The 58,732-nt window shown below is 46.4% G+C and overlaps 4 protein-coding genes and 1 long non-coding RNA gene across 10 annotated transcripts; all 5 read right to left on the reverse strand.

Annotated features, from left to right (window-relative positions):
* Window positions 1-18,630: 18,630 nt before the first annotated feature.
* Window positions 18,631-32,850, reverse strand: ahcy (adenosylhomocysteinase). Its single transcript, XM_081606713.1, has 11 exons — window positions 32,694-32,850; window positions 30,974-31,164; window positions 29,981-30,056; window positions 29,754-29,906; window positions 24,080-24,192; window positions 23,799-24,006; window positions 23,644-23,731; window positions 23,028-23,145; window positions 20,554-20,676; window positions 20,414-20,485; window positions 18,631-19,288 (listed from the first exon to the last, which is right to left on the reverse strand). The coding sequence occupies exons 1-11, from the start codon at window positions 32,719-32,721 to the stop codon at window positions 19,157-19,159; spliced, it is 1,302 nt and encodes a 433-aa protein (XP_081462839.1). The 5' UTR covers window positions 32,722-32,850; the 3' UTR covers window positions 18,631-19,156.
* A 1,464-nt stretch (window positions 32,851-34,314) lies between these two features.
* Window positions 34,315-42,845, reverse strand: chmp4ba (charged multivesicular body protein 4Ba). Its single transcript, XM_008408192.3, has 5 exons — window positions 42,514-42,845; window positions 37,105-37,282; window positions 36,901-37,015; window positions 35,711-35,837; window positions 34,315-35,628 (listed from the first exon to the last, which is right to left on the reverse strand). The coding sequence occupies exons 1-5, from the start codon at window positions 42,698-42,700 to the stop codon at window positions 35,564-35,566; spliced, it is 672 nt and encodes a 223-aa protein (XP_008406414.1). The 5' UTR covers window positions 42,701-42,845; the 3' UTR covers window positions 34,315-35,563.
* A 306-nt stretch (window positions 42,846-43,151) lies between these two features.
* Window positions 43,152-46,073, reverse strand: LOC103464228 (ciliary microtubule inner protein 1). Of its 3 annotated transcripts, none has more exons than XM_008408195.3 (6): window positions 46,004-46,073; window positions 45,283-45,919; window positions 44,705-44,771; window positions 44,466-44,547; window positions 43,946-44,044; window positions 43,152-43,877 (listed from the first exon to the last, which is right to left on the reverse strand). In XM_008408195.3, exons 3-6 carry the CDS (start codon window positions 44,761-44,763, stop codon window positions 43,737-43,739), a joined length of 381 nt encoding a protein of 126 aa, XP_008406417.1. In that variant the 5' UTR covers window positions 44,764-44,771; window positions 45,283-45,919; window positions 46,004-46,073; the 3' UTR covers window positions 43,152-43,736. The 3 variants fall into 3 exon arrangements, with proteins under 3 accessions (XP_008406417.1, XP_081462840.1, XP_008406415.1); XM_081606714.1 differs by having other exon boundaries at window positions 43,155-43,877; window positions 44,705-44,832; XM_008408193.3 differs by having other exon boundaries at window positions 43,155-43,877; window positions 44,705-44,832; window positions 45,283-46,054.
* A 1,936-nt stretch (window positions 46,074-48,009) lies between these two features.
* On the reverse strand, window positions 48,010-55,964 carry LOC103464229 (DEP domain-containing protein 7-like). Of its 4 annotated transcripts, none has more exons than XM_008408196.3 (12): window positions 55,783-55,964; window positions 55,017-55,196; window positions 52,820-52,949; window positions 52,620-52,706; window positions 52,013-52,086; window positions 51,744-51,939; window positions 51,484-51,632; window positions 50,696-50,845; window positions 50,486-50,628; window positions 50,291-50,416; window positions 49,763-49,829; window positions 48,010-49,038 (listed from the first exon to the last, which is right to left on the reverse strand). In XM_008408196.3, the coding sequence occupies exons 1-12, from the start codon at window positions 55,838-55,840 to the stop codon at window positions 48,827-48,829; spliced, it is 1,572 nt and encodes a 523-aa protein (XP_008406418.3). In that variant the 5' UTR covers window positions 55,841-55,964; the 3' UTR covers window positions 48,010-48,826. The 4 variants fall into 4 exon arrangements, with proteins under 4 accessions (XP_008406418.3, XP_008406419.3, XP_008406420.3 ...); XM_008408197.3 differs by lacking the exon at window positions 48,010-49,038 and adding an exon at window positions 49,045-49,233; XM_008408198.3 differs by lacking the exon at window positions 48,010-49,038 and adding an exon at window positions 49,045-49,177 and having other exon boundaries at window positions 55,783-55,963.
* A 787-nt stretch (window positions 55,965-56,751) lies between these two features.
* Window positions 56,752-58,521, reverse strand: LOC145551557 (uncharacterized). Its single transcript, XR_014087426.1, has 3 exons — window positions 57,813-58,521; window positions 56,997-57,735; window positions 56,752-56,871 (listed from the first exon to the last, which is right to left on the reverse strand). It is a non-coding gene; the product is annotated as an uncharacterized LOC145551557 (long non-coding RNA).
* Between the last annotated feature and the right edge of the window lie 211 nt (window positions 58,522-58,732).

Raw genomic sequence — 58,732 nt, forward strand, 5'->3', positions numbered from 1 at the left:
GTTGAAACGGACTGGAGTCGGGTGAACGGCCGGAGTCGGTTGAAACGGACCGTGGGGACCGGAGGTCGTGGGTTGAAACGGACTCGGAGTCGGGTTGAAACGGACCGGAGTCGGGAGGGTTGCGGAGGTTGAAGGACGGAGTCGGGTTGAGGACCGGAGTCGGGTTGAGTTGGAAACGGACCGGAGCGGGGAGTCGGGTGGTTCGAGGGTTGAAACGGACTGGAGTCGGGTTGAAACGGACCGGAGTCGGGTTGAAACGGACCGGAGTCGGGTTGAAACGGACCGGAGTCGGGTTGAAACGGACCGGAGTCGGGTTGAAACGGACCGGAGTCGGGTTGAACGGACCGGAGTCGGTTGAAACGGACCGGAGTCGGGTTGAAACGGACCGGAGTCGGGTTGAGTTGGACCGGAGTCGTGTTGAAACGGACCGGAGTCGGGTTGAAACGGACCGGAGTCGGGTTGAAACGGACCGGAGTCGGGTTGAACGGACCGGAGTCGGGTTGAACGGACCGGAGTCGGGTTGAAACGGACCGGAGTCGGGTTGAAACGGACCGGAGTCGGGTTGAGTTGGACCGGAGTCGGGTTGAAACGGACTGGAGTCTGGTTGAAACGGACCGGAGTCAGGTTGAAGCGGACTGGAGTCGTGTTAAGGCGGACCGGAGTCGGGTTGAAGCGGACCGGAGTCGGGTTGAAGCGGACCGGAGTCGGGTTGAAGCTGACCGGAGTCGTGTTGAAACGGACTGGAGTCGGGTTGAAACGGACCGGAGTCGGGTTGAGTTGGACCGGAGTCGGGTTGAAACGGACTGGAGTCGGGTTGAAACGGACCGGAGTCGGGTTGAGTTGGACCGGAGTCGGGTTGAAACGGACTGGAGTCGGGTTGAGTTGGACCGGAGTCGTGTTGAAACGGACTGGAGTCGGGTTGAAACGGACCGGAGTCGGGTTGAAACGGACCGGAGTCGGGTTGAAACGGACCGGAGTCGGGTTGAAACGGACCGGAGTCGGGTTGAAACGGACCGGAGTCGGGTTGAAACGGACCGGAGTCGGGTTGAGTTGGACCGGAGTCGGGTTGAAACGGACTGGAGTCGGGTTGAAACGGACCGGAGTCGGGTTGAGTTGGACCGGAGTCGGGTTGAAACGGACTGGAGTCGGGTTGAAACGGACCGGAGTCGGGTTGAAACGGACCGGAGTCGGGTTGAGTTCGACCGGAGTCGGGTGGAAGCGGACCGGAGTCGGGTTGAGTTGGACCGGAGTCGGGTTGAAACGGACCGGAGTCGTGTTGAAACGGACTGGAGTCGGGTTGAAACGGACCGGAGTCGGGTTGAGTTGGACCGGAGTCGGGTTGAAACGGACTGGAGTCGGGTTGAAACGGACGGAGTCGGAGTCGGTTGAAACGGATCGGTTGAAACGGACTGGAGTCGGGTTGAAACGGACCGGAGTCGGGTTGAGTTGGACCGGAGTCGGGTTGAAACGGACTGGAGTCGGGTTGAAACGGACCGGAGTCGGGTTGAAACGGACCGGAGTCGGGTTGAAGCGGACCGGAGTCGGGTTGAAACGGACCGGAGTCGGGTTGAGTTGGACCGGAGTCGTGTTGAAACGGACTGGAGTCGGGTTGAAACGGACCGGAGTCGGGTTGAAACGGACCGGAGTCGGGTTGAGTTGGACCGGAGTCGTGTTGAAACGGACCGGAGTCGGGTTGAAACGGACCGGAGTCGGGTTGAAACGGACCGGAGTCGGGTTGAAACGGACCGGAGTCGGGTTGAGTTGGACCGGAGTCGGGTTGAAACGGACCGGAGTCGGGTTGAAACGGACCGGAGTCGGGTTGAAACGGACCGGAGTCGGGTTGAAACGGACCGGAGTCGGGTTGAAACGGACCGGAGTCGGGTTGAAACGGACCGGAGTCGGGTTGAAACGGACCGGAGTCGGGTTGAAACGGACCGGAGTCGGGTTGAAACGGACCGGAGTCGGGTTGAAACGGACCGGAGTCGGGTTGAAACGGACCGGAGTCGGGTTGAAACGGACCGGAGTCGGGTTGAAACGGACCGGAGTCGGGTTGAGTTGGACCGGAGTCGGGTTGAAACGGACTGGAGTCGGGTTGAAACGGACCGGAGTCGGGTTGAAACGGACCGGAGTCGGGTTGAGTTCGACCGGAGTCGGGTGGAAGCGGACCGGAGTCGGGTTGAGGTGTACCGGAGTCGGGTTGAGGTGGATCGGAGTCGGGTTGAAACGGACTGGAGTCGGGTTGAAACGGACCGGAGTCGGGTTGAGTTGGACCGGAGTCGGGTTGAAACGGACTGGAGTCGGGTTGAAACGGACCGGAGTCGTGTTGAAACGGACTGGAGTCGGGTTGAAACGGACCGGAGTCGGGTTGAGTTGGACCGGAGTCGGGTTGAAACGGACTGGAGTCGGGTTGAAACGGACCGGAGTCGTGTTGAAACGGACTGGAGTCGGGTTGAAACGGACCGGAGTCGGGTTGAGTTGGACCGGAGTCGGGTTGAAACGGACTGGAGTCGGGTTGAAACGGACCGGAGTCGGGTTGAAACGGACCGGAGTCGGCTTGAGGCGGACCGGACTGATTTTAATCCCTCTGCCGTATTCTGGTGTTTATTTTCATCTGGTTGCCATGGTAGCCGTCGCCTCCCCAGAAGTTGCCAGCCTTTAAGCTCAGCCAGGCTGATGTTAAATGCTAACACCTGAAGCCTTCTGTGGTTTTTACAGATGGGGCAACTGGACCCAACAAGCGATTTCCCAAGCAGGTCACACTGACCCATCTGGGCTTTTATGAGGGTTTTCTGTGTGTTTTCAGGAACTGGTGGTCTGATGGAACAGCGCCCCCCGCTGCTCTTGATCCAGCTAGCAGAGCTAAATGCCAGACAGTTGAGTGCATTTCATTTAGTCATTTGGAAGCAGGAAGGCATAATTAGGCTTTTCCCTGAGACTCCAGATGGCTCTCTGCTCATAAAATGTTCCTTAATAGCTCCCAGGGATTATATTAGAGAACAAATTAGACTTTTGTACCATAAAGTGCTGTAATAAATGCTGCACAGTTTTGTCAATCTCTTTTCTTCCTGGTTAAACAGAGGTTACAAAAATCATAAATAATTGTTATTGCAGTAAAATGCAGCCGTGTGAATCCGATCCTGGAAAACGTTCAGCGTTGCCTTTAACTCTCCACACCTTGTAGTCTGTGGGTTGAAGTGCATTTCTGTCCACACCAAGCAGCTTCAGCCGTCAGTCCTGCTGCTGCTGCAGGCCGAGCCGTCCGCCTGGGTGTTCTCCGCTCTCACGCTTCACGCTGAGCGCTAACTCGATGTGAATATTTCCCGCTGTGAGGAACATGTGTTAACAACAACGGCATAAAGCCTTCGGTCCAGCATCCCCCCGCCTCGCTGCTCTGCTGACATGCTTGCATCTTAAACTGATTGGAAACAATTTACTGCAGCTGCTGCGGTTCTAAGCTAAACATTTTATAGTTTTCCATTTTCTGCTGCTGACATTTTTAAAGATTCAAAGCTGTGGGCAAACGGTGCTGGGAGAAAACCTGGAGTAGTTCAGAGTGGTTTGATTTATTGAGTTCTCCATCCATCCACAGCTGCAGTCACTCATTCAGCCCTTCCTTCACTGACCAGTAGCTGCCACTGGGAGCTGTGTGGGTGATAACTGGTGAACCTTTGGGGAAACTGGACCTGATCCAGAGAGACGGCGTCCATCTAAAGCTGCAAAACGCCGAGCAGCAGGTTCTGACCGCTTAGCTGCAGTTAAAAACACATCAGCGATTAACAATGAAATAGAAATAACTGGGTTTAAAATCAATAAATGTAAAAGTTAAAATCTGGGAACGGTTCTGCAGTTTGGTATGACTGAGGAAAAAAATGGGAGGAAAAATCCTCCTTTTCACGTTTCCTGGCATCGTTTCCATCAATCGAGTCGACGCCATAAATACCCAGAAGGATGAGCTGAACCACAGCAGGGCCTTCGAAGAAACGGACGGCTTTTCCAGATTTACAGAACAACAAAAGGATGCACTTAAGAAACAACCACAACTAAAATAACCAAGAGCTGATTGGTTATTGAGCATTTCTCCTCAAGATGATGAAAAAACCCCTACAGCTCAAATATTAGGTGGGAGAAAGAAAGAACATGGAGAGGCGAAGCACCAGGACGCCGAGGGATGGTCCAGATTCACAGAAAGCTGAGGTTCAGATCAGCTGCTGGCCGTCATGAAGCAGGTGAGGAGGCGGCGCTTCAGGACGGCCAGCAGCAGAAAGGAACTGGTTCATGTCTTCAGTTCCTGGTTTTATTGGAAACTGAATCCGTTTCCGTCATGAAGCGGCTGAACAAAGTGCTGAGCCGGTTTGATGGATTTACTTTGAAGTTAAGTCTTCTGGAAACAACCAGCATGTTTGTGTCTGAGCTTTCGCAGCTTCCTGGAAACGTTTCTGCCCTGAAGCATTAAAGCTGCAGGTGTTGGATCCAAACTCCATGTTGTCCAAAAGATGTTTTTATTTTAGCAAATGGTGACGGATCAGCTGCAGCTCCGCTTCCACAAACATGTTACTACAAACTGTATTTCTTCAATTTCAGTCTTAAAAAAGCAGAATTTGTTCAGAACATCACGTTTTCTGACTTATGAGGTTTTTCTAAATATTAAATCTGATCAGCTGACAAACCGTTTTATGAATTTTTTTGACTATTCTTGTTTTTTGAGGACAGTTTTTATTTAAAAATGTAATTTTGACATGTCATAAGTCAGAAATCTTTAATTGTAACTACGGATCCTTCATCTGACAAATCCAGTGACGTCATTTTAGATCAACTGAAAGGTAATTTGGCTCTTCAGATTTTAATTAAAGACATTTTGATCAGTTCTTCCTACTAGTCAGAAAATAAAGGCAGATATTTTACATTCCCATTCAGGATAATCAAATATTCTGGTAGCTACTTTTAAAGCTGCTGTTTGATTTTCTCAGTTTATCTGCACTGAAGTTAAAACCTGCGTTTCAGGTAAAACCTCCTCTTGTTCTCACTGTCATCTCTGCCTCCAGTAAAAGCCAAACAGCTGTGAGGTCTGAGGAAACCTGGCTCCGCCGCCGCAGGCTGCCGCCAGACCAACATGTCAAAATCCTCTTTATGACGTGTGACGGAGATCCAGACTCATCAGGAACGACTTGGAGAAAACACTGCATGGATCCATCCTTCTGCGTTTTTCAAAGAATATAAAATGTTGAGGTTGAGCCGCTGGTTTAAAGACGTGAAAGAGCCACATTAGTTCTAGAGTCGACATAAAACTCAATGCAGAATCTTCAGAACCAGCTGCTGACCTCCGGGGGTTGGAGCTGAACGTCTCGTTGAGACGCAGGCAGTGAGACCGAATGTCCTCCTTAAGTCACAGCAGGGGGTAAAACCAGGCGGGACCATCAACGAGGCGAAAACCAGTAAAACAGGTGAAAAACCAGTAAAACAGGTGAAAAACCAGTTAAACAGGTGAAAACCAGTTAATGAGGCCGTTTTCATACTGGGAGTTTTTCCCTCCACTGCTTTTATTCGCAGCAGTCAGGAAGTGTGCAGATAGAGAAGCTGCAGTAAAGGTCAGAGGTCATGTCCAGCTGCGGTGAAGCTGTGGGCTGGGAATCGAGCCGCCGACCTCCAACCCAGGTGGCGGCGGTGAGGATTCCAACGGAACCGTCCAGATCCAGTTGTTTCTCAGCTGGACGTGGATCAGAAGAGCGAAGCTGACAGAATGATGGCGGTCAGGTTCTGTGGCGTCCAGAACGCGGCGACCCGAACGCGGCGTCCCGAACGCGGCAGCCCGAACGCGGCAGCGGCGTCCCGAACGCGGCAGCGGCGTCCAGAACGCGGCGTCCCGAACGCGGCAGCCCGAACGCGGCAGCCCGAACGCGGCAGCGGCGTCCAGAACGCGGCGTCCCGAACGCGGCGTCCAGAACGCGGCGTCCAGAACGCGGCAGCGGCGTCCAGAACGCGGCAGCGGCGTCCCGAACGCGGCAGCGGCGTCCAGAACGCGGCAGCGGCGTCCAGAACGCGGCAGCGGCGTCCAGAACGCGGCAGCGGCGTCCCGAACGCGGCGTCCCGAACGCGGCGTCCCGAACGCGGCGTCCCGAACGCGGCGGCGGCGTCCCGAACGCGGCGTCCCGAACGCGGCAGCGGCGTCCAGAACGCGGCAGCGGCGTCCAGAACGCGGCAGCGGCGTCCAGAACGCGGCGTCCAGAACGCGGCAGCGGCGTCCAGAACGCGGCGTCCCGAACGCGGCGTCCAGAACGCGGCGTCCAGAACGCGGCGTCCAGAACGCGGCGTCCCGAACGCGGCGGAGACCCGATTATTATTTAATGTCTTTTTTACATATTTTGCTTTGTAAATAATTTCCAACAAATCTTAATCAGTGGACGTTCATTTCTTTCTGAATAAAGTTTGTTTCTCAACCGTCAGTGAAAAACTTTGGGTTCATTTTTATAAACCCAACATTTTGACTGGTTTTGTTCTGGAAGGTTCTTAGTGGTCGAGTCGAGTCTCACTGCGTTAAAGTATGTTAACGGAACGATTGAAGCTCTCAGGGTCCGTGAAGTTGCGTCGTGTTCTCCGTGGTTTTGCTGTTCATGTTACAACATCCAGAGACTGAAACCGTTTTTCTCGTATTTCCGTCAAACGTTTTCCTGACATGAACTGGATCAGAGATTTCAGCGAAAGCTGCTGTTTACATTGATTAAAGGTTTTCAGAACCAGTTTCTGCTCCGGATCCGAGCTTATTGCAGGTATATAATGTGATTATATATCTCAAGAGAATCATTACAGTCAGAGCTGTAACGCTCCACTTGTGAAAGTAAATCACTCTGAGTTCATAACAAGTCTAACAGGAAACACGTAAAAATGTAATAAAAACTGAGCTATAAAATGTAAATATCAGGGAATATTTGTGCAGTTTCAGATCTTCTCTGCAGGCATTGAAAGGAAAACATGAATGTTTTCACATTTCATACGTTATAAAGTACATCAGAGTAATCAGATTACTTAACGATGAAGCGTTTCCAGGCCCTGACGGCTCCAGCAGAACCTCTGGGTCTCTGACGGCTCCAGCAGAACCTCTGGGTCTCTGACGGCTCCAGCAGAACCTCTGGGTCTCTGATGGCTTCAGCTAATGGCTGCAGAGCATCTGCCAGCTATTACTGATGAATGAGCTCAGGCTGAGTAATGCTGCTCATGGCCTCTTCACTGCATCGGCCAGGAACCCACCACTTTCCACGCAAACTACAGCCGCAGCTTATCAGGCTGCAAATAATAAAACAAGAATTACAGCTGGGAGTTTCAGGTTCACTAACTTTCTGCCATAACGGCTCCAGCAGCTCCAAACCAGAGATGTGAGCTCTGCTTACTGACGGCCTGCGCGGCGTCGCCATGCGGCCAGCTGGGGTGCAGCTGCACATCTGGAGGGCCGCCAGCCGCACAGGGGGAGTAATGAGCTGCCCAGGACGCTGTCCAGACGTCCAGCTCCCGGGACGCCGCGCAGCATCTGGCGCATTCCTCCCCAGAAGCCTGGCTTTATTACCTGCTACAGAAACGGAGAGTGACACAGGATGGCTTTAAATGCAGATACAGTTAAAAATAATGGCCTGAATGTTTAGAGGACGGCGGTAAAGTCCAGAATGTGAGGATTACACGCCGTCCGGCTGCATTTCTCTGGGATTTAGGGATCAATCACAGCTGAAGGAACCAAGGAGTTCAGGCTGACAGGATTTATTCAGTTTCCTTTGCTTCAGTTTCCATGAAGCACTAGAAGCGACAGCAGCAGGAACTGAGCTGATCTTTAAAACGTCCCGTCTTTCCAACATCTACTAGTTTTTATTGTTTTTATCAGCTTTCTGTTCAACTTCTCTAGTTTAAGACGAGACACAAAACACTGAACCTGGTCGAGTCAGGAAGCATCTGATGGTTCTGCTGAAGAGTTTATGTACGGAAATAGAAATAAGATTAGAGCTAAAAGGAGGAAACAACAAACCGGAGAGACTTAATGATCAGAGAAAATCTCCCACTGAGCAAAACCACAAACATTCCGGATATGACGATAAATCAGGCAAAATAAAACTCGTTTCTTCTGCAGCGGATCTGCTATTATTATCTGCTATTATTATCTGCTATTATTTCCACGGGATGAAATGTCTTCAGCTTGAAGACATTTTCATAAGTTTGAACTTACTGTGAGGCACAGAGGAGTCAGGAGTCACCTGGATAGGAGGCCGTTTTATAACCTTCCGCTTTACAAAGTAGTGCCGACCAAAAGTCAACAGTGGCATCGTACTCAGCGGAAACATTTTCTACTTCGTTTCATACATTATTATAACACAACCACGTCTATTTTCACATTTTGCTTGGACAGTTTTCAGGTGACCATGGAAACTGAATTTAAATCAATAATTTATGTTACAATGAGCAAAATAAGGAATGTACCAATACCAGAGTATTATTACAAATACTAATATTTACATACTTTTCTTCCTACTATGAAATAATTTATCTATATTTATTTATCTATTTTATAATTAAAAGTTTCCCAAATCACTCACTCAGCTTTAAATATTCTGTATTTAATGTAAAATGATGGTTTTAAAGAGTCTAAGCATTTTAGCTTTTAGACAGAAACATTAGCTAAACTTTAGCCGTTTGGATGTTTTATCTGGTTCCTCCTGCTGTTAGCTTCCACTGCTAGCTGCTGTTAGCATCCACTGCTAGCTGCGCTTCCGTTCACCATGAAAGTCAGAAAATATATCCTCCTAATGGAAACACACCAATTTGGAAAAAACCTCAGGTTTTTCTATAAAAGGTTTTCACTCTAGGATGAGATGTTTTTCTGTTGTATCGTCATTTTTCAAATAGAAACACTTTTTCCGCACCGGTCATGTGATCAACAACCGGAAGTTACTGCTGGTGGAAAAGGCGACAGGAAGTAGTAGGAGGATGAAAACGCAGCACATTTTTACCAAATTATTATGTGAACAAAGTTTGAATGACGTATCTTATTCAACTGAAACAGCAATTGCTGTTTTTTCAGCATTAGAGGAACATAAACACATTTCTAATGTTGCGCTGCTGCCCCCTACCGGCCATCACCTTCATCCTCCACACTGATGACGCCTCGTCAGCTACCGGCTGGCTGACGTCATGCTGGTGTCGGTCCAAAAGCATCGGAGCGGGTTCATCAGTACCAGCACAGGGAATCGGCATCGAGGCGTCCCTAAAAAATACTGATCTAAAAAAATGAGTGAAAAAGCCTGAAAACAAAATGCTGCCCAACAGAACTTCACATAATTCACTACCAAAGACTTCTGCAGAGAGATGGACATAAACGTCTTTTCATTTATGAAAATTAAAGGTTTTGCAGGTCAGAGGCCTTTGCTGACTCGACGGGTTTCTCACATTAGCAGTGATTTGTTCTGGCAGAGCCTCCACATCTGTAAAGCGGTTATTTATTCTCCAGAGCCTCAGAAAGCAGCTCAGGAGACGTAAACGCCGATATGCGGCCGCCTTAGCTTTTACTGTTCAGGGAGCTTTTAGCGTCAGATGCATTTTCACCTTGAACTCCACAAAACTAACAAAAGATAACTGAGCGACGCTGAGGCCTTTGCATCGCTGCACATCTGGATCTTTATTACCGAGGACCAGAACAGCAGCAGCAGCAGCAGCAGCAGGGAAACTGGAGGCTTGACCCGACTCGGCATGAAACCGGCAGCAAATGAGGATCCGACCCGGAAAATTTAAACGAAAAACAAAGTGACGCTTGAGTTTCTACTCTGGCCTGAAATGTATTTATCACCACTTTTCGTTCAGCAACAGACATTAAATGCATCTAACTGAGACTTTGTGTTGTACAGTTTAACCCTATGAAGGCTATTCATGACAATACTTTCCCAAAGCTTATATTTCTGCAGCTTTTCCTTTTTTTAAAGGTTTTTTTGGCTCTAGTTGCCTTTATTTGATAGGGAATTGACAGGAAAGTGGATAATGAGAGAAGGGAAGACATGCAGCAAAGGTCGTCAGGCCGGGAATCGAACCTGCGACGGCCATGTTGAGGACTGAGGCCTCCAGATGTGGGTTGTGCTGAACCACTGCACCACAGCACACCGTCTGCAGCTTATTTTTATGAAAAAAATAAATAAAACAATAAAAACAGTTCATCATAAGACGAAAGCAGATTATTTTCCTAGATGTCAAACCTTTGGGAGTTTGACATCTAGTGACATTTCTGCCCTTGTGCAGCGGTTAGTGCTGCAAACGAGGCTGATGCGCATCCAGCAGTACAAGCAGCTTTTCTTTCAAAGATCATGTAACAACACGCTAAGTTTAATTTAGCTGCACTGAGAGCAAAATGGCTCCTTTTGTATAAAAGTCATGAGTGGCTAGTGTTAGCATGCTAGTGGCTAGCCTTTCCAGTGCTAACACCAAACTCTCATTCACTCCCCTGTACTGATGCAGGATCACTCACCTCTAGTTTAGACAGAAGCTTTTATTTTGGTAGTCTACTTCCGGTTATTTGGTCGCTGGCAAGTGAATTAGCATATTAGCTAAATATTTGCTAGCTGGATATTTAACTTTAAGCTGTGACATTTATTTTTTATAGGTTTTGTTGGCTCTAGTTGCCTTTATTTGAAAGTAGTCTGACAGGAAAGAGGGAAGACATGCTGCTAATGTCACCAGGCTGGGAATCGAACCTGCGACCACGAGGACAGTGGCTCATGCTTTGCCCCAAGCTGTGACATTTAGAAATGAATAAATAATATGGTGAAAATCATCCTGATTTTCCTCTAATGACAGGCGAAATGATTTTTGCTGTACGGCGGCGCCCAAGTAGCTTCAGGAGACGAGTTTTATGGAAATAAAAGGTTCAAACCCGTCAAAGCGCCTGAAGCCGAAACGTGTTTTACTGTGTTGAACTGTTGGGCCTTTCAGAGACGATGAGGCTCGTCTGCAGACATCTGGCTTCCTGTCGCCGCGCCGTCCATTAAACTCTGTATGGGCTGAAAAGCTTCATTACTGACAGAAAGGAGCAAACGGCCCAGTTCTTCTGCCATATAGGAACCATGAATGCAAACATCTGCTTTTCATTTATTGTTGACCTGTTGCACTTTTTTGCTGCTTGTTTTGAATTCCATGTTTTTGTCTGAATGAACATATTTACTTCCAAATAGAAGTAGAAATGTCAGAGCAGAGGCCTGAAGGTGCGACAGCCTCCCCTCATTTCGGTCCTGTGATTATCCCGCGGCGCTCCTCAGCTGCCGCCTCCTGGGCCCGTCGGCTTCCTGGATTTTCTAAAGAAACTCCTGATTCTGGCGTAAACTCCCGGCCCGCCGCCTGCAGATGTCAGAGATATGATCTCTGCTCCAGACAAACAAACTCTACGCTTCCACTCATCTGATTAAAGGCGACACTTTAAAGAATCATTCGTTGTCTTTATAAGCATGTTGAAGAAACTGCTAATAAATCCATCTTTAAATCAAAATGAATCCTGGTTCTAACTCTTCTCTGAGGTCAAACCTCAGATTATTATCATGATGAAGTGGTAAAAATATGAACCAGCCTTAAAGTTACAAGGCCGTTGGCAGTGACGAGGCCTGTCTGTGGCAGTAAAAGCACTCCGTACTGACCGACCAGCTCAGGTGGTTAAAGCTTCATTAAACGAGGCGCAGATAAAAACCAGCTTTGTGTCAACATGAGCCATGTGCTCCTGAAATCTTCCAACAAACGTAGCTGACGAAGGGATGGAAGACTTTGACTTGACAGCAGCATCCGGTTGGTCAGAAAGATCCCGTCTCTTCTGAAGACTCTGTTCCTAAACTGGCCTCAACCTGCAGCTTTCTGCTGGGCTCCTGCTGTGCAGCGCAGACAGAGGACCGGAGTGGACTGGAGTAGACCGGAGTGGGCCTCCTGCGCTTCACCCAGCGGAACCACAGCCGTATTTCTGCTGACGTGAAACTAGTTTTTAACTGGCAGACTGACCAGGTGAAGCCTCACAGCTTCCAGCTCAAGCCGTTTGAATTTCATCTCCTTCCCAGCTTTTCAAACTGGAGCCGTAATCCGGCCCAACCTGGAGCTTCCACCGGATCCTTCTGGGATCAACAGAAGGATCCGGTAACGCCCCTTCACCTGTGGTTCTGCACCTTTGGGGGCGTTGCCATGGCAGCAGGTCCTTCCTAACGCAGCAGAAGGAACACAAACATCTGGATCACTTTCACTAGAGGCCCCCAGGGATTTCCAACTCAACCAGCTTCTGCAAAACTATTTTCTTAATTTCCCTTCAGAACACAGCATGTTTATATGTTTAGCAGCGTGTGTTGCTAAGCATTCAGCACTGGACCTGCTCATGACCAGCAGCCTGGGCGATCTCTGTTGTTGGAGCTCAGCTCTGAACTGTCACATGTTCTCAAATATCGGGACCGTCTGCAGCTTCGGGAATAAGGATCCCGGACGAGCCCCCACTTGTGTCAGAGCTGGCTCTTCAGTAAGCCAGAGCTAAAATCCCCTCTGCAGCTGCATTTGACTCATAGTAACAGAAACATCTTTTAATTGTCTTCCAGCCTCCAAACTTTCATTGCTGGATAACATTTTAGTTTCCTGTTTGCTTGGTGAAACCCAGCTGGTGACTTTATTTTCCTGCTTTTCGGTTTCATCGCCACCAGGAGTCACGAATTTCTAACAGTTCCTGTTTTGCAGATAAAGCTCTCAGTTTGGTTCAAACTTGTGATCAGCAGATTATCGATGATAAATCTAACCTTAGTTTCTGAAGGGAGACACGATGTTCTGAAGAATTACACCCAGCCGGGGAAACCAGTCCGTCCAAACTGGAAGCGTTTCAATGAGAACCTGAGCTGAGGAGGAGAAACACCCTGAGAACAGGAGGGATTCTGGCAGAATCTCCTGGGAAAGTCTGCAGATAATTCAGGATTTAGCATTTCTGATGGTCATTTCCCCTCAGAAACTAATCAAAAAGGAAAAAAAGTCGGAATAAATGAAAATGTGGACCTGCAGAAAGTCTGAGGCTTAAGTTCCTCAATGATTGAGTGGAAGGAAGAAAACTCCAGACCGAAAACTGCAACGTAAAATCATGAAGAACCAGCTAACGTTTTAAAATATGACAACAAATGAATGTTTCAGCAGTTTGAGATTCTCAGCTGCTCAACAGAATCTCTTTAAAATGCCTGTAATCATTTCAGATGCTTTTCTTGTCTTCAGGTTTCTGTTTTTTATCTTTTATTTTAAAACCTTTTCTTAAGTAACAACAAAGTTGTGTTTGTTGACGACTCTAAAGTTTAAATATCTGCACTGGAGCCTAAAATGGATGTTTGGGTTTAAAGCTGTCAGAAACCTGCAGATCCACCTGGTGTTTGCTAATTGCTGCTGGCTAGTCTGAAGGAGCTCAGTGGAGAGGCGGAGCTAGGCCCATCCAGTCGTTTGGCAGCTGGATGGTTGCCATGGAGATGAAAGGATTTCTCAGAGCAACACTCCAGGTTTGTTTCTGAGGAAAAAACATGATGACAAAAATAAGTCAATTCTACATAAAACTTCCCCTTTAAACTTTAATATTTTGAAGAATAAATCAGATTTCCTTTCGTTCAGGTTAATAATCCTCTTCTCCGGTTTTCCTTGTCTTATGTCGTAATCTGTGCCTTAAAATTACAATAAATTTCCCAAGTAGATCTTTGTCTAAAATGTTTTTTCTAAGTCAACCTTTTCATATCGCGGCTCCAAAATCTATAATAATTTCTAAAGGTCATGTGACATTTGCGGCTCTGAACGGTTGTTGTGGATTTCAGCATCAGGAAATGAGAATCACGTTTGATTTGTCAAACTATAGACATAATATAAGGATGTTATGGACCGCTCTCGCCTATTGTCGCTGACGAGATTTAGGGCGGCCATCTTGGAGCGAGATTTAGGGCGGCCATCTTGGAGCGAGATTTAGGGCGGCCATCTTGGAGCGGTCCACCACTCCACTCAGCGTTATGTGTTTAGCAGCACAATGACGTATCAGCGCATTTAATCGATCAAAACACGCTTTTTTGTTACTGGAAACCATATTCAATCATCTATCAAAGCTACATTTATAAACAATTGTATTATTTAAGTATGTTTTTAATACATAGTTCAGCATATTTAAATATTAGTGGCTATAACAATAGAATAGGATGGAATATTCTGATATTGATGAATGATGAGCAGATTACAAACACACAGCCGTTCATCATTTATTTAATAAATTATTTAGTAAGATCAATACATATTTATATAACTATACAAACGCAAATAATGATTAATACTGAATACTATTGGATATATATATATATATATATATATCGACAAGTTCTATCTTGATTCAGCAGCTGAGATTGAGTCTAAACTCCGATGTGATTCATCCTGCAGTGAATCCGTCTCTCTTCATAGATTCTCCCTCTTCTTCCTCACATCGTGTCTTTAGGAAACCTTCAAAACAAAAATGGAAGATTTAGGATGTATCTTACTAGTGAAAGAATTACATATAAATAATAGTCTTTACCACCTGTGTAAACTTTGCTGGTGAATGTTATAACACACGTTTTATAACATATGTCATATTGTTTCATTTCTAATATAGACTCTTGTGTCAGATAATCTAAGTCAATGTTAGAGAATAATTAATTATTTTAGATTTACAGAATCTCAGTTAGCCTTCATAGCGGCTGAACCCGTATTACACCAAACACTGTAGCTAATATTAGCTGGTATCTCGCCGGTGGACATAAATACAGTAAAGTAATATTATAATCACAATATATACACAATAATATGTCCATCTAACTTGTAAAATGTTGTCTGTGGAGCCTCACATCAATAGTCCATCGATCAGAACAACAATATCCCTCAGTGCTGAGGCATCTTCTGCTGTTTTGGTTGAGCAAAGTAGGAGGGACGACCCATCCAAGATGGCCGCCGTATTGCCTGCGCCGGAGCAGCCAATGCGGGGTCTACTCTATATTATGTCTATGGTTCAAACCATAGACATTAATGCGTAGACCGCTTACTGAGCGCTGAGTCGTACGTAACTCCGTCCGCCATCTTCTGTGTGGCAGCAGAGGATCGGAGCTCCTTCAGTCCTTTGCTTTGTGTTTCAACCGTTTTACGAAACAAACTGGATTCATTCTCATTACCTTCCCAGGTAAGGAGGAAATATCAGAATCACTTTGCAACCAGAAATTCGCTTCTAAACAACCGGAAAATATTTCCCATGTAGCTAAATTGGCCCGAAATAACCGCTGATTGTTAGCATAGCAGCTAATATAACCGATAATTGTTAGCATAGCAGCTAATATAACCGCTTACTGTTAGCATAGCAGCTAATATAACCGCTGATTGTTAGCGTAGCAGCTAATATAACCGCTGATTGTTAGCATAGCAGCTAATATAACTGCTATGCTGTTATAGCAGTTATAACAGCATAGCAGTTATAGCTGCTATGGTTGTTAGCATAGCAGCTAATATAACCGCTGACTGTTAGCATAGCAGCTAACGTTTTCATACTGTTTTCTAATGAGAGCTGATGAGAAACGGCTGTTAGAGGAGAAGTGAATTAAAAACCAGAGGATTTAGTGAGTAAAGGTCAGTCAGGATCAGAGCTGGAGCTGCTGGTCTTCAGTCTGTTTCCAGCTCAGCTTCTCCATGTCGGTGTTTAGCTATAAAGATGCTACGAGTCAGAGCCCAACATGCTGAAAATGGCTTTTTATGAATGTGAAGGAAACATTTATGTATTTTCTATTACACTTTTGGATCATTTCTCTGTTATTCTTGGCTTTAGCCTGTGAACCAGGACGTCTCAGAAGTCATTGAGTTCTCCCAGTGTGACCAGCAGACTGAAGCCAGTGACCAGTGTTCCCAGTATAATGAATAAATGTTTCATTCTTTCACTTTCTGTTGTAAATATCTCAGTCTGAAGTATTAGTGTATTAATGTAGCTTTTGTAATGAAATAAACATAATTTACTCTGTTAGAATTATTTTCACTCTTTGCTGTCAATAGTTGACAAACTGTAATAAATATTTAATCTCCGGAAAAAAGTAAGAAAAATATGTAGTTTAATGTTTGACAATGACTGATTTATAAATCAAGTCATTTCTCAATAACGTATAAAAAATACAGGAAAATTATTTGTTTCTTGTCTTGAAATGTTAAATGAACATTAAATTATGGACTCATGTAAATATATTCTTTAATAAAACACTGTAAAACTGTGTCTGTTCATCAATGTCATTATAATCACATCCAAAGTTAGAAACCGTCTTTAGTCATTTCTCTGATTGCCAAATATATTAATGTGTGAGAAAATGTGTCAATGGCAGAAATTAACTCAAAATACTTTGTAGAATGGCACTTTATAAAGTTCGGTCCTTTTACCTGTATTAGCTACTGGCAGAGATGCCACATTCAATATGGCCGACGCTGTTACGTATCGCAGCAACGGGCCGGCCCGCTCCATGACCTTTGACCCGCTCCATGAGGCGTCTACGTGTTCATGTCTGTTTCAAACCGTCAGACATGAATTTCCCCAGGACTTCCGGTGAAACTTTGACCCAAACGACTGAAGGTCGGAGCAGAAACTCCGCGGCTCAGTGGGCCTACACTGCCACCTGGTGGCGAAGTGGACCGATAGAAACTAGCGAAGCATCTGCAGCTTTTAAAGCTTCTCCTAGAGGAGGAACAAACTGCGGCCCGCGGGCCATTTGCGGCCCTTGGAGTGATGTTATGTGGCCTCCGGCTGCAGTTTAACCCTCCTGTTATGTTGCGGGTCAAACGGACCCATTTAAAAAAAAATTATTTTTAAAAAAATAGTTGGAAGTATTTTTTTTTGCACTAAACTTTTTCTATTTGTCGTAATAGGTGCACTCTACATATAAATAAAAAATGTATTAATTTTACACATCTGCAACCCCCCAGAGTCGACATATTACAAAGATACTGTTTGGGTCAGTTTGACCCGGCAGTCAAGTTGAAGGGTAGAAAGATAAAAAATGTCCAAATCCGTTTCCTTACAGCTATGAACCATATTTCACCTCACACACACACACACAGCCCACTCTCACTACCGTCTTTGCTTCACTAGGAATCTGCGAGAAATCAGGTGTTCATACAACCTTTGATGGAAACATTTTCTGTTCCTGAGGACAAGCTCCACCCACAGAGGACAAGCTCCACCCACAGAGGACAAGCTCCACCCACACAGTGGACAAGCTCCACCCACACAGTGGACAAGCTCCACCCACACAGTGGACAAGCTCCACCCACAGAGGACAAGCTCCACCCACACAGTGGACAAGCTCCACCCACATTGAGGACAAGCTCCACCCACATTGAGGACAAGCTCCACCCACACAGTGGACAAGCTCCACCCACATTGAGGACAAGCTCCACCCACACAGAGGACAAGCTCCACCCACACAGTGGACAAGCTCCACCCACATTGAGGACAAGCTCCACACACACAGTGGACAAGCTCCACCCACAGAGGACAGACTCCACCCACACAGTGGACAGGCTCCACCCACACAGAGGACAAGCTCCACCCACAGAGGACAGACTCCACCCACACAGTGGACAGGCTCCACCCACACAGTGGACAGGCTCCACCCACACAGAGGACAAGCTCCACCCACAGAGGACAGACTCCACCCACAGTGAGGACAGACTCCACCCACAGAGGACAGACTCCACCCACAGAGGACAGACTCCACCCAAAGTGGACAAGCTCCACCCACACCTGGAGGAAACATAATCTTCCTGACTCGTTAGTCTTGGTTTTAATCGGCGGCTCATTTCGGCCCAGAACAGTTTAGCGTCTCAGGTTGTTATAAAAATGAAGAAAAATTAACATTTTTACAAAAAATACATTTCAAATAAATAATTTTTTTTTTCAGTGCCGAATGAGTAAATTGTTGTCATTGATCGTTTATTTGAGAAATAAAACATGGTTGCACCAACATTGACTGAGTGATTAGTATTGGAGTCAATAATCAGATTCATTTTGTTGGTTTCTGACATTAAAGGCTCCAAACAAACGGAGTCGATTCAGATCAACTCCATCCGCCTTCAGGTTTCTGAAACGGAAAACATTCAACAGCATCTTTCTTTGGTTTTAATATTCCTCAAGTCGAGTGACAAACTACCAGAAACTTTTATTATTAAAAGGATTTCAGGAGAAAATCCTCATTTTTGCAGCAGTTTATAATAAACCTTTTTCTAAACGAACAAACTGAAGCAGCTGGAAACCTGAGAAGGAAAACGTCGTTTTCAGGACCAAGTTACTTCGGTTTGAGAAAATATTGTGTTTTAATCACTAAAGTGAAACATTTACAATAAGATCAAGTAACTTTAAGTCACTGAACTTAAAAAAACATTTTTCAGCTTTAGGAAACCTGCAGCAACAGCGTCGTCATGGAAACGCACATAAATTTATAGTTTTAGTCCAAACCGAGTTCTGCATCAAAGATCTGACATTTCTCTGAAAGAATGTTAAAACTACAACAACCTGAGGACATCAGACTCTGTTCTCATGTTTCGTCACGGCGTCGCTCTGCTGCAGCTTCAGGTAAATCAGAGAACAGTGCATAAAACCTTAAAGTTGATTTTATTCATCATTGTTTGAGCTTCAAGCTGGAACCGGCAGATCGGAGCATCCATTAAATTACATCACATTTCAGGCGCGAGCAGCTAAGTGCTAAAAGACGATACACTGAAAAACACAGAATGCTACCAATTCATGTCCATTTTCTAGTGCAAATATCTGAGAAGTCAAAATCAAAAGCTGTGCAGCAGCTTGTTTTAAGCCCATAATGACTGAATATTGAAGTTTTTCACCTAGGAAAACATTTTCCGTTAAAGTGAAACAATAACGAGCAGCTGAAACTTGATCACTATTCAATAATCATTTAAAACAAGTTGCCATCCTGCTGATTCATTATTCTGTTCCGTCAGGAGAACCCAGATGTTTGCTGTAGAAACTAAACTCAACCGTTTGGTAGATTTTGTGTTTTTGCAGTGCAGACTCTCCCAGACAGGAATGACGAGGAATTTTCTCCAGGCGGCCCGGAGGAAGAAGAGCGTTTACAGGAAGTCTGCCGCTCCTTCGGCGAGCTCAGTAGCGGTAGTGGTCCGGTTTGAACGGGCCGTCCGTGGGGAGGCCCAGGTACTGGGCCTGCTTGTCCGTCAGCTTGGTCAGCTTCACTCCCAGCTTGTCCAGGTGAGCCGCCGCCACCTGCTCATCCAGCTGCAGCACAGAACCACAAATGGTTACAGAACCGGGTTGGCAACATGTTCAGATTTTTGGTCAAACATCTGGACTGATAGAAAATCAGGAACAGATTAACGTAGAAAAAGCAAAGAGCTAGACTGGATAGATCTGCCCCTGAGGGAGACGTCACAGATATCAGATGTAGAACTACTGCGAATATCGGCACCGGTCCGATGACGACATCTAGATGAAAACATCTAGATGATCCAAGACGGAGGTCTCATTCTGGTGGCCCCACCGTGATGACAGTTTAATTAGTGCGGCCCACAGGCTGAGCGGAAGGAAGTCCCGCCCACCGTCATGGCTGACATTCGGTGCTAGGCTAAGCTACACCGACTTCATGCACACTATGCTTGTAACAATAGGGCAGCAGATGACGGACCAGTCCGGTACCAGGTGGATGACGGACCAGTCCGGTACCAGGCGGATGACGGACCAGTCCGGTACCAGGCGGATGACGGACCAGAACAATCTTTATCCCGGTGGTTTTAATGTGTTACTGACTGCAGTGAAGTTGGATATTAAAATATCCGCTGACCAAGCGGCGTTCAGCTGAAGGTTGATCAGATTTATGAAGGCTAATTTCAGCCAGCTGATGTCCAGCTGCCTCCTCGGCACTCGGAGGTTCACTTCACTGCAGTCAGTGACGCATCAAAACCACCTGGACCAAGTTGGTTTTGGTCCATATGCAGTTCAGATACTGGAGAAATAATTACATGTTGATGACGTGAGGATATGTGTAGAATGTTTTCTGTGGAATCCTTTATGCGGACCGGGCCTCGGACCTCGGACCGGGCCTCGGACCTCGGACCGGGCCTCCTGCCTCGGGCCGGGCCTCGGGCCTCGGGCCTCGGACCGGGCCTCCTGCCTCGGGCCTCGGACCGGGCCTCCTGCCTCGGGCCTCGGACCGGGCCTCCTGCCTCGGGCCTCGAGCCGGGCCTCCTGCCTCGGACCGGGCCTCGGCCTCCTGCCTCGGACCGGGCCTCGGCCTCCTGCCCCGGACTGGGCCTCCTGCCCCTGGTAAACTGAGTTGGAGACCCCTGATCCCTGATCTAGATGCAAACATCGGACCGGTTCCTCTGCTTCTGATTGGCCGCTCACCTTCTTGGGCAGGAAGTAGACTCCAACCGGATACTTGGCCGTGTTCGTCCACAACTCGATCTGGGCCAGAACCTGCAGAACGACAGCATTCAGAACCACCGACCCAACGCAGCCTTCGTCCTCCTCCTCCTCCTCCTCACCTGGTTGGTGAAGGAGTTGCTCATGACGAAAGACGGGTGTCCCATGGCGCAGCCCAGGTTCACCAGGCGGCCCTCCGCCAGCACGATGACGTGGCGGCCATTTTTCAACCGGTACCGGTCCACCTGAGGAGCAGAACCGCCTCAGATTATCAGGAGAATTCAGTCTGTGCCGCTGGGGTCGTCACGTTAACGTCGACAGCATCAGTAAATATGGAAACGCGCTGGAACGCGGTCAGCGTGTGAAGCTCAGTGAGGAACTGATCTGTGCGTCTGGTCAAAGAAAGCAGGTTAGTTTTTAAAATCTGTTTGTTTGTGGAGCTCAGATGGCGCCAAGCAGCTGCAGCACCAAGAGAAGCAAGAAGGATGAGATAAAAGTTCATATCGGCCAGCCCAACAGCAACCGCTAAACTACCGTTAAACTGCAGCTAAACTACAGAGTTCAACCGCTAAACTACCGTTAAACTGCAGCTAAACTACAGAGTTCAACCATTAAACTACCGTTAAACTGCAGCTAAACTACAGAGTTCAACCGCTAAACTACCGTTAAACTGCAGCTAAACTACAGAGTTCAACCGCTAAACTACCGTTAAACTGCAGCTAAACTACAGAGTTCAACCGCTAAACTACCGTTAAACTGCAGCTAAACTACAGAGTTCAACCGCTAAACTACCGTTAAAATGCAGCTAAACTACAGAGTTCAACCGCTAAACTACCGTTAAAATGCAGCTAAACTACAGAGTTCAACCATTAAACTACCGTTAAACTGCAGCTAAACTACAGAGTTCAACCGCTAAACTACCGTTAAACTGCAGCTAAACTACAGAGTTCAACCGCTAAACTACCGTTAAACTGCAGCTAAACTACAGAGTTCAACCGCTAAACTACCGTTAAACTGCAGCTAAACTACAGAGTTCAACCGCTAAACTACCGTTAAACTGCAGCTAAACTACAGAGTTCAACCGCTAAACTACCGTTAAACTGCAGCTAAACTACAGAGTTCAACCGCTAAACTACCGTTAAACTGCAGCTAAACTACAGAGTTCAACCGCTAAACTACCGTTAAACTGCAGCTAAACTACAGAGTTCAACCATTAAACTACCGTTAAACTGCAGCTAAACTACAGAGTTCAACCGCTAAACTACCGTTAAACTGCAGCTAAACTACAGAGTTCAACCGCTAAACTACCGTTAAACTGCAGCTAAACTACAGAGTTCAACCGCTAAACTACCGTTAAACTGCAGCTAAACTACAGAGTTCAACCATTAAACTACCGTTAAACTGCAGCTAAACTACAGAGTTCAACCGCTAAACTACCGTTAAACTGCAGCTAAACTACAGAGTTCAACCATTAAACTACCGTTAAACTGCAGCTAAACTACAGAGTTCAACCGCTAAACTACCGTTAAACTGCAGCTAAACTACAGAGTTCAACCGCTAAACTACCGTTAAACTGCAGCTAAACTACAGAGTTCAACCATTAAACTACCGTTAAACTGCAGCTAAACTACAGAGTTCAACCGCTAAACTACAGCTTTCTATTCTCATGACTTTTTGTTCTCTGGGAAATAATTTTTGATGATAAATACAGAAACAAGCATAAAAATCAAAACATCTACAATAGTGATAGTAAAATTAATGATGAAATAATAGTCAGTGCAAAGTAGCCTGCAGATTCTTTGGTGGGGGGGGGAGGAGGGGCTGGATAAAGGCTGGGGGGGCTGGATAAAGGCTGGGGGGCGCTGGGCTGAAACAGGTTGAGAAACTCTGATCTAACCGTTAAACTACCGTTTAACCACAGAGTTCGACCGTTTCAGCAAAGATCATTTTAGTGGAAACTAAATGAAGGCGTCAGATTTTAGTGGTCGCAGGATTTTTTGAGCCATTTCTGCTGCTAGCGCTATGCTAGCATGTTAGCTTTGGTTGTATTTACCCAGAATGCCCTGCGCTGTAGTCCACTTCCTGCTTTTGGTGTTCACATTCAAACTGAACCAGAGGTCAGAGGTCGATTAGGGTTCACTGAAGCAGACCGGAGTCGGGTTAAAGCGGACCGGACCGGACCGAACCGGTGTCTTAACTCGTCCAGTGTTTTCTGAAATAAAGCGACCGGCGGCGTGTTGATGGCGTTCGAGTCCGAGTCTCTCAGAGCTGGAGAGGTCGGCGCCTCAAACCGCCAGCGGTTGGTCTGAGCCCCTTCTGACGCAGCGGCAACACGGAGAGTTGGGCTGCAACGCCTCAAGGGGCGAAACGCAGAACAACAGATCAGCAGAGACCGAGAGAGGCAGCGAGCCTGGACAGGAAGGGGTTAAAGGCAGGAAGGGGTTAAAGGGGCGGTGGCGGACCGGTTAAAGGGGCGGTGGCGAACAGGTTAAAGGGGCGGTGGCGGACCGGTTAAAGGGGCGGCGGCGGACCGGTTAAAGAGGCGGTGGCGAACATATTAAGGTGAAGTGGTGGTGAAGTGGTGAACGCCGCCCACCTGTGGCTTCACGTTGATGCGCTCCGCGGCGTTCTTGTTCAGCCAGCTCATGTCGATCTCGCAGTCAAAGTGTCCGATGTTGCAGACGATGGCGTCGTCCTTCATGCTCTCAAAGTGACTGAAATTGAAACCGAAATCACTCGTTGCCACGGAAACCAGCAGGCTGATATCACTATATACATTTTTAAATATGTCAATAACATACAATTCTCCACATTTTTAGATTGTTTTTTTTATGTCACTAGAATAAAATATGCACCGTATTTTCCGGACTATAAGGACTAAAAGCCTCAGATTTTCTCAAAAATCAGCAGTGCGCCTTATAGTCCAGAAAATACGGTATTTATAGATGTATACAAACATCACAATATGCATAGTGCATCACAGAAAATATGAAATAAATGGATATCAATATATTTTTGGCCAACAAAAACCAGCCTGAATTCAGCTAAAGTGTAAATAATAACATTTAAATAGATAAATGGACCAGCTCAGCGTTTCCCTCGTGATTTTTTAAGAACTCAACTGTTATGTGCTAAACTGAGTGTCTTCATATATGAGAGCAAATATTCCTGATGTCACTTCCTGTTGCCCTGCAGCCCCAGTTTCAGCTCACCGCCCCAGGACGATGTCCTCGCAGCCGGTCGTGGTGACGAAGATGTTTCCCTCCTTGCAGGCTTCGTCCATCGTTGTCACCTCGTACCCTGAAACAGGAAGTCCGTGTGAGTCGACTTCCTGCGGCCCAAAGCTCGGCGCCTCGGTCTCGCTCACCCTCCATGGCGGCCTGCAGGGCGTTGATGGGGTCGATCTCCGTGACGATGACGCGGGCGCCGAAGGCCCGCAGCGCCTGGACGCAGCCTTTGCCGACGTCGCCGTAGCCCGCTACCACGGCGACCTTCCCGGCGATCATGACGTCGGTGGCTCGCTTGATGCCGTCGATCAGACTCTCCCTGCAGCCGTACAGGTTGTCGAACTTACTCTGCAGAGACGTGCCGACGATGAGGAGGAGGAGGAAGGCTGGCGATGGAGGCGGCGGTCAGACAGCCGGTTACCTTGGTGACGGAGTCGTTGACGTTGATGGCTGGCATCTTCAGGTCGCCTTTTTTCAACATCTTGTAGAGGTTATGAACTCCTGTGGTGGTTTCCTCCGACACGCCGCGGATACCTGAGGACGGGCCAGACATGAGACAAGAGAAGAAGAAAAACAACAGAAGAAGAAGAAGAAGAGCTTCCAGGGCTCGTTCAGTTTTCCACAGTAAAATTCAAACGTTTCCAGCAAGAACACTTTGGAGATAAAAACAAAAAGTTTCAATTCACGATTATACGATCTCATTTATTACCGTTATTATTAAGTCAACAGTTTTCTGGGACAAGATGAGCTAAAATAAAACTAAATGTTTTGAAATGTGTCACCATAAACCAGAGAACGATAATTTAACAAAATAATCCTCTAATTTCAGTAACTTTAACATAAGATGATCAAAAAGCCACCGAGCCGTAGGTCCGTCATGATAAGTTTAGCTGGGCGATTAATTGTCTCTAAAATTATTGCGATAAACGATAATATTGTTTGAAGACCATTGTAAACTGATGTAATGACATAATAATGCAAGAGATGTCCTGCCAAAATACATACTTTATTTTCAAAAGAAGACTAAACACTGCAACTGGTGAACTAAATAAACTACCAAAAATAAAACGGACTCTCAGCCTGTTGACAAAATGCACCTGGATAAAAACTAAACATGAAACCAGAGTGGAAATAAAACCAACATCCAACCAAAAGAGTCCAGATCATGAAGTCTGTCTGCAACAACCATTATATTGAGATGGAGAACATGGACATGGACCACCTGATCCAATAGCTCCCTCCCTCCGACCTGCAGCCCAGCTCACTGCTTTGCCCCGATTTTCCCCTCAGGACAATCCTGGAAGGTCCAACGATCATCCTGTGGTGTTCCGACCGATCGGGTCCAGAACCGCTCCGACCCAAATCAGCCATATTCAGCATGTTGGATCGTCTTGGCCAGTTTATCGCTGCAGCCTGTGGGTTTTCCCCGACTGGGAGCGAGAAGGCAGCCTGTTGAATGTGACAGGCAGCCAATCAGAGAGCGCGGATTCCCCTCCGCCTTTCTGAAGGGAAAACACGGAGGGGAATCCCAAACGGCTGACACGGAGCAGCGGACGTCGGAGATGATGAGTGGAAACAACATTAATGTTTATTCAACATCTCATGAGGAATCCACAGAAATGACCAGCAGAGGAGCTGGAGTGAACTTGCTACTGATGAACCCGGGAACTTTTCAGCCGTTCATCGAGACATAAACATGTTATAATGACGAGGCTGTGCATTCAGCCGCGTTCGTTTACTTCCAATTCACGTGTCAGAAACTGGGTTTTTACAGGACTTTCTGTCTGAAATCTGAATGTCGGTGAGAGAAATCGGTTCGTGGTGCGTAGCTGTTGCTGCGTGGATGGACAGACGGCACTGAACCCGACTGACCCGACCAAACCCGATCAACCCCCCGACTGACCCGATCAAACCCCCGACTGACCCGATCAAACCCCCGACTGACCCGATCAAACCCCCGACTGAACCGATCAAACCCCCGACTGACCCGATCAAACCCCCGACTGAACCGATCAAACCCGACTGACCCGATCAAACCCCCGACTGACCCGATCAAACCCCCGACTGACCCGATCAAACCCCCGACTGACCCGATCAACCCCCGACTGACCCGATCAAACCCCCGACTGACCCGATCAAACCCCCGACTGACCCGATCAAACCCCCGACTGACCCGATCAAACCCGACTGAACCGATCAAACCCCCGACTGAACCGATCAAACACCCGACTGACCCGACCAAACACCCGACTGACCCGACCAAACCCCCGACTGACCCGACCAAACCCCCGACTGACCCGATCAAACCCCCGACTGACCCGACCAAACCCCCGACTGACCCGACCAAACCCCCGACTGACCCGACCAAACCCCGACTGAACCGATCAAACCCCGACTGACCCGATCAAACCTGACCCGATCAAACCCGACTGACCCGATCAAACCCCCGACTGACCCGATCAAACCCCCGACTGACCCGACCAAACCCCCGACTGACCCGACCAAACCCCCGACTGACCCGACCAAACCCCCGACTGACCCGACCAAACCCCCGACTGACCCGATCAAACCCGACTGACCCGACCAAACCCCCGACTGACCCGATCAAACCCCCGACTGAACCGATCAAACCCGACTGACCCGATCAAACCCCCGACTGACCCGATCAAACCCCCGACTGACCCGATCAAACCCGACTGACCCGATCAAACCCGACTGACCCGATCAAACCCGACTGAACCGATCAAACCCGACTGAACCGATCAAACCCCCGACTGACCCGATCAAACCCCCGACTGACCCGATCAAACCCGACTGACCCGATCAAACCCGACTGACCCGATCAAACCCGACTGAACCGATCAAACCCGACTGAACCGATCAAACCCCCGACTGACCCGATCAAACCCGACTGACCCGATCAAACCCGACTGACCCGATCAAACCCCCGACTGACCCGATCAAACCCCCGACTGACCCGATCAAACCCCCGACTGACCCGATCAAACCCCCGACTGACCCGATCAAACCCCCGACTGACCCGATCAAACCCCCGACTGACCCGATCAAACCCCCGACCGACCCGATCAAACCCGACATGCTTACGGTTTGTTGTCTGCTAGCGTCTCAGGTTTTAAAACGGGCCGGCGATCGGCCGACAGTTCTAGGATGATGCAATGTGAGCCGAGCGTGAAGGAAACGAGGAGGGGAGCCGGTGGAGAGCACCGAGTTCAGCCTGTTGTCATTCAGCGTCAACAGGAAAAGGCAGGAAGAGCCGATCTATTAAAATGAGGTCGATAATTTTCATTTGTCGTGCGATTCATCGACTTTACCGCGACAGGCCTACCGAGCCGTTAAGAATTATAAAACATAATTACATTAAAAGAATCCAAACAAATCCTGCTGAGATAAATGACCTTCCTGATCAAATTAAATACTAAAACGTAAAATACTAAAATCTCTAAGAATGTTCCAATTCAGTTTTCTGGCTCTTGGCAAACAGAAATAATCGTTTTGATTCTGACTGACCTGAAACCACAACATTTATTCAGATTTAACTTCAGACAGCGAAGAAGAAAAAAGCGTTTCACCGTCAGCCGAATGTAAATATCTGGTTCAGTTAACGTTTTGTTTCAGTTTGATCCAGTAGTTCATATTATAGTGGAGGACATCTTAACAAACCCGATAACTTTATTAACAAACCCGATAACTTTATTAACAAACCCGATAACTTTATGCATCACTTCAATAGGCCACTAGTTAAACTGGAAAATATCTGGCAACCTGATTACACCAGATTTGGGCCAAAAATGGAATAAATAAGAGAATAAAGTCATAATATTATAACTTTATTCTGGTAATTTTATTTACTCTGTCAAAGGATAAAATGTTAGCACAATAGCATCTCCTCGGGCCTTTACTGCCGGCGGACGGTTGGGTCGTCATAGTCGAGCTGCTGACCACCTGAAATTCTCTCCTGACAAATTCCTCAATCCTAATGACAACTAGCAAGTTTGATCATCTATTTGGGCGCCGAGCTCCGTTTCTTCTCCATCTGAGAAGCTTCAACTCGCCTCTCGGTGCGGGACAGAGAAAGGCAGCGACATGTCGGTTCAGACAGGGAGCCGCTGCAGCGCAGCTTCCTGCTGCAGGCAGAGGAACAGCAGGAAGCTGCGCTGGCTTTAGCTGTAATCAGGGAACCTTTCAATAAGCTCCGTTTAAAATGTTCCGAAAGGATAACTGTGATCGGTGATCATTTGTGCACATGAGCTCAGACCCCATCATTACTCGTTGCCGTTGGGAGAAAGTCGGACTGAACTTATGGTTCCGCCTCTCTGCTACACGGCTGATGAATCTGGTTTTGTCCTCATCATTCTCCATGTGTGAATATATAAAGCCTGTTGCTGTCAAGTATTTCCGCTTACGCGTCTCTCACGTCACCATGACAACGTTATGTTGACTCATGTTGACCTCAACATTGAAGCCATATGAACTCGCATAACCCTGGTTACATGACGGTTAACCATTAACCAGGGTTACATGACGGTTAACCATTAACCAGGGTTACATGACGGTTAACCATTAACCCGGGTTACATGACGGTTAACCATTAACCAGGGTTACATGACGGTTAACCATTAACCAGGGTTACATGACGGTTAACCATTAACCCGGGTTACATGACGGTTAACCATTAACCAGGGTTACATGACGGTTAACCATTAACCCTGGTTACATGACGGTTAACCATTAACCAGGGTTACATGACGGTTAACCATTAACCAGGGTTACATGACGGTTAACCATTAACCAGGGTTACATGACGGTTAACCATTAACCCGGGTTACATGACGGTTAACCATTAACCCTGGTTACATGACTGTTAACCATTAACCCGGGTTACATGACGGTTAACCATTAACCAGGGTTACATGAGTAAAGTTATAATTATCAACCTCATCAGCCCGGTGTCGCATGGAAACCAGTTCAGTGTGAAAACCGTTTCCACCAGGCAGTTTACTGTGCGACACCGAGTACGCGGCGGTCAGAAACATCTACATGTCCGGCGGACTGAAGTCGGCCGAGTATGTTGGGGCCTTAAGACTCGAGCTCAATATGGAGAACGAGTTAAAACACGAAGCAGAGTTAAAGTAAGTAAACGTAAATATTTCTCCTTGAAGACGCTGAGAAAAATCATTTTTATTAACCTTCCCGTTCTGCGCTGCACTCCTGACCAGCAGGGGGCGGTAAAGCCAACCAGCCGTCTGCTCAACATCAAACTGGACTCTAAGAGACGCTGAGCTGAACCAGCGTTTTCTTGGTCCGACCTACAAAAACACTTTCCTTTGGGATAAATCAAACATTTTGTAGTGATTATTTTATGAAAAATAAATTAATTATGAAGCAAACTGTTTCAGTTTTAACCTCATTTCTCTGCATTTCACTCGGACGCAGCAGCCAGAGAACCTGGAGCTCCGACACGTTCCTCTGCTTTTCACACTTTGTGCAGAATAAAAGTTAAATGGTTGACTTCAGTCAACTATTGGGTTTTTTCAGTGTTGTAGAAATAAACATTAACTTGGCTGAACCTGAAGCTCAACTGCTGAGAAACGTGAACCTTTAGAGCAGGGAGTCCAAACTTCATCACACGTCCAAAAGAACCAAACAGCTGAACAATAAACCAAGAATACCTTAAACAATCTGACTGTTGGAGAATTATTCTAGATCCAAACTAAACGATCCGCCTTATTAAAACTAAAGGGAGACAAAACAACCGAACAAAATGTTTCAGATTCTGACCAACAAAAATCTGCATTTATGTCAGTTTCTTTGGAAATGCTCTAGAAAAGTTTCATAAATGGATTAAAAGCTGGTTAATGTGCAGCGAAGGAGTGAAAGTTACTGGAAAGACGGAGAGAATAAAACCTGATGATTAATGAAGATTTTCAAAAGGAACTGAAAATTTACAAACAGCTGAGCAGGAACTGCTGCCCGCTGCATCTGAAGGCAGGGGCCACACACGGCCCCCGCACCACACCTTGGAAACCTGCTTTACAGGAATGAACCTGCACAGCCTGAAGGGGCAGGAGGCCCACCTGGCAGCAGCTTGGGGTACTTCTGGTGCACCAGGTTGGTGAGGTCTCCGCCGTCGTCCAGGATCATGTTGAGCGGCGCCTCGTCTCTGAAGTACAGCGTCTGCTCGATGCACCACACGTACTCCTCGTCCGTCTCGCCCTTCCAGGCGTAAACTGCAAAAAGAAATCAGAGGTCACTTCCTGCCTGCGCGCTACGCCGAGCGGCCACAGGGGGCGCCGTCTGGTACCTGGAACGCCGGTTTTGGCGATGGCAGCGGCGGCGTGGTCCTGGGTGGAGAAGATGTTGCAGCTGGACCACTGAACCTGTGGAGGGGGTCAGAGGTCAGAGATGTTCACCTTTCACAGTTCAAACCACCTCTGATGAGATGGCGTCCACCTCCGTCAATAATCAATAGAAACAGATTTATTGGCGAATCGATCATGTTCGCTGCATGTTTATCTTTTACAGTGCATCACCTGATCCTACACTGCAAAAAACTAAATCCGACCAAACATCCGAGTTCAGTTCAGTCAGAAAAACATCCGGAGAAAAAATCCTTGATAATAAATGAGGACTGGGCCGCTGCTGAATTACTTCAGTTTCCCAGATTATCAGGGAAATAACATGAGCATTTCATCAATATTCATCATTAATGCAAACAAGCTCTTATACTTTGTTACTTCTGGTTATTTCTGTCCAGCTGAACTCAGATTTTTGCTCTAGAAACTAGACAAAAATACTCAGACTAGATTAGTAACTCCAGATGAACTTGAACCCAGAGCTTCCAGTGAGTGATTTCAGCGCCGGGTCGGTCCAACATGGCCAGCGGCTCTGACCCGTTACAATCATCCTGCGGTTCCGGTGGGTCCTTTTGGGTTCATTCTGCTTCAAAACAGACCCGGTTTAAATTTCCACTCACTGCTGCCACCTGGTGTCAGAACACAAAGGCTGCAGGTCTGAGGAAATGAATGTGGACGAGATTAGAACCCATTTCCTCTCCAGAAGTCCAGTTCTGCTCGGACACAGGCAGTTTTCTGGTCCCGTCCTGCTGGTTTGGGTAGGACGGGACCAGTCCGGATCGGTCAGACCCAGATGTGATAACCGCACAGCAGCCTTGAGGAGCAGAACCGAGTCAACATTAGATCGATATGCTGCAGAGCCTGAGAGCAAACAGCTGCACAACAAAGCTCCTTCAATAGTTCAACATTAACTCAGCCGGCACCACAGGGTCAAAGGTCACCTCAGCTCCGAGGGCCGTCAGGGTCTCGATGAGCACGGCGGTCTGCAGCGTCATGTGCAGGCAGCCGGCGATGCGTGCGCCCTTCAGCGGCTTGGACTGGCCGTACAGATCCCTCATCTTCATCAGGCCCGGCATCTCGTTCTCTGCGATGGCGATGGCCTTCCGGCCCCACTCCGCCAGGCTGATGTCAGCTGGACCCGACCGGCGCCGCCAGGGAGGACAACGGTTAGGAAACATCAACAACATCTGGCTCAGTATTCAGAGGCTTTTCACTCGGTAAAAGCTGTTATTTATTCTCAAACATCAAACTTTCAGCTCAGCTAGGAGGAATAAATCACACTGGAAAACTTCACCAGAAAAACCTCTTCAATTCAGTCACATTCACCCCAACTGATCAAGACGCCCAATTATTCTATAAAATGTTTCTACGCAAGCAAACTGAGGAACATTTGATCAAACTTGGTCAGATTTGGTTGGTCCTGACCGAAGTATCCCGTTCAGTCAAAACTCCCTTCATTCTCTGGTTGCAGCTTCTTGGCGTTAATTAAAATCCATTCTGCTCTGACCTGAAGCAGAATGGAAATCCTGATGGATGAATCATAATTTGCATTGACACACGGAGCATAAATCAGCCAAGAAAAGCATCCAGACTTTATTTAATTCACGTTCAGCGCTGAACGGAGACGCTTTCACCATTACATCCCAGAAGAGTTTGACCAAACCTGACCAATGGGCAGCAGAAAGGCAACATTTACAAACCTGGCGTCACAGGAACCAGTGAAATACTCCATTACGCAAAACGCATGAATTAAGAAGGTTAAGTTTGATTTCTGCAGGCCTTTGACAGCGTTTGTTTAGACTTTGACCCCACTGATCATATCAATCATATTTTATTTGCTTCCAGTCACATGACGACCCAACAGCGTCAATTTCAAATAAAAAATTGTCTCGTTTTGTTGTTGCTTAACTGGCGCCAACAGGTTTTAATTTGCTTTTTAATTACTTTTGATTTTTCACAAATCTGAAGCCATTAAGATTACATGTACAATAGAACCTGAAAAACACATTAAAACTATTGAAAATCATAAACTATACAAAGACGGCCACGAAGCGCGTCTGGAGACCACGTGTTGTTACGGCTATGTAGCGGCTCTCAGTCGGTGCAGCGACGCACAATCTCTGCCTGTTCTTGTCACTCACGGAGCAAACTGGCGGTGAAGCGCGAGGCATCACGGGAGATGGAGTTTACAAACACTGCGCGAGCAGTGGAGCGCCGAGCCACGGGCTGCGCTGATTAACTACATTACCCAGAAGCGTTTGGTGAGCCGTTTCAGGTACAAGAGAAGCCCATGCTGGGCGCGATTACATGTCGATTCATTCTCAAGACTGAACTACAAGCCTGTGAAATGTAAACATGAGACCCGGACCAACCATAAACTACAGAACTACCGAAGATTAAATTAGAACGTGAAACACCCGGAGATGCTTAAACTACAACTACACATTAATCTGTAAGACTTGCCAACAAGTGAACTCGGTCTGGAAAACATAAACCTTAAGGCTAAAACCGGATTCGTATGTAATATGCGAACATAAAGTAGAATATTGGGTTCTGTTAAAGTTTCTGAACCCGGTAAAGCAGTTAGAAACATTCAACCTTAACGACTCGCCAACAAAGCTGCTTCGGTAAATACCGACTAGACGGAGCGCAGCCACCTACCGACTTTGTAGGGCAGTTTCTCAGACATGGCTGTTCGGTGTAGTTCGGTTCCGAGGAGTCTGACTGAAGCTGCAGCCTTGCCGGCGGACTGAGGCGGAGAGGGAGGGACGGAAACATGACGGCTCGGTTTTTATCGGCCGGGCTTCGTTCAGACTGCTCTCCGCAGCTGGGTGGCTCCGACGCGGGGATGCTCTGGTTTCCGATTGGCTGGAGCAGCTCCCACCCCACAGCCGGACAGCCAATCAGTACGTGAATTTTGACGTGGGGCGTTCACTGACTGTGGAAAATGTAGTTAGAGCGAGTCTGGACCGGACTCTGTCGGTGTTTTTAGCTGTTATTCCGTAAGCCTCGACACAAAGGTTACAAAACAAAAAAAACAAAACAGTAGCGCATTCTTCAGTTCTTCTAGGAGCATATTTAACGTTTAAAACCGAGAACATGTCTATTTATAACCAGTGATTCAACGCTTTATGCAAATCTCCTCGGTTTTGTATAATAATTCAACAAGAAATCAACTCCTAGGAGTTAGGGTTTCTTTGGACATCAACAGTCCAAATTTCTTTGGACTGTTAATGCAGAAAAATTGTTACAGGTAGAAACATAGTCTTTGCATACGAGAGCTCCTAAATATAAGTGAGCGACATTTAGGAACTCATCCATAAAGATGTTGGAGTAGAGCCTCTGCTGCTCCCCAATGGCCTGCATATCTGAAGGGGTAGCTGAGAAAGTTTAAAAAACCTCCAATGAAGCAGTGAATATATTACCTGCAGTTAATATCTCACTGGTGTCTTCAGTTTTTATACATCCAGATTGGTCCGGGGAGCAGAAGCAAACTATTTTTACATTTTCTGTTCATGTTTTTGTGTTTTGCTGCTGCAGAAATGGAATTAATTTAAGACTGGTTCCCAACTTCATTTTTATGTTTGTAAAACATCCAATTGTTTCGTGTGTATGTGCGCCAAGCGTCCAAATGTCTGGCAATAACACAATCATCTGGATCAGCCAAATTTCTAATGTAACTTATACCTGGAAGGGGGTCAAAGCTGACCCACCATCTTTACTTCTCACACCATCATAAATTATGCAACCAGATGTTTAAATTATAACTTTGCATGCAAGTCACAACATTTTCTGTAGCTTTAGTTAGAAAAGATGAAAGAAATGCTGTTGGTAAGATGGACGGTCTGAGTGTGACCTTTGACATTGAGCTGTAACATTATGCTACAGCTAATTTAGGAGCAGATGAAGAACTGCCAGCTGAGGTTCCTCTGGGTCTGTGAGCGAGTTCAGAAAACAACCAAAACCTTAAACTATTTAAAGGAAACATGTTTTATAGCAGTAAATGATTCTTTCTGCAAATGTTTGAAAATCAAAGTGAATGACAGAAACTGTCCAAACGAGTTTGAGCTTGAAAACAAGGAAGCTGTTGGTGGAGGTGTTCCTCAGGGATCAGCTCTTGGACCAGTTCTGTTTATCTATGGATGAACTTTTTAAATATCTTTGACCCGGAACTGAATTTAGGAACCACTTCCTCCATCCACCAAGACTTACAAAGAGGCAAAACCATTTAATAAAAAAGGCACATTTAAAAAACTGGAAAAAAAGGTCCAGCAATGGCTGATTGATAAAAAGCATAAAAATCTAATTCTTTTATTTGGAGAATCAGCAATTCTTACAAGTCATTGAATCCAAACTTTATTCAGGTTACCTGTGCTGTAGCAACAGCTTGCGCCGCATAAAGTCCAGAACAGTGCAGTCAGGAAGAGCATGACGACATCTGAGGTAAAGTAATCCCAGCATATGTTGGAGCTTTTTACTGATAAATACAAAGAGCGGCTTGGAGGGCTGCAACGCTTTTATCAAAGTTTAGGTCTGACGAGCAGGACGAGAGGCCGCAGCCCGGCAGTGAGCAGGAGCTCGTTTCCGTGTTAATTTCAGCAGGAAGACCGAGTCAGAACCAGAACCCATCGGGTCCATCAGTGAGTGCTGGAGCAGAGTTACACATAAAGCCAGTCGTTAGGAAACCGCAAACCACAAGGCGCAGGAGGTGTCAGGCACGTTTCATTCAGCAGAGCAGCAGGCCAATCAGAAACAGATCAAACATCAACTTATCAATTTACAGCTGGAACACAAAACCTCCCTTCAGGAGTTCACCTCAGTCTCATTTAATCCCAAACCGTTCAGCAAACTGAGGAGATTAACTCGGCGAGAAGAGCAGCAGCTCAGAGCAGAACGCGGCGGCGTGTTCTTCCTGCAGCTAAATTCACATTCAGAGAAAATTTAAGCAGCTGGTTGATGCAACATATCTGTTTCAGAGATGTGTGAGAAATTTTAGATTATTTAAACTTTTGAAACGAAGCAAAATGTTTCATGTTTTCTTCCAAATTGCTTTATGAAAATAAGACTTGAAGGTGTGGCAGCGAAGGTTTCATGAAAACTTAAACTCCAGCTGTGCAACAGGAGCAAACGCTCCCTCAGGAATCTGTGGATCACGGTTCAGTACCGATCCGACGTTCCTAAGACATTCAGCAGAAACGGGTTCATCACCTCTGCAGTGCAGCAGACTGGCAGGAACATGGAGAGCAGCAAGATGGCCGCCACCGCCGCGCCACTCTCTGTACACGAGTTGTTGCTTCACATTGCTGCAAAACAAGCCTGGTCCTGCTGCTACGCGCGCGCGCGCACACACACACACACACACACACACACACACCATTTCCACAAACACAGGGTAGCCTCAGGCTCCTGGAGGACTTTTTGTTTCACTCAGAGGGAACAGAGGTCAGAGGTCGCTCAGCAGGAAGAGAAGCTGGGACGCAGAGCAGCATCAGCAGCCGACAGCCCCTGCTGCTCTGCTAGGGAAACCCCGCTCAGTTGGCTGCCCAGGCCTCCAGGTCGGCCATGTCGTCCTCGTCTTCCTCCACCTTCTTCTTGGCTGGAGCAGAAACAGAGAAGAGGTCAAAGGTGAGGCTGAGCGTCCGGCACAAAAGCAGGCAAGTCTGAACAGGAAGTCTCACCTGGCTGAGAGGGAAGCGATGTGGACGGGACGCTGGGCAGAGACACGTCTTCTGTTCCCTCGATCTCCAGCAGGTTTTTATCCAGCTCTTCCTGCTCCAGCTCCTCCAGCTCCGCCATCAGCTCATCCTGGACACAGAGGCGGGGATTAGGTCATAATCTGGCAGTAAAGATGGCCGCCGCACCGCTCCGTTAGGCAGTAAAGATGGCCGCCGCAACACTCCGTTTACATTTAAGCAGTAAAGATGGCTGCCGCACCGCTCCGTTAGGCAGTAAAGATGGCCGCCGCACCGCTCCGTTAGGCAGTAAAGATGGCCGCCGCAACACTCCGTTTAAGCAGTAAAGATGGCCGTCGCAGCGCTCTCTTAGGCAGTAAAGATGGCCGCCGCAGCGCTTCGTTAGGCAGTAAAGATGGCCGCTGCAGCGCTCCGTTTACATTTAAGCAGTAAAGATGGCCGCCGCAGTGCTCCGTTTAAGCAGTAAAGATGGCCACTGCAGCGCTCCGTTTAAGCAGTAAAGATGGCCGCTGCAGCGCTCCGTTTACATTTAAGCAGTAAAGATGGCCGCCACAGCGCTCCGTTAGGCAGTAAAGATGGCCACTGCACCGCTCCGTTTAAGCAGTAAAAATGGCCGCTGCAGCGGTCCGTTTACATTTAAGCAGTAAAGATGGCCGCTGCAGCGCTTCGTTAGGCAGTAAAGATGGCCGCTGCAGCGGTCCGTTTACATTTAAGCAGTAAAGATGGCCGCTGCAGCGCTCCGTTTACATTTAAGCAGTAAAGATGGCCGCCGCAGCGCTTCGTTAGGCAGTAAAGATGGCCGCTGCAGCGCTCCGTTTACATTTAAGCAGTAAAGATGGCCACCGCATCACTCCCTTAAGCAGTAAAGATGGCCGCCGCAGCGCTCCGTTTAAGCAATAAAGATGGCCACCGCATCGCTCCCTTAAGCAGTAAAGATGGCCGCCGCACCGCTCCGTTTACATTTAAGCAATAAAGATGGCCACCGCATCACTCCCTTAAGCAGTAAAGATGGCCGCCGCAGCGCTCCGTTAGGCAGTAAAGATGGCCGCCGCCTAGTATCCCTCTGTTGAAGCAGTAAAGATGGCCGCCGCAACGCTTTGTTTTGTGGTGGCGTCTGAAGAAGAATAATAATCAAAGAGCGAACATCAAGATCTCTGGTTCCGATCGGCTCTCACCTCGTCGTAATCCTCCCCGAAGCCCACCGGTCTGGAGATGACATCAGAGATCTCCTGCGCCAGCTCCTGCTGCTCCGTGATGTCCGCCATCAGGTCGTCCACCTTGTCGATGTCCCTGGCGGACGGCGGTAACAAAGATTGCGTTTATATGCAAACCAACAGGAAGTAAGCTCGAAGCGACAGGAAACGGAACAGAGAGCTTACATGTTCTCGTGTGCGGCCTTCATGGCTTTGGCAGCGAAGCCCATGTTCTTCAGCACCTCCGTGTTGGTGTTGGCGTTCTCTAGCGCCTCCCGCTGGAACTCGATGGTGGACAACGTCCCGTCAATCTGGGCCAGCTGCTTCTCATAGCGCTTTTTCCTCTTCAGGGCCTGGAGAGCCGCTGGGGGTCAAAGGTCACCTTCATTTATTACACCGCCATTAACCTGTCCCATCCATGAGCTGAGATAAATTAACCCGACGCATAATCAGCTTTTCTTCTGGGATTTTTTTTTTATTTAGACCAAACAGGAAGCGAATCTTTGTGAGACACAGCTAGGTCAGCTGACCAGCAGCAACAGGAAACAGGAAGTCAGTCTCAGAACTGCTTCAAAACAGACAAATGTTGTGAAGCAGTTCCACATTTAAAAATAATTATTCTCATATTAAAGAAGTAAAATGACCAAAATCTCATGACTAATGATGAAGTCTGAAAAACACAGCAAGCAGAACCACCTCACATTCATTAATCAATAGTTTAATATGTTGATTGTTTGCCATAAAACTGTCTTTAGATCATTAAAAGTGCGGCATCGTGGATTTTCCAGGCACTTAGTGCCATTTTGTAACTATGTTACTTTCAGTTGTAAAAATGCTGAATATACCAAATATGACTTTAAAGAAATGTGACTTCCTGCTTTAACTAATTGGGCCTCCGTGTCTTTAAGAAGCTCCTGCTCCCTCTGAAGCTCCGCCTCCAGGAAATCGTCCCAACATGGCTCCTCTATTAACCCTTTAACGTTTTTACCGGCGCAGCTCTGAGCAGCAGCTCCTACAATGATCTCAGCAGCTGTTTGCTAATTGCTGCTGGCTAGTCTGAAGGAGCTGAGTGGGGGCGGAGCTGCGCTTTGAAGGCGAGGCTAGGTCCTCCAGGCGTTTCGGAATGGTTGCCATGGAGATGAAAGGGACTATGAAGCAAGAAAGAGTCGATGAGTAAAACCAAGATGTGGCTGAAGAAATCAAAGTTTTCTCCAGAAGTCGGACGGAGCGATGTCCACCCGTCCACCTGTCTGTCCACCAGTCCACTGTCCACCCGTCCACCTGTCTATCTGTCCACCAGTCCACTGTCCACCTGTCTATTTGTCCACTGTCCACCCGTCCACCTGTCTATCTGTCCACCAGTCCACTGTCCACCTGTCCATCTATCTTAGCCCAGAGGAATAAAAACCCTTTGCCTGATTTCATCAGCTAACCCTTGACCTTTGACCCTTGTACTGTTATCACTTCGTTTTAGATACTCTGTGTATGTTAACCAAACTCAACTTCATGAGCCAGGAAGCTGAGCGTCTTTTGCTCCTTTATTACGTTTTCTTGACACAACTTTGAGCCGTGGTGTGAAAAGCTCAATGAAAGAAACAGAAAAATAAAATATGCATCAGCTCTAAATACACAGAATAAACTTCCAGTGTCAGAATTAACCTGAGCTGCAGTTAAGAAACAGTCACGTAGCAACGGTTGCTATGTAAATAAAAGCCATCAGGATATGGCTTTTCTAGAATAAACGCATTTGGAAAACCATCTCAAAATAAAGTAACAAACATCCAACACCAAACGGGCCACAGACTGAACTTACAGCCGCCGTTTTCTGAGGCGTAAGAAAAGATGAAGTTCAGACATCAACAGTCTCTCTCTCTCTGAGCAGGTTTTACAAACTGCAGCTGCCTCTGCTACCCACAATGCACTGCTATCTCAAAATTCTCCTTCAAAATAAAATACAGAGAAATTAATACTGTAGAACTTTTTAAAACTAATTAAGACATTTTCAACTTCCAGCCTGGGGCAGAACAACCCTTGACCCTTGACCCCTAACCCTTGCCAGGCCGCCTGCTGGAGGGCATTTTGCCTTTTAATCGTTAAAAACATTCAGTCTCCAAATTCACTCGTTCTTATTTTGCGAAGGGGTGAATTAACCCTTTCACGTCTGTCTGGGCTCTCAGGTAGATTTCAGGTAGGCCACACTTTGGACACAAACTGCTTTTTGTTGAGAAATGTTTGGGGGTTTTCTAGAAATGGTCCAAAAGTACACAGACAGTACTTGTGTAGCTTGTGAGTATTTTAAGATTTGACCATATTTCCATTTATTCTGGATCCAGTTTCTGAACTTTGACCCTTTCTGACTCCTGACCAAATCACAGAATCTCTAAAAAACCAGAAAGAATCAAAAACCTTTGAAGAAATGAAACGTCTTGCTTTTAAATAAAAATGACACAGTTTGGCTAACATTACTGATTCGTGACGCTCCGGGATGATTTCACACGGTCCTCAATACGTCAGGCTCTTCCAGAGGTTTGAGACAAAAGGTCAGAGTGCAATTTCACTGATGTGAAGCTTTAAAAAATACATACAGAAAATCTAAAAATGGAAAATTAAAAATACGACACAAAGCATTCATGTGTCATGTTTTTGCTCCTCCTACGTTAGGAGGACAAACATGACCTCATCCTGAGCCGCATCCTGATCCAGCAGCTGAGAAACTGTTTCAATAAAATATTCCTGTTAAACATATAAAAATGTAGAAAATAAAAAGGTTTTTGTAATTTTATCTAAAATTTAAGCTTCCAAGGCTGACTGGTTTTTATGGATCTGTGGTGAAAGAGAAATGAGAATGTGAGTAGAAAACGTCGTCGGTGAAAACTTTCTCCAAACACGCTTTATTAAACACTTCAAACCAAACTCTGCTTCGACCTGAATCTGTGACCTTTGACCTTCAGGACACGTCTCAAATGCAACAAAACAACAGGTTTAAATAGGCCTGAGCTTCCCACCAGCTTATTGCTGTCCATATCCATCTGAGGATATTTATATTTAGGTTCCTGCAGGTCCGTGTGGATCCACTGAGCCTCACGGCGGCTCTCAGTCCCAGTTTGATTCAATTATTTCAGCATCCAGACATGATCTGAAATGACATCATGTGACTCTTTATGAGATTACAGCACTGAGTCCAGGTCACTTTCTCTCTGCTGATCCTTTCTGGGAACGAGTCGCTTTTATTTCAAAGCAAAGTGAAGAAGACTCAGATTGTTTTCAGCCGGGATAAAGAAGCTCATCAGGTCCCGACGTTTGCTGCACGTCGTGTTGAGTCTTCTTCCTCTTTAGTCTCATTGCATGGATGCAACAGGCTGGTGAGAGAGGAGAAGTCATACCTGAGGCTTTTATTTTGGAATTTGCCAAACTAATCCCATGTGTAATAGTTAAAGTGTTAAATCAGTTGTATAATGCTGAAAACACAAGTAGTTGTAAATACCAGTTTAGTCCTCCTCTATAGTAAACTACAGTTCCGCCATGTTGTAGTTCCAACATGATCCTCAGCCCTGTGTTTAAGTGAGAGTTGGCCACAGGTAGAACTACAGACATGGCTGCTCTGCTCTGCTCTGCTCTGTGTAATTAATCCCCTGCCAACTCCAGCCGTCTCTGGCCTACAGGGTGAGAGTAACTTCAGTTTAGCTGACATTTCCGCCATGTTGTAGTTCTGACATGTTGCCCATAGATAGAACTACAGTTATGGCGTGTTGCAGTCCTGAGCAGCTCTGTGTTCGGTTGCTATGGTAATTATCCAGGCTCTGTGTTCGGTTGCTATGGTAATTATCCAGGCTCTGTGTTCGGTTGCTATGATAATTATCCAGGCTCTGTGTTCGGTTGCTATGGTAATTATCCAGGCTCTGTGTTCTGTTGCTATGGTAATTATCCAGGCTCTGTGTTCTGTTGCTATGGTAATTAATGAATCCCCTGCAGCTGTGGCAGCCAAAATGTGGGAAATTCCTCTTCAAACCAGCCAGTTTTCTAACCAAAACAGCCCTTCGAACAACTCCTTCCCATTCTGGAACCGTGCCATGTATTTGAAAACCGTTCGAAGCGTATGACAGGGCTATTTGTCTTCTCCGATATTCCCGTGTTTCATGTCTCTACCTGGCTCACAGTATTAACAGCGATGAGAGATAGATGATGTGCGCTCAGGTCTGACATTTTTCAGAAATATATGGAAAAAGATAGGTCTGAGCGTGAGTTTATCCTGTCGCACCACATCGGTCGAAAGCACCTGGAGAGAAAACCGTAAACACTAGGGACATTTTGAAAACATTTAACCGGAGCAGGCATGCGTATCTACGTCCTGACCGACCTTTAGGCCAATCTGGCGATATTTGTGGGCGTGAGGGCAAGTTAGAAATTATTTTGGGGTCAGAAATCCACTCTCTCCCACACTCCAGCGGAGCGGCACTCACAGAGTAAAAAGGTGAAAGTGGTTTAGAGCTGATCACCTGTTCAGGTTGTTTACCTTTGACCTTTACAGCCGCTGTAGTTTCTGAATATTCAATAAACGACAAAATTGGACTATTTACCTCGTTAGTCTGTGAGTTTACGTCATTTACAACAAACATCAAACACAGTAAATATGTTTCATTAAGTATTTAACAAACAAATGGCTTCTACCGCGATAAATGACAGTGAAATAAAGTCCAACATCTGGTTTGAGGTGATTCCTCTGGAACCTGTTGGAGGAAAAACATCCCAACTTCAGAAGATGAGCTTTAACCTAACAGAGCTCTGTGGTTCCTCCTGTCAGTGTGAGAGTCAGGGTGAGGAGGCGCCATGTTAGGAAGAGAAGCTGCAGGATCTTCAGAACAAACAGGTCATGATGCTGGGCTACTGATTATCCCTCTGTCTGGACACAGGACCAGTAGAACCAGTTTAACAGATAAAATGAATGGTTATATGCCAGACATGGAAAACTGGGATGCTCTCCATGCCATGATGTTCAGGATTTAGGTCTCATGGCATCTCAAGGTGTCAACATGGCAGCCAGTGGGCTGAAGGAGGAAATACAGCTTTATTTTGTAGCAATTCAAGAGCTACCAGCTTTTATCGCTTCAAAAATATGAATCAGCAGAGATTTATATATATATATATATATATATATATATATATATATAAACTTTGTGGGTGGGTCTTATAGTGAGGTGCGCTCTATAGTCCGGAAAATACTTAGATTAAAGTGAAAAATGACAGCTGAGTGCGTGGTCGTATCTTATTAAAGATAATTTTATATCTCAGTAACAGAACGAGCATACTGGACAATTATTTATTTTTTACAGTTTAAGCTCGAGTTTTGCTCGTTTTAACACTTTCTGCTCGTTTAATGAGTAGTTTTAGCTGTTCCGGTTCATTTCAGCTCAAACTAAAAGCCTCAGCAGAAGCTCCCCTGCTCATGAACAAATTATTTAAAAATGAAGTGCCAGCTGTCATTCTCCTTCTGGAGGGTTAGCCTGCGGGCGAACCAACCAACCAACTAACCAACCAACCAACTAACCAAGCAGCTGTTCAGCCTCAACCCCGAACAGCCAGGGACTTTCCTCTCACCTCGTTTGTTTTTCGTGCCGTTCCTTTTCGCCGTCAGCAGCTCGTGGTCGATCTTCTTCTCTAGAAACTCTTGTTTTTTGGCCAACATCTCCTCCGTTTCCCGGAGTTTCTGGATCGCCTCCTGGGGAGTCGGTCCCTTCCCTCCCTTCCCTGCTCCGGTGCCGAATATCTTACCAAACAGCGACATTTTGTGTGATTCAGATGAAAATGCGCCTGTTCGGCTGTGAACACACACAACCCAGCGGAACTTTGTGAGAGCGAACCGGTGAAATGCTAACGAGAATCTCCTAAACGTCCCAACTGCCGCTGGTGTTTTCACTCCCTTCTTCCGCTTTTCGCTCACAGGCCTCGTGATGTCATTACGTAAGCGCCGTGACTCAGCCGGAAGACGAGAGGGGATCCGGCCGCCATGATCAGCATCTTCATTGATCTTTATTGAAGCGCTTCTATTCAAAACGGGAAACTCAAAGATTTGAGACAGTAGAAAATATTTAAAGCATCTCTACAAAAAACCGTGATCTTAAAATCCAGAGGAGTGAAGAATCCAAACTTACAGCCCATTGAAGTCAAAATACTTTTGCTTCACAAGAAGCTGTTCCAGTAATTCCTTAAGGTTTGAGCTAATTGCGATGGGATGCAAAGTTATACAGTAAAATTAAGAGCAGAATTTTTATTAGCCCATCAGATCAGAAAAAGGTTTTTTATTTTTATTCATACATTTACAGCTAAGTTTCAAATTAAATATTTACTTCACAAGCTAAATATTGAGTTTACAAAATTGATATTGCAAAATATTTCGGTAAACTAAATATTTTCTTAAAACGACATTTAATTTTCAAATTGAATGTGTAGCCTAACTAAATACTTTGGCTGCTAGCTAGATATTTGGATAATATAATAATTCATTAGTAATAAGCACACTAAATCTCATCGGTGATAACTAAAAAATGGTTTTATTTTGAAAGACTGTATGCTATGCATTCCAGTCAGGCTTTCATGTTGACAATAAGTGGTTTGAAAATAATAATCATGTTACAGATTTCAGCCATTAATTAGTAAAAGGGTGTAAATAAATCAACAAAATGCAATCAGACTGAATTATTGTTTGAAAGTATGTCTTTAATTGCCTGCCATGCACGGATTCACCAACATCCTAAGTTATGATTATTATTATTATTATTATTATTATTATTATTTACTGTATCAGACTCAGCTGCAAGCATCTAGAGACCAACCAAATCCTTCAGGAAACTACGCCTCCCATGATGCATTGCGCTGTACTTTTCCAGGTGGAGGCCCGACGATCCAGAACGCCATCCGATGAAACGCTGAGAGGTCAGAGGGACGGCAGAGGAAGAGCCGACCTGGACGAGGGACGGACAGGTGGAGCACAGGTAGGCAGCAGAGAGGAGAGATGCTGGCTGAGCCTCACCTGGATGTGTCTTTGTGGAGGGGTCAAAGGTCGAATCGTCAGCTCAGGGTGGAGCTCTGTTTTCAGTCCTGTCTTCAGCTTCACACTCTTCATCTCGTACTGAAACAGAGCAGAAAGACCGGCGGCCATTTTGATCTGAACATGAAGAAAGAAAAGTCTGGAGTTTTAGTCTGCTGAGGCGGCAGAACCAGAACCAGAACCAGAACCAGAACCAGAACCAGTTGTCACCATTGTTTAGCTGCTCAGACAGATTTTTATGAAACTCTAACCCTGGAGCTTCCTCAGTTTCCACCAACAGAGTGTTCAGAGGCTTCTGCAGTACCGCTGCAACACAGACTGCTACAGCAGAGCCTTCTTGACGTCAACAACTCCTCTCTGATCAGAATGACATTCAATTCATTTGTTAAAGTATTTTAACATGAAAACCACTGGATTTATAATCTGGGACCAGCTGTTTTCTAAGCATAGAGGCGAAAATGATCCGGTTTTTATTAATGTGGTGAATGAAACAGACGTTTACCTCCTTATAGGCTTCAGACAGGAAGCCCCAGTTTTTACTCCACGATTCTCCAGAATCCTTCTCAATTTTTATATGAGCCTTCCTGAAAAAATACACAAGAGAAAATTTTAATTCATTAACTCAACATCTTCAAGATTAAAGAATTTGTTGGACTGAGGTTAAACCATCTTTTCTGTATTCTTCTTTTTCCAGACAAGATCAAATGAAGCTTTTCAGAATAAAATGATGTTAATATTCACCAGATTTCATCCTGATGAACAAAGTTGACGGGTTCAGATGTTTGCTGTGAATTTTCCATCAGAGCCGCTGTGAGGAACGGTGATACACCTGTTTACTGTTGCCATGGATACAGGATCAGGTGTATCAGCTGTCAGAGTGGGAAGGTCAACGATAAAAAAAAAAGCTGCTGGACAGGAAATGGAAACCACAACTTCCTGTTTCTCAGAAACATAAATGCCTGTAGCAAAGAGTATTACTGAAAAAATGCAACACTTCAGCAGAAATACAGAGAGTAACTAGAAAATGTGTATTTCCTATGAAAATGCAGGTGTGAATGCTGAATGCTTTTGGTGGAAATGGTAAAAGCGTCTGAAGCCAACAGCTGAAGAAATGGTCCATGGCGTGTGAAAAACCCAGGTTAAAGCCAACATTAGCTAAAACTAGCTAAAATACTAATGATAGCATCTAAGCTACCACTATGCTGGTTACAGTAATATATTCCATGAAATGTAAAAAAATAAACTGATGTAAACCCTAAAAATGACAGAAACGTCCCCCTGCTCCTTCTGATAAAAACGGTGGGTGAATGAATCCAAACCTTTTATGGTTCTTGAGATGTCAACATTTGTTTGGAGGCATCGTTTAGCACAGCGACCACAAAAAACATGCAGCACGAAGAAGAAAACAACGTCAGAAGCTCAAGTTTTTCCAGCTGTTTAACTGCCCAACTTCAAAATGGCCGCTGCCTTGTTTCCTCCATCGCGGCCCTGAAACTGGAGGATTGTTGGCTAACGCCATCCTGACCCGAACATCTGCTGTGAGATTCGGCCACAGGATGGAGCCGTTTCCCCCATGGGGAGAAAAATGTATAAAAAGCTCTATTATAAAAAGTATGAAGGTCATGAATAATAAGAGATGGAGCCGACATTAGGAGAGCTGAATAGTATAAAAGCTGAATGGTGAAAATAGCACAAAGTAAGCAGGAGAAGCACAGCGACGTTTACGGAGCAACCAGAAAAGTGAAACTCGGTACTTGGAGCATTCACACTCCAAAGCGACACACTGGCTTCCTTTAGACGGGCTCTTTTATTAAATGCCGTGAAAACTATGGAAATAAAACACAAAACTTTAGACATGGATGCATTTACAGACAGGTGACACGTGCTTTAACAAAGTTACCTCATGGCCGCCTGCCACTTCGGAGGTCTTAGCAGATTAATACTTCGTCGTTCGCTCTAAATTAAAATATTAAGTAATTAAAACACCATAACCAATAAATTTACAAAATATTACAAACTACAAAATACTGTAACATCTACATGAGACACCAGGCTGCTGCACGTGGCTCAGTTCCAGGTTTCTGCTGCTTCTCTGTTTATTCAAGTCTCACAGCATAAATACACAAATACACAAATCGTAAATACACAAATCATAAATACACAAATCATAAATACACAAATCATAAATACGCAAATACACAAATCATAAATACGCAAATCATAAATACACAAATCTCTTCCAACAAAAAAATAGTTCGACACGAAATAAAATATAATCATTTTACACAAATCTCAAAACGTGAATTACTGTTGGATTACTAACTGTTGGATGTAATCCAACAGTTAGGATTAAGTAATCCTAACTGTTGGAAATAAACATACATTTTTTCATAGCATAAATCATTTTAGTGACACACCCTCTGTTGTGGAGGTATGGTAGAGGATCAGGCATGCTGTGGGCCTGCTTCTCTTCCCGTTTCCATGGTAACATGACTGTCTACAATAATGATCAACTGTTTAGCAAGATAAAGAAGCTTGTTTAACTCATTTAAATCTGATGATGACGTTGTGCCTCCACTGGCAGATTATTTCAGTCAGGGGGAAAAATGTCCAACAATCTGCCAGTGGAAGCAGAACGTCACCAACAAGAAAAACTCAAACTTTATCCACTAAAACAAACTCCTGTATCTGGATGGAAACTCGTACCTTTTGTCTCATTCCTGCTGCAGTAGGGCAGCGTTTCCCAGCCTGGTCCTGGAGCCGCTCTGCCCTGCATGTTTCGGATGTTCCTCTGCTCCAACACTTCATTCAGATTCAGAAAGCCGTTAATCAACCATCAGCGGAAACCATGTGCTGCAGCAGAGAAGGCCTAAAAACTGAAGCCTTCAGGACCGGGGTGGAAAAACACCGTAGAAACTGGAAAACATCACGTCCAAAATCCCAAAGAGCCGAACAGAGAATGGCTCAGAAGCTAAATAAATCCTGATTCACTTGATCCTCAAAGCAGCTGGGTTGGGGTTGGAGTAGGGGGTTGGGGAAAGAGTTGGGGTTGGAGTAGGGGGTTGGGGAAAGAGTTGGGGTTGGAGTAGGGGGTTGGGGAAAGAGTTGGGGTTGGAGTAGGGGGTTGGGGTTGGAGTAGGGGGTTGGGGAAAGAGTTGGGGTTGGAGTAGGGGATGGGGAAAGAGTTGGGGTTGGAGTAGGGGGTTGGGGTTGGAGTAGGGGGTTGGAGTAGGGGTTGGAGTAGGGGGTTGGGGTTGGAGTAGGGGGTTGGGGTTGGAGTAGGGGGTTGGGGTTGGAGTAGGGAGTTGGGGTTGGAGTAGGGAGTTGGGGAAAGAGTTGGGGTTGGAGTAGGGAGTTGGGGAAAGAGTTGGGGTTGGAGTAGGGAGTTGGGGAAAGAGTTGGGGTTGGAGTAGGGGGTTGGGGTTGGAGTAGGGAGTTGGGGAAAGAGTTGGGGTTGGAGTAGGGAGTTGGGGAAAGAGTTGGGGTTGGAGTAGGGAGTTGGGGAAAGAGTTGGGGTTGGAGTAGGGAGTTGGGGAAAGAGTTGGGGTTGGAGTAGGGAGTTGGGGAAAGAGTTGGGGTTGGAGTAGGGAGTTGGGGAAAGAGTTGGGGTTGGAGTAGGGGGTTGGGGTTGGAGTAGGGAGTTGGGGAAAGAGTTGGGGTTGGGATTGATGGTAGGGTGGGGTCATTTCCAGCACCAGAGGAACAATAACTGGTAAACCTGGTTTAATTTGTCACCCAGAACCAGTTTGCACATTTGGTTTTTACTTCTTTTGCTTTTGGACAAATTTAATGCGTAACCATGGCAACGAGGTGGGAGCAGCTGATTAGCGTCCTGAACCTGAACTTTGACCCCAAATCCCAGAAAGGGTTAGGGTAGCCCTTTCTTAGGGACTCCCTGTTATACTCTGCCATCCATCCATCCATCCACTCAAACCCCCCAGCACACACAGCGTTCATCATTGTTGTGTTTTGGGGTTTATTTGACCACCTCCTGCGGTCCCTCGCACCACAAATGGTCCAGCGACCACAGTGAGAGAAAGACTGCTCTCAATCATACACTCATCATTCTATTTCCTGGACGCCTCCCTGGTGAGGAGTTCAGGTCCCACCGGGAGGAGGGGAGACCCAGGACACCTGGAGGGACGATGTCTCTCTATGGCCTGGGAACGCCTTGGGGTTCCTGGAGGAGCTGGAAGAGGCTGGGGAGGGAAGTCTGGGCCTCCCTTCTGAAGCTGCTGCCCCCGAGACCCGACCCCAGATAAGATGGATGGATGGATCCATTTTTTCTAAAGGTGTTAGGATTGACCTGTTAACCTCTAACGAGCCCAATAGCTTGAAATTGCAAGTCAGCCCCACTGCGCTTGTGCGTCGTCAGGGAGCGCTGAAGACATCGGTGTGTTTCGCCTGGCGGACGGGTGAGGGAAGGTGCCAGAGCGTCAGTGAGAGGGTGGCGTTGCTGGAGCCCCCTGTTCGCCGCGTTGAGCTGCAAGGGCCTCCAACACCGCCTGCAGCTTTAAAATGTACTGTTTTTAATCTCCAACGTGCTGGAAAAGTTTCAAAAACTTACCTTGAAAGTCCTTGAATTTTACTGGAAAAACTGAATGAATCGTAAAAAAATAGAGGCTTCATGATGCAAACCACCGATAGGAGAGGGAGCGGCAAAAGCAAAGGAGCTGGATTAGCAGAGCTAGCAAAAACCTGACGGCTACATTCTTTGTGGAAATCAATAAGGTTTATTTAATAATCTTAGAAAATAAAGCAAGTCAACAAGCAAACATGCATGGGAAATCCAGGAAGCAGAAACTGCATAGAAAACACTGAAAGGATCCAGAAACGGTTCAAAAGCAGGAAATCAAAGTTTGACTAGATCTGAGAGGCGGCGGAGTCGCCAAAGTACTGGTGGAAGATCTCTGGATGGGCGGAGCAGAACTGCCTGAGCAGACGCCTCCGCTCCTTCGCCGCCATGCTGCGGTCCAGGTCGATGCTGCTCAGCAGCTCCAGCAGAGCCTGCTGGGTGCCCAGCTTCGCTGCGTCAGCCGCAGCCTGGATGGAGGCCGGCGGACCGGGAGGAGGGGCTGCAGGACGAGAGCCACACCATCAGCACGGAAACACCATCAGCATGGAACACCGTGGAAACACCATCACCGTGGAAACACCGTGGAAACTCCATCACCGTGGAAACTCCATCACCGTGGAAACACCATCATCAGCGTGCTGCTGAGATTAGAGACAGATTTTCTTTCCAGTGGCTCTAAAGCTGCTCTGCAGGTCTGAAATAAAGACACTGCAGTTCAGCCCGTTCAGTCGGGTCCAGCCTGTTCAGCCCGTTCAGTCGGTTCAGTCGGGTCAGTCGGGTCCAGCCGGTTCAGTCGGGTTCAGTCGGGTTCAGCTGGTTCAGTCGGGTCCAGCCGGTTCAGTCGGTTCAGTCGGGTCCAGCCGGTTCAGTCGGTTCAGTCGGGTTCAGCTGGTTCAGTCGGGTCCAGCCGGTTCAGTCGGTTCAGTCGGGTCCAGCCGGTTCAGTCGGTTCAGTCGGGTCAGTCGGGTCCAGCCGGTTCAGTCGGTTCAGTCGGGTCAGTCGGGTCCAGCCGGTTCAGTCGGGTTCAGTCGGGTCCAGCCGGTTCAGTCGGTTCAGTCGGGTCCAGCCGGTTCAGTCGGGTCAGTCGGGTCCAGCCTGTTCAGCCCGTTCAGTCGGTTCAGTCGGTTCAGTCGGGTCAGTCGGGTTCAGTCGGGTTCAGCCGGTTCAGTCGGGTTCAGTCGGTTCAGCTGGTTCAGTCGGGTCAGTCGGGTCCAGCCGGTTACCTGGACCATCGGTCTGAGCGAGCCCCGCCAGCTTCTCACTGATGGTTTTGTGCAGAAATCCTGGAATCTGAAACAGGAAGCAGAAAAGACTCACTTCCTGTTTCAGATTCTGACGCAGAAATCATTCAGACTGGAAAACAACTTAATTCAGATTAGATCATATCTACACTGCAAAAACACTAAATCTAACCAATAACGTGACTAGTTCCTACTGCAAATATCTCATTACGCTAAAAAAAGGTAAAACTAACTTAAACGCAACTCTTCAGCAACATTTAGCAGCTTTTTAAAGCCAATTACTCTTGAATATCAATAAGAAACCCTGGCAAATTATTTCACTAATAATTTAGAGAACAAATCTTAATCATTTTAATAACTTCAAATTTCATTCCTGGAAGGATTTTGCTTGACAATCTTATCAAGGCTTCTGGTGCTGCTGCACTTTTTCCTTCCACTAAACTTTTATGAATATGCTTGGTCAGAGCACTGATCACTATGGCAGACGGGTTTGACAGGATGTGAGGTCACCTTAAAGACTTCCTGTCTGTTGCTGAGCAGGAAGTTGAGCATCAAGTCCTGCTTCTCCTTGGGGAAGCTCCTGCTGTGAAGAACGGCCTTGGAGAACGCCTTCATCACCGCCGCTCTGTTCTCCGCCTGCAGACCCGCCCAGAGGCTCAGTCAAAGTCTCCCCACAGCGTCTTAAAGGGATCTGACAGTCGTCACCTCCTTGTCCAGCTTCGGCGCTCGCGGTCCAGCCGCAGCAGCCATGAAGGTCAGCAGCCTGCGCAGCTCCTCCCGGCAGCCAGGGGGCAGCAGCTTCAGACACAGCTGCAGAGCCTCCAGCGCCTTTTCCATCTGGCCGTTTTCTGCCAAACACATGAAGCAGGTTCAGCTGCTGCAGCGCCTCCGGCCTGCGGTGCTGCAGCTTCCTACCCAGCAGCGCAGCCACAGCCGCGTACACGGCCGCCATGTTGGGAGGCAGCAGAGGCGGCCGGCTGCCGTAGTGCCTGACCAGAGAGCCGAACAGCAGCAGCCGCCACGGGGTCAGAGGCCGAGGCGGCAGATCGTCATCACTGCTGGGTCCTGCAGCAGACAGACAGTCACTGGAGGATTCATTTAGTTACAGATTATTCTGATGATCAGAACTGAACATTTTACATTCTGCAGATGTTTTATTTAAAGGTGACCCTTTATGCTTCATTGATCAATTTAGGACCAGTAATGGCCTAATCAAAACATGTTCATTAAATATTTTATCTAAAATCAGATTCATAGGAATCAGATCTCAGTCTGATCAGTTCTGCCTGTGCAGCTGCTTTAGGGTCGCTGTCACTTTAAATCCAAACAAGCCGCCGCTGGCCACGCCCATCGCCACCGCTGGCCACGCCCAGCTCCGCCACTGGCCACGCCCATCCCCGCCGCTGGCCACGTCCAGCTCCGCCGCTGGCCACGCCCAGCTCCGCCGCTGGCCACGCCCATCCCCGCCGCTGGCCACGCCCATCCCCGCCGCTGGCCACGCCCATCGCCACCACTGGCCACGCCCATCCCCGCCGCTGGCCACGCCCATCCCCGCCGCTGGCCACGCCCCCAATAGACAACCACTCTGACATGAAATGGCTGCCGCTCTGCTCTGTTGCAGACGGACTGGACTCGGGTCGAAGCGACTAAACATGGCTGCTGGAAACACCTCCTCTGTTGAACCTGATTGGAGCAGAACTTGCCTCCATCTTGAACGGCGCCCCCGTGTGGTGGTTCTGGGTCACTGCTCTCTGGGGGGAAACGGCGCGGCAGCTCTCTGCTCAGCTCCGCCACCTGCTGGTCAGGCAAGAAGTCCAGACAGTCCAAAGCGCTGGACAGCCACTCGTCTTCCCTGAAACCAGAAACACCTGAAACGCCCAGTGCTCCCAGTACGTCCCTCTGGGAGTCAAATTAGTCATACTGGTTTCACCATCACTATATTGACTTCACTGGTCTGACTTACTGGGAGTCCCTGAGGGCCTGGAGGATCCGTCTGTCCAGGCTGTTGCTGATCAGGTCAGGGTTACGGTGAGGCAGCAGGTCGGCTGAGGGGTCAGAGGTCGGGCTCTGGCTGCACTGCAGGACTCCTTCCAGCAGGGGGAGCTCCACCAGGCTGAGCAGCCTGAGCAGCGTCTGCTCCTGCCACACCTCGTTGACCACTGGGAGGCAGAAGCAGACCGGTCAACCACCTCTCAGCCTCTGTTGCCATGCCAACCAACGCTGTCATCTTACAGGACTGAGGCAGAGCTGCGTCCGTCTGGCGCCCCCTGCTGGGACCGCCCACCGGCCCGACCGGCTCTTCAGGCCTGGAGGTTAAACGGACGGCTAAAAGGCTGTTGCTATGGTAACTGATGCTTTACGTGATAACTTCTTTATTTGCTTTAATGCTGTTGGAAAATTCATAAAAATATAAAGAAATGCGCCTTTAACCTGAATACTTCAGGCCAGAGAGATCCATCAGTTTATCATTCAGTCTTAAATATTTAATTTTCGTTTTGGATTTTTTCCTTTCTGGGTTTCCATAGTTCAGAGTGATGTCATCATCCAGGGCGGCCATCTTGTGAAGTTATGCTTTGATGTAACATTTAACACTTTAGAATCAAATTATCAGCAGAACTTTGAAATGACATAAAGCTTCTTCACAATAAAATACTTTGTCTCTTAATTTCTTTTTTTCTGATGAAATTGAGTTTTTATTCTAATATTATGACTTTATTCTCATAATTTAAAAGCCTGGCCTGCTGAACGACTCAGAAAGACTGAAATAAAAACTCTTCAGGAATATTTTCTCACATTAGTAATTAGAAACCGGATCCGTAAAAAGAAATGCTGAGAATACCGAGGAGGAGCGCCGAGGAAGAGCCGCTGGACCAGAGCGGCGTGGCGCTCCAGCTCCTCCACGGCGGGACGGCGCCACTCCGTGAACCTGATCCAGACAGAGACCGGTCAGAACCAGAACCGGTTTGAAACACATCCATTCAAAACAGAACCAGAACTGGTTTAAGTCCAGTCGGTCCCTCACTGCTGAGAACACCTGACCGGTACAGAGCGCTCCCACTGTCCTTGAACGCATCCTGCCTCCTGTCTCCGGCTCCCACGGCCTCAAACGCACCGCTCTGCAGCAGAGCCTGGCACACACACACCACCTGCGCTCTGGACACGGCGCCACCTGCAGGTTGGACCAAACACACAAATTCATGTCTTCATACAAACAGCAGGTTATTAAGACAAAACATTACTGGCTTCAAAATAATAACAGAATTAAAACAGGACAACTTGCTGCAACCAAAGCCACGACTGCACTGCAAAAACTAAATCTGAACAAGAATTTTTGTTTAGTTTCTCGAGCTAAAATCTTATTTCAGTTAATGAAAATGTTTTCATGCAAATGAAATAATCGTTCTTTCATTTATATTTTGGGTTTTGACATAAAAAGCTAGAAAGTTATTTGTAAGTTTGTTTATTTTCAGGTGAACTGAAATATTCTACACTGTGTTTTTGCAGTGTAAAATATGGTGGCCGACAGGCGCAAACCAGTGCTGCATAGTAACGAAGTAAAAACGCTTCACTACTTAAGTATATTTTGGAGTACTTCATACAGTATGAACATTTTTGATAACTTTCACTTTTACTTCACTACATTTCCAAACTCAATTTCATATTTTTACTCCGATACATTTTCAATATGTGGTTTAGTTACTCGTTACAAAAGGAGAGAAACGCTGGTGTTTTGACCCCACCTACTGATTGACTGCAACAAAGTCGGACACAAATGGAGCCCCATACGACCTGAACCACGGGGTCAGAGGCTGGTCCAGCTGTGAAGCAGGTCCAGTTCAGCACCTGATGCCTGCAGGTGTGTCGAGCAGCAGGTTTAATTCTGCCTGCACTTGGTTTTCTACATTATTTTAAGTGTATTTGACAAGTTCACCAAAATATAAAAACTGCCATTCAAACTGCATTTGCCTTGTTTTACTTTTCATTACATTGTTACAGTAATTTCCAGACTTCGGTTCGAGACGTTTCAGAAACTTTAAGACTTCAGTAACATTTCAGTCGGTGACTTGGACTTTTACCAAAGTCACATTCTGGATTGGTACCGATACTTTGACTTGACTGAGATTTATACAACACTGGTGCAAACACAAAGTGCTGAAACAGGAAGTGCTCCAGACCAGCAGAGGGAGCCGAACAAAAACAGCTGCGTCCAAATTTAGGCTCTGATCCTTTAAAACACGTGTTCAGAAAAGCAGCAATGGCGACAAAATGTTTATTTACTGTTTTTAGGCGAGAATGTAGATTATAGATCTGAAATATCTGCTCGGTTCATCAATAAATCACCTAATTCCAAGATGTTGGGACCTGCTGCGGTAACATCCGGCTCCCCACGCCTGCTGGCAGCTCGACTGACTAAAGCTTCAAACACCACAGTTGATTTAACTGTAGCGTTTTACAGACGCTACAGTTAAATCAGACAAACGGATTTATTTTTACTATGGAACAGCTTTTATTATGAAGGACCAAAACCGACATAAGAAATAAAAGCATAAATATATATTTAGTTTTCCCTTTTCCTTACACATGAGTTTCCGTCAAATAATGTTTATATTTTCTTTCTTTTATTTCCTCTAAACATGCATTTTGTCAAGAAAAATAGATATTTTGCTTTGTCTTTTTTTGCTTCTCCCTTTTCTGCTGGGTCTTTTCCCATTGGCTGCATTTCTGCTGCATCAATATGCTAATGAGGAGAGCTGTCCAGCTATTGGCTAATAGTAGAGGAGCTGCGGCGGCAGCGTGTCGGTTAGTGTTACCCAGAATGCAGTTGGGCACAATATCCCAACACCGTGAGTGAAACAGTGACTGGAGCAGCTTCTGTATAAAGTACCCAATAATTTATCACTACAGAACAAATCGTGTCTCGTATCGATTTAATACGCGACGGGTGGCAACCCTACAGCAGATATATATTATTGTAAAAACAAGTCACTTCATAGTGAAATGTTGTGTTTTTGATATTATAATGACAGAAATTATTAGTAATAAAATAAAAATCAGCTCCACTAAGGGGCCCTAAGCAGCTGCTTGGTTTGCTTATGCCTTGGGCCGGCCCAGCTGCTGCTGCCACCTGTTGGCCACCATGGTAAAAAGTGAATCAGCCCTTTGTTTCTGAATAACAGGATTTTTTTCCCAGGGGTCCCTGCTGACCAGCCGGATGTAAAACGTGGAGCGGACTCACCCTGCAGGCCGGTAGCGTTAGCGGCGCGCTGCAGCAGGACGTCCACGGCCTCGGAGCCGACGAAGCAGTCGCTGTGGGCCTTGAACTGGACCAGTCGGCGCTTCACCGTCACCTTTGACCTCAGGTGGGCGATGAGGTCGGTCCAGATGGAGGACGCCTGCGCTGTTCTCACTCCCGCAGCTGAGACAGGATTTTTTAGTGCAAATATGTCAAACTAATAAGTAACTTTTCAGAAAGATAGGAGCCTGTTGTCAGTAAGTCCGTGACGTTGATTTGAAACGTTCTAGTTCCAGATTGTTTCACTTATAACACATTGTTTTCCCTCCACTGAACTTTCTCCTCAGACACCCAGAATGCAACGTGACTCAAGTCAGCCATCTTCCCCATGGTCGTATCAGCTGTTATATTTCTGTGTTTACACTTTTTCATTACTTTATGCAAATCAAAAGTTTCTAAGAATCACTTAAACACTTAAAAATATTACTCTTTAATGGCTTTTTTTCAATAAATGAGCTTTTTGTGGCCGTTGCAGGTAAACGAGCTGCACCTCCAACAGCTGATCAGAAAAACGACTTATTGTTCAGAGAATGGGGAAAATTCAGGTTCAGGCTTAAAGCAGAAACAGAGAATGAGTTGACAATAATCAGTCAAGCACTTTAAAACATTCTCTAAATTAAATCGTTTCCCTTCATTTCCTCATCAACTGGGCCAGAAAACGCAGCTCAGGCCTCCTGCTGCTGCCAGCAGAGACTTTTCCTGAACTCACCTGCAGGAGAAAAAGCCCGCAGCTTCAGGGCCGCAGCTCGCTCTCTGATGGAGGCCATGTTTCCTCTGGACGCCGCGGGACCTGCGGGACCTGCGGGGAGCCGCACAGACACGCTGGATATCAAACACAATGGAAACTCCAAGGTGCTGTTTGATGCTTGACCTGTAGGGGGCAGCAGCCGCCGATCAGGACCAGATTTTTGTTTCCGGTTAAAATTCTCCATAAAATTGACCCGCTAAGATCAATATGGTCACATTAAGAGACATAAACACGAAATGCAGTTTCTGAGAGGCCATCCAGAAACTGACCGTCTCTTCTGGTCAGCAGGTTTATTATTTTACAGAACTTTTCCTTATGAATGTTTTATTCTGTTTCTACAGATTCCATAGAGAGGATGCTAAACGTTTCTTTATAATAAACCTGCTAATAATCTTTGCTAAATTTTATATTCATAAATGCAGATTTGCTAATAAAACACCTTGTTTCTCTTTTCATTAAGATATGGAACTAAATATCAATAACAGACTCTACAAATGAAAATAAGGACAATTTCAATATGTGCGTCTGCATCTAATTATCACCTCTGGCTGCTTTGCTTGGCTGTTGTTTTATTCATTATGTTGTTTTATGTTTACTGATTTCATTTAAATAAAGTTCTTTAAAACGCGTTACCTTCATTTACTGTATGAGTCACGATACATAAAATGATTATTTCACTTTTTACTCTTTACGACTATTTTATCATTTAATGTTATTTATAATAATAGTTGGTGTACTTTCTTAGATTTTTATTTTAGCTTCTGCTTATTTATTTAATTAGTTTTATTAATTGTAATTGCAGATTTGCTGTAATCTACAGATGAAAAGGGGAATATAAATAAAATGCATTTATTATTATTATTATTATTATTATTATTATTATTATTATGCGATCTAATTTTAGTTTTATATCCATGCTTATTGCTTCTGAAGGTGTTTTTGTTGGTAATTTAATTGCTTACAGCAGGATGTCAAACTCCAGTCCTCTGCTGTCCTGCAGTCTTTAGATGAGCCACAAACCCTGGAATGAAACGGCTTCATTTCCTGCTCCTGTGTGGATCAGATACCAGAGCTTTGCTAACGACCTAATGCAGCAGAGACACATCTAAAAGCTGCAGGACGGCGGCGGGACGGCGGCGGGACTGGAGTTTGACAGCTGTGGTGAAAAGCTGTACCTTTGTTCCAGTTTCCATATCCTTCCCTGGTTGTGGATCAGACACTCTGCTGCCTTGCAGCTGGAAGGTCCTGGGTTTGAATCTGCCTGACGTCTCTGCAAAGGTTATTGTTTAGTTGCTGTTACCAATTTCGACCACAGGAGGGAAAATACATTTAAAAATCATTTCACACATCTATCTTGAAGGTTTAACTGAATATAATTTAAAGATCTAAGTTAAAATTAATATATTTGTTATTTATTGAGCTGTTTATTTGTGTTCATGTAATTCAGACAGTTTAATTTCGGTTTCTGTGTTGAATTATTTCTCTTCATATGTGACAGTGGCGCAGTCAGAGGAGCTGCTGCCTTGCAGCAGAAGGTTCTGGGTTCGATTCCCGGTCTTTCTGCATGGAGTCTCCATGTTCTCCCTGCATGGTGGGTTTTCTCCAGGTACTCCGGTTTCCTCCCACAGTCCAAAAACATGACTGTCAGGTTAATTGGTCTATATAAAGTCTGTGTGTGTGTGTGTGTGTGTGTGTGTGTGTGTGTGTGTGTGTGCGTGTGTGTGTGTTTACTGCCCTGCGATGAACTGGCGACCTGTCCAGGGTGACCCCGCCCGTTGACCCCTGGAGAGGCACCAGCACCCTGCGTGACCCCGGTGGATGATGTAGTGACACAGGCCGCCCACCAGGTGGCAGTGTTTCACACCCGGATGAAACAGAATCCCTCACTGAGCTCCGGATAGGCTGAGGGCAGATCTGAAGAAACAGAAGATCTGATTGGTTCCCGCCTCAGTAACATGTAAGTTTATCCAATAATCAAACTACCGTTTCACCAGGTTGGTGTTGGAGGAGCAGTTCGCCTCCATCTGTTTTCCGCTGCAGGAGGAGCATCACCACCTTCTTCCTGGTGTTTCGGCTCCCTCTCCTGTCTTGGTTTCCATGGAAACCGCACCACTGTTTGGCGGCTGCTGATCCTGTGACTAATTCACGCAAACCCGCGCCGCGTGCCTGTCGCCATGGCAACCAGCGAGGCGGTGACTCAGCTTGTTGCCGGGTGAACCAGAAATACACAACCAACCTGGATGTTTGGGACCTCAGGGTCACGTTACCATGGTTACACACACACATATATGTAAATATAAATAAATATAATAGCCACAACAAAGGTTTAGATGTAGCAAAACAGAGCAAATGAGTCAAACACCTTTAAAATTTTATCTGGTTTACAATTGAAACGTTTCATAAAGTTGGATATTTGATTTGACTGAAAAACATTTTAGTGGATATCAATGTGAACGAGTGAATTATTCACCATCCACCTGAGGAAGTTTGATCAAAATGTGAACAGATCACGAAGATTATAAAAACATTTTCATTTATTATTTCACTAAACCCAAACATAGATTTCTGCACAAGAATAAAAATAAAATGTGGGGCGACTGGGAACTAAACTGCAGGTGTACGGAGGACCAAAAGGGACACATTTCCATTTTTATTAATACCTGTGATCATTTCAGTTCAATCAGAAATTCATATATAAAAATGGAAAATCCATCTATCCATCCATCCATCCATCCATCCACATCCATCCATCCATCCATCCATCCATCCATCATCCATCCATCCATCCATCCATCCATCCATCATCCATCCATCCATCCATCCATCCATCCATCCATCCATCCATCCATCCATCCATCCATCCATCCATCCATCCATCCATCCATCCATCCATCCATCCATCCATCCATCC

Source organism: Poecilia reticulata, chromosome 5 (genome assembly GCF_904066995.2).
Source record: "Poecilia reticulata chromosome 5, P_reticulata-male-v2, whole genome shotgun sequence".
NCBI lineage: Eukaryota > Metazoa > Chordata > Actinopteri > Cyprinodontiformes > Poeciliidae > Poecilia > Poecilia reticulata.

Bases quoted from the DNA above. Each gene is read 5' to 3' on its own strand.
- ahcy (XM_081606713.1), bottom strand. From the start codon at position 32,721: ATGTCTGAGAAACTGCCCTACAAAGTCG. The intron at 20,677-23,027 runs GTGGGCGGCGTT...TCTGCTCCTCAG, and splicing joins GCATCAACGTGAAGCCACAG to GTGGACCGGTACCGGTTGAA. The intron at 20,486-20,553 runs GTGAGGAGGAGG...GTCGTTCTGCAG, and splicing joins GCAACTCCTTCACCAACCAG to GTTCTGGCCCAGATCGAGTT.
- chmp4ba (XM_008408192.3), bottom strand. From the start codon at position 42,700: ATGTCGCTGTTTGGTAAGATATTCGGCACCGGAGCAGGGAAGGGAGGG. The intron at 37,016-37,104 runs GTAAGCTCTCTG...GCCGTCCGCCAG, and splicing joins AAGGCCGCACACGAGAACAT to GGACATCGACAAGGTGGACG. The intron at 35,838-36,900 runs GTGAGAGCCGAT...CTCTGTGTCCAG, and splicing joins TCGGGGAGGATTACGACGAG to GATGAGCTGATGGCGGAGCT.
- LOC103464228 (XM_008408195.3), bottom strand. From the start codon at position 44,763: ATGGAAAATTCACAGCAAACATCTGAACCCGTCAACTTTGTTCATCAG. The intron at 44,548-44,704 runs GTGAATATTAAC...GTATTTTTTCAG, and splicing joins GTTCATCAGGATGAAATCTG to GAAGGCTCATATAAAAATTG. The intron at 43,878-43,945 runs GTGAGGCTCAGC...TCCCTCGTCCAG, and splicing joins CTCCACAAAGACACATCCAG to GTCGGCTCTTCCTCTGCCGT.
- LOC103464229 (XM_008408196.3), bottom strand. From the start codon at position 55,840: ATGGCCTCCATCAGAGAGCGAGCTGCGGCCCTGAAGCTGCGGGCTTTT. The intron at 51,633-51,743 runs GTAAGTCAGACC...TTCTGGTTTCAG, and splicing joins CAGGCCCTCAGGGACTCCCA to GGAAGACGAGTGGCTGTCCA. The intron at 50,629-50,695 runs GTAGGAAGCTGC...TGTGTTTGGCAG, and splicing joins GGCTGTGGCTGCGCTGCTGG to AAAACGGCCAGATGGAAAAG.